Consider the following 71479-nt stretch of genomic DNA (forward strand, 5'->3'; position numbering starts at 1 on the left):
GAGAAGGGAGGAGAGTGGAGGACTTGCCCCACATGCTCTCATTCCCTCTTGAGGGAGTAGGGTATATATATAAGAGTGATTCTAGTATATATCATAAGATTGAGGACTCTGGCCTGGGCTTGGGCTTGGGCATGGGCTTGGGGAAACGATCCCGATCAAAATTTTAGTGTAGCCCCCCAATCACTCTAGCTTAAATATTTTCGGTTTTTTTTTTTTTTTTTTTTTTTGGGCGACGACCACGCGCGGTTTTGGTGACCCTTTCTTGGCCACACACACTGTCACCTACCTAACCTCCCAGTCCACAGCTCACAGCTCACAGACAGCTCACTACCTTATCTACTTCCTAAAAGTGCTGCTAACCACTAACTAATCTACTAACTAATCTGTTAACTGCTTGCTGACAGTGAGCTAACTGTCCACCTACTTCCTCTCTCACTACCTGCTGTGCAAACACTGTGTGCAGGTAAACCTTGACAGAAAACTGTGTGCAGACTGTGTGCAAGCTGAAATTGCTAACTGCCTTCCTACTTATTCATTCACTCCAAAAAAGCTAACGACTACTGATTGTGCAAAGACTGTGTGCAAACAGAAAACACAACATTATGCAGAAATCACAGAACTTGCAGACAACACAGAAATTAACAACATACAGAAAAACAACTCATTCCTCTTCCTTCCTACTACAAACAACTCATAGGAGAAGCACAAAGTGCCTCTTGGGCTTAGTGCAGGGCGTTTCCCCGGTAGCGGCGCCAAAAATGTGCGCTCCTTGCCGCACTGTCGAAGCAAGGGACTTGCCGATACACCGTGTGCGAGCCACAAATGGCTCCAAGCACACAACAAGACTAATCTAGCAAGCTCAAAAGAGGGCAATGGTGTGTCACTCACCGCTCTATGCTCCTGCCATGGAGGATTCCTCGCCGCGATGAAGAAGAAGCTGCAGTCGTGCCGCGCTCAACCGCTTCGCCGCCGTCGTGCCTTCGTAATGCTCGATCGCACACACACTCTCCCTCTCTCTCTCTCTCTCTCTCTCTCTCTCTCTCTCTCTCTCTCTCTCTCTCACACACACACACACACACACACATACACACACACACGAGGAGGTGAAGAAGAAGAAGATGGAGATGGAGATGGAGCAAGAGCACTCTTCTATTGCACCAATGAGAGAATGAATGAATTTTAGGTTTAGTTGGCTTTTATATGAGCTCACCCCATTCACACTTGGGCGCCCATGCTTAGCCAACTAATCCCTTGAATGTCCCAGCTAGAGTGCGCCTCTCATCGGCGATCACTCTTACCCTTTTCCTATTGGTCCGACAAGCCCGGTACCTGACTCTACCAAATACATAATACACGTCCGTCGTAGGTGATGGGGTGTCCGTGAGCCGTGAGGGTTAACACCGTCGTGCCTTCGTAATGCTCGATCGCACACACACTCTCCCTCTCTCTCTCTCTCACATACACACACACACACACACAAGGAGGTGAAGAAGAAGAAGATGGAGATGGAGATGGAGCAAGAGCACTCTTCTATTGCACAAATGAGAGAATAAGTGAATTTTAGGTTTAGTTGGCTTTTATATGAGCTCACCCCATTCACACTTGGGTGCCCATGCTTAGCCAACTAATCCCTTGAATGTCCCGGTTAGAGTGCGCCTCTCATCGGCGATCACTCTTACCCTTTTCCTATTGGTCCGACAAGCCCGGTACTTGACTCTACCAAATACATAATACACGTCCGTCATAGGTGATGGGGTGTCCGTGAGCCGTGAGGGTTAACATTGGTCTGTGCCAGGAAGTACCTAAGGCTTTGGTGATCCGTCCGCAGAATGAAAGGAGTCCCGAATAAATAGTGCTTCCACGAGTCTAAGGCATGTAGAACTGCAAGGAGTTCCTTTTCATATATGCCTAGAGCTTGCTCAATAGGGTTGAGCCTTCGACTTTCATAGGCTATGGCATGTCCTTCTTGGAGCAAAACAGCTCCAAGGCAATCACCACAAGCGTCACATTGGACCTCAAATGGCTTTAAGAGATTCGGTAGTGTAAGCACAGGTTGAGAGATAAGCTTTTCTTTAAGCTTTTTGAAAGCATTGTTCTCCTTGGCAGACCATGTATACCTGACATTTTTCTTTGTTAGGTCATGTAATGGTCCCGCGATTTGTGAGAACTTTTCTATGAAGCGTCTATAGTATGCACACATACCTATAAAGCTTCTTAGTTCATGTAGATTCCTTGGATTAGGCCATCCTTTTATTACCTCTAGCTTTGATGGATCCATTTGGATGCCATCTTGAGAGATAATGTGACCTAAATACTGAATCTCTTGTAAGAAAATTCACTTTTCTTTCGATTAATATAAAGTTTATTTTGTCGTAAGACTTGAAATATTACCGGGAGATGTTGCTTGTGTTCGTCTAATGAATTAGAGTAGATGATTACATCATCAAAGAACACTCCAGTAAAGGTTTGTTGAGGCCTGAATAGCTTGTCCATAAAGCGGTTAAATGTGGCTGCTGCATTGGTCAATCCAAAAGGCATGACAATGTATTCGTAAAAAGACCAAATGTAGTGAAAAATGCGGTCTTTACAATGTCTTGATCAACTATCCTTATTTGATGGTAGCCACTTTTTAGGTCAATCCTACTGAAGTAGGTTGACCCTTGTAGCTTATCAAATAGGTCTTCTACTCGTGGAACGAGAAGCCTATTTTTGATAGTGATCCTATTTAGTGCTCTATAGTCGACACACATACGATATGTGCCGTCTTTCTTTTGCATTAATAACATCGGTGAACAAAATGGAGATGAGCTAGGCCTAACCATGCCCTTATCAACTAACTCATGCACTTGCCGCGTAATCTCCTCTTGTTGAGCTTGAGAAACTCTATAAGGAGGTTTATTAGGTGGTGAACTTCCTGGAAGAAGTTCAATTACATGGTCATCATTGCCTCGTTTAGAAGGTAGTTCACAAGGGATGTCGTCAATAAAAACATCTTGAAATCCCTTGAGAAAATTGGATAACTCTAATTCCTTGTGATTGTTTATATTTTCTTTTGCTTAACAAAAATCATGTACACGGAAATAGAGCTCTTTATTGACTTATTGAAAGCTTGTGTATGTACAATGGGTATGGTGTTACCCAACTCCTTAGCATCTATGTACATATCTTTTTCCCTGAACCTAAAGTAGATTTGCCTCTCAGGAAATTTAACATTGGCAGCCATGCAATCAGACCATGGTGCCCCTAGGATTACATCCTCGTCCTTGAGAGGAGAGATAAAGAAGTCCTTGTCCACATTGCTTTGGACATGGAGCCTCAGTTTTCCAATTAAGGGAGTGACTGAGGCTTCTTGCCCCTTGAAAGCACCATCGGCGGGTAGGACATCTCCCATCTCATAGGCTTGGATGCCTAGCTTGGTGGCCAACTCTGTGGATATGAAATTGTGAGTAGAACCACGATCAAAGAGAATAAAAGCATCATGTTCTCTTACCTTTCCCCAAGCATGGCATAGAGGAGATCCTTTGTGGTGAGCATCCTCTTCTTGGCTTTCACCCAAGGTAGCTCTAGGAGGCTTATTTCGTGTATTCTTGTGGGGGCAAGCAAGATAGGCATGCCCTTGCTCCCCACACTTGAAAGAGCAGTTCTCTTTACGATAACGTTCAAGCTCTTCAGGAGAGAGTTTATTTTTGCCTTTATAAACTCCCTTCTCCTTAGCTTTGTTGTTGTTGGCATTGCCTTTAGGAGACTTTTGGACAGTGTCCTTCCCCTTAGGCCCGTTAATTGCGGTCCTTGTTCTTTGTGGGCTTAAGATTTCTCTTAGCCCATTGTTCAAAATTGATTCGTGAAGCCACCATGGTATGGTGTATGACCACAGATATGGTGCGTGGCCTTTGGGAGTTAACATACTTGGCCATATCTTCCCTTAGACCGGCACAAAATTGTTGTTTTTGCTCTCCAAAATCCATCTTTTTGAAGACAATGGCTTTGAGATGTAAGTCCCAAAACTTGTCTACGTATTTGTGAATACATTCGTAGGGAGAGAGCTTCAAGCTTCGCCATTCAGTGAGTACTTTGTCTTTGGCAGCGATAGGCCAAAAACTGCTTCATGATGGAAGCTCTTAAAGCTTTCCATGTTCGTGGAGCTTCACTGTTTGCTCGTAGGCTAGACCATCATTGTCTGGTGGACTTTTGAAAATGTATATCTACATTGTGCAGCTTAGAGGACTCCGTGAAGCCCTCATCTCCAAACGCCACATCGAATTGTTGGGTGAAGGCCAAAACTTTGTCCGTAGCACCAAAGGCGCCATTGTAGGTTAAGAAAGAAAATTTATTTCCTCCCTTTTTGAGCTTTTTGAGCTTGGACAACCTCTTCCATGCGGCAAAGGATTTCCTATGGCCTCTTCTTTTTGGTGGTTCAAAAGTTGCACCGTCACTTTCTTCAGAAGAGGAAGAATTTGAGGAGGATAGAGAAGAGGGTGACCTCTTCCTCGCCTTTTTCTTCCCTTTTTCCTCCTTGTCTGCACCATCACTTTCTTGATAAGAGGAAGAGGATGAAGAAGATGGAGAAGAGGGTGACCTCTTTCTTGCCTTTTTCTTCTCTTCTTTTCTATCGTCCCTCTTTGAATTATGGTGTGGAGAAGTGTGCGATGGTCTTCTCCGTTTAGGGCGTGTTGGAGAGCGTTTTGCCCGCCGCCTTTGTTGAGCCATCTCCACCGAGGTGGCAGGAGACTCACTTCTTTCTCATTCCTTTGGTGGGGGCTCTACCATTGGGACTTGACTTCTCCTTTGGGAAGGAGACATCGTCAAGTAGTAGATTTTTGAGCCCTTCGTACAGATCCTCTTCGTCTTCCCTTATCGGAGAGAGGTCTCTTGTGGAATTCTCACAAGGAGGCTTCCTAGGTACTCTCTCTTCTTGGTGGGGAGTTTGGAGAATCCCATGAGCATGTAGCTGCCGTTTCACTTCACTTTGGAGGGATGGATTTCCCATGGCTTGTTGAAGCCTAGAAATAAGGTAATTAACAAGCATAGGGGCATCATTAGTAGCTTGTTCATTAGCAAAATCAAAGTTATCTTGTTAATTTCACTCTCTTTACTATTGTTAGCCATTCCAACAACTTTTAGGTGTAAAATTCTTAAGCGTACTTTGGCACTTCAAGCCCTAGTTGCTACTCCTCTTAACCCCTTTAGAAAAGCACAAAAGCTCCTGTACCCGTGGCTCAAATATCATTAATTTCAAGGAATAGAAGAGAGGGTCTTTCAACACCAAAACAGTCGACTCCTATCAAGCTATAGCTCAATAGTGGTTAAGCTTTAGGCAAGCTCCATATGACTCCACTGTTAAGACCATAGCTCTCGACGGTGATGCCCTGTTATCTGCACCAAGCTGGCACACTACAAGGCTGAAACATCCCTATTCTACTTACTCAATTTCAATTAATAATACCAACCATTTATAGTTAGCTTGAGGACCTCCCTTCTTGAGCAAGAAAAGAGAAACCTTGTGCTCTGATACCAATGTAACATTTAATAGTCTAGTAACTTGTGTGTAGCGGAAAATAACATAGACATAGTGAGAATTTCATTAGAATAGATTCCTAATGAGCATAGCAAGAGTGCTTGGATGGGGAGAGTAGCAAAAGAATAACACCTAGTTAGATAGGCATAAACAATACTGCAAAACGAGAGAGCAATTAAGCTATTGACAACAGTTGAGGACCGGATTTACATGGAGCCGGTCCCCCCTCCAAAAGGCTTTGTATTATAGGTTCCCCCCATCAAGAGAGACATTTTACAATACAATACTTTGTGTTCCTTCAATAACTTGCTAGTGCAATGAAGATGGAAACTCCAAGCACTAAGCTTACACTTGAAAACACAACATCAATTCCCTCACGGTCTCAGACCCAAGACCTCACACACCTTCGAAGATGGTGAGAGCTAGCGGGGTATGAGAGTAGATCAAGAGGAAGAAGGAGTATTCTTACGAGAAAGAAGTATGTCTCCTAACATAGTCACTCATAATAGCTTAGCATAGCTTAGTAATTAGCATGGTAGAGGAGATGAGCATGCATTGGAGCTTGGCTCTTGGTTGGATTTGCATCACAAAGCCAAGAGTTGTTGGTGTAGGCCTCCCTTCTCACAAGTTTGGAATAGATGATAAGCTTTCCATTAAAGCTTAAGAAGGAGAGATAGTCTTCTTTACTTCACACATTGTGATAATGCCTTGCCAAAATCAGCCCCCTCTCTCTCATGGTCGACCCCTCTTGTTTTTTACTCATGCTGGCATCCTATTGGCCCCTCTACAAAGCTTAGCCAATGACAATTAAGAAGAATAAGTGATAGCCTGGTGACATGTGTCCCCCTTTCCCCTTTTGTGAGAGCTTTAGGTATTTAAATAATGCAATTAAACTATCATTGGACCCCTTAGTCTTCTAGCCAATAGGAATCAGGCAAGCCATTGGGTTGTTGAATGCTCATTGGACCCCTTGGGAGACTGTCCAATAGTCTTCTAGAGAGTTTATTTCTATTGGTTCTTTTATCAAGTGTTTTTAAATGAATTAAACTAGATTTACTCTAGCCTAATTCTATTGGTCCACCTCTATGGCCATCCAATAGGATTTGAATGCACCTTGGGGGCAACTGGGCTAGGGTGTCAGGACACCGGCAAGGCCGGACTAGACAAGGGCAAGGCTCATAGAATCCCTACCAGTTTAGACTGTGCAAGGCACTAATGGTTTTGGCTCTCACGTTTGAGGCCATCACTCTCGCCAAGGGCTTAAAAATTTGTATGCAAGGCATGCTAACCAGGTGGCATGAATTCCACCGCTTCAGAGCTTACACTTCCGCTATCACACCAGACACTGTCACGGACAAACTAAGTTCTGGAGTGTTTAAATTTTTGGTTGCTGTCAATGCACAATACCACTAAATGGAACCTAAATCTAGGACTTATTTCACAGGCAAAGTGCCATATTAATTCATTTTTGTCAAGTCACGACCCCATACATGGTAGGTGGGTCAAGCTGTGGCTTGTGTTTTATGTTCCCTCTCTTTATGAGAGAGTTATATAGGTAAATTGCTGCATTCTTATAGGATAAGCTGCAAGTCAGGCATCAGATGCGGCATAGCACACAGATTGGGCACAACATATACAAACTCGTCACTTAAGGAAAGTTCCTCAGCCCAACATTCTTTCTCTCTCTCCATGAATAATGAAAAATTTCTACGCAGTTTTTGACACATGTTTTGTTTGGGAGTCAGCATGAGCCAAGGTGCTCTAACTCTCAGCTAGAAATTGGGCAAGACACCCTCTACATTAGTCTTCATTGTTTCCTCGATTGACCACTAATCGCCATAAGGGCTATGCGCCACACACACTAGCTAAGAGTCATTTTCAAATCTCGGGTATGACCCAACGGTTGGCATTCCTTAGGGGATTGTTCTTAAGATCGAACAGATTTACCCATTGGACTAAACAACGACGTTAATGGCCAAGCAAGAGTCTTGTCATTCCGGATGTTTATGGTATCATTTCTGCACGACATAGTTTCAGTGCAACACTTGAGTCGAGTTTTTGATAACCTCGATTGATTTCTACCACGGTTTTTAGATGCAACATACCGTTGCGACAGCATGGCTATCCATAAGAGCTAGACTTTCCACTTGTGTGGATCTCCTGCTCTCTCCATAGCACTACGAGTGTCTATGGACGCATTGTTTTGGGGTAAGACCCCGCGGGTGCTTACTAAATCACCCCATAGTCATGGAGGATCACAGTTGATCTATTCTTGTTATACTTTCAAGGAAATAAGTCCGCATTATACCACACGGTAGCAGACGAATTCACCTTCTCAAGTTGATTCCAATCATTTTGTACACGGTTGACTATGTTGGTTATCGTTACGTGCTAATCAAGCAGTTTCTACAAAGGGTCTTACCAAAGGGTTTGACTACGTAGATTCTAATCAAAGGGTTTGGATTGCAACGGCAACACCCAGGGTTTCCAGTGCAATGTTGCTTGTTTTTTCACACGTGGACGACGTGTTCCTCTGTATTTGAATACGGGTAAGTGAACATTCAGTTCAATCTCCAAGTACGCATCTATTGATTTGGTGTTATTCCAGTCTTTAGTATACATTGCTTGGTTTTGTCAAGTCATTTAAATACGCTTGAATATTTCAGGGCCATGCCAAGGGCATGTCGAAACAAGTATTTTGGGCCGTAGTGTCCAATGTACATTATGCTATTATGAATCCACTTGTAGGATTCAATTTGGCACATGTTGTCACATGGGATACAACATGGTCTAGGGCCTCAAGGAGTTCGGTTTAGCCAATGTGGAGCAATGAATGAGGGTCCCTCTCACTCTTGTCACAGAGTGTTCAGAGTTACCTCCACACACAAGTACATCTTGTACTTGTAGGATGTTCTTTTTTTAGACATCCTTAGTTGGGACATATTCCACATGTGGCGAATATGAGTCTCGGGGACTGACACTGGCGCCCACTATTTCAAATATATGTCAGGGCTCAAGAGGAGCAAGGACAGGATAGAGTGGAACCACAGGTTGTGGCTGAGCCTGAGCCACCTATTGTGCATAGATCTGGACGTGTCACGCGACCTCCTGATAGGTTTTTTCCATCTATGAACTATGTCATGTTGACTGATTGCAATGAGCCTTCATGTTACAAGGAAGCAGTGCAAATGACGGACTCCGGGAATTGGCAATTGGCCATGCAGTCAGAGATGACAGCTCTGCATAAAAACCAGACATGGAAGCTAGTTAAATTACCACGAGGCAAAAAGACTCTACCTTGTAAATGGGTTTACAGGTATAAGATCACCGCTCATGATAGTCAGCCAAAGTACAAAGCAAGGCTTGTTGCCAAGGCCTTTAAGCAAGAACAAGGCATTGACTTTGATGAAGTCTTCTCTCCGGTGGTCAAGATGACTACATTGAGATGCTTTCTTGCATTGGTTGCCATATTAGATTTGGTGTTGCACCAAATGGATGTCAAGACAGCGTTCTTGCATGGTGATTTAGATGTGGAAATTTACATGCAGCATCCAGAAGGGTTTGTTGAGAAAGGCAACGAAGATTGGGTATGCCAGTTGTTAAAGAGTCTTTATGGCTTAAAACAATCACCGAGGGCATGGTACCATAAATTCCACAAGTTTATGCTTTCTCAAGGCTACAAGCGTAGTGAGTTCGATCACTGTCTATATACAAAGAAGGCTAAGGATGGTAGTTGGCTGATCCTTATTTTGTATGTGGATGACATGTTGATTGCTGGCAAGCACTTGGAAGAAATTTCAGCTTTGAAGTCAAAGATGGCAAAATCGTTTGACATGAAAGACATGGGTGAGGCAAGTCATATACTTGGTATGCGCATTGAGAGAGACGGATCAAAGAAGTTGATTTGGTTATCTCAAACAGAGTATATTGACAAGGTTTTGCAACGTTTCAATATGGAGAAGGGAAAGGCACTGAGTGTTCCATTGCCACCATATGTGAAACTTAGCAAACAAGATTGTCCTGTGTCTGAGGAAGAACAGGCTGAAATGGATAAGATTCCATATGCGTCTGCAGTGGGTAGTTTGATGTATGCAATGATTGCTACTCGCCTAGACATTGCATTTGCAGTGGGAGTAGTAAGTCGATACATGTCAAACCCAGGCAAGAAATATTGGGAGGCAGTGAAAGGAATATTGAGATACCTGAAAGCTACAAAGAGTATGCGTATATGCTATGGGAGTCAGGAGCTAAGTGTAAAGGGTTTTACAGACTCAGATTATGCAGGTGACTTAGACAACCAAAGGTCTACGTCAGGGTATGTCTTTACATTGGCTGGTGGAGCAGTATCATGGCGTTCTAGATTACAAGATTGTGTTGCTCAGTCTACTACAGAGGCTGAATATGTTGCAGCATCAAAGGCATGCAAAGAATCAATTTGGCTTAATCGACTAGTAACAGATTTGGGAATCAAAGAAGAGATGCCTGTGTTATATTGTGATAGTCAAAGTGCTATACAATTGGCTCGCAATCCAGTTTATCACTCAAAGACAAAGCATGTGGATGTGAAGTATCATTTCATTAGGGAAATGCTCGAGGATAAGCAACTTCAGCTTGTCAAAGTTCACACCACAGAAAATCCTGCTGATCTACTTACAAAAGGACTTCCCTCATAGAGCTTTGCGCATTTTCGCAAGCAGTTAGGTGTAGGGTAGTACATCACTTCTCTATATCTCTTGTATAGTAGCTTCTCTCACACTTAAAGTACCACATTGGACTTTAAGTGGGAGGTTGTTGGGGTATAAAGCCCAATGTGGTCGCCCAGGTAAGTGGGCGGGCCGCCAGGTATGTACACATATTCTTTTGTAAAAACCTAATAAGAACTCACTATGCTCTACACATTACAATAGAGCGAGTTCACCATATCGTCGTGCTCTTCTTCTCGCACTCTCTCTCGCATCGCACTTCCGCTCGTACTCCTTCAAATATGACCTAGGTATTGAATCTCTCGAAGGAAAAATTCACTTTTCTTTTGGTTGAGAAAAAGCTTATTCTTTCTCAATGCTTGAAAAATCACTTGGAGATGTTGCTTATGTTCCTCCAAAGACTTCGAGTAGTAGATGATATCATCAAAGAACACTCCAATGAATTTGTGGTAAGGTCTAAAAATTTTCTCTATTAGACGATTGAACGTAGCTGGTACATTAGTAAAGCCAAAAGGCATGACCAAATATTCATAAAGACCAAACGTTGTGCAAAACGCGGTCTTTAGGATATCTTCATCCACTATCCTTATTTGCTGATAGCCACTTTTAAGGTCAATACTACTAAACTAGGTAGAGCCTTGTAGCTTATCAAGCAAATCTTCTACCCGAGGCACGGGAAATCTCTTTTTGATAGTGATATGGTTTAGTGCTCGATAGTCCACACACATACGATATGTACCATCTTTCTTTTGCACTAAAAGGACTGGAGAACAAAAGGGAGAGGAACTAGGCCTCACCATCCTTTTGTCTACCAATTCCTGTACTTGCCTCATGATCTCCTCTTGTTGAGCTTGTGAGACTCGAGAAGGAGGCTTGTTAGGCGGTGAGCTTCCTAGAAGGAGCTCAACGTGATGGTCATCATCCCCTCGTTTTGGAGGTAAGTCGGATATCATTGATGAACACGTCTTGGAATCCTTTTAGAATATTAGACAAGTCTCACTCTTATTGATTCCTACCATTTACATTTGACAAAACATTAGGATCTTTTAGAGATTCTTTGACAAAAATCATGTACGCAAAAACTGATCTCTTCATAGATTTATCAAAAGCAGGAGGATTTACAAGTGGAATAGTGCGACCACGCTCACTAGCATCTATGTACATGTTCTTTCCCATGTAGGTGAAGTAGATTCTACTTTCAGGAAACTTTATATTGGCAGCCATGCGATCAAACCATGGCGCCCCTAGGATAGCATCTTCATGTTGGAGAGGAGAGATGAAAAAGTCTTCTTTGTCGACGTAGCTTTGGACATGAAGCCTCAACTTCCCAATCAAGGGAGTAACGGAGGCTTGCTGTCCCTTGAATGCTGTGTCAGCCATTACCATATCTCCCATCTCAAAATCTTGAATGAATATCCTCTTTTGGAGCTTCAATGGTGGAAGCCCTAGGAGTCTCATTGCGAGCAATCTTCTTGGGGCAAGAACGATAGCCATGTCCTTGCTCCCCACACTTGAAACACTCATGGTGCTTGCGAAAAGCTTCAAGCTCTTCAAGAGAGAGCTTGTTTTTGCCTTTGTAAACTCCCTTCTCCTTGGACCGATTTTTGTTGTTGTTTTTGTTGTTAGAAGTGCCTTGGGAAGAATTTTGGGCATTGGTTTTTTTTTTTTTGCATCATTTTTGTCTTTGTTTTTCATGGGCTTGACATTCCGTCTAGCCCCTTGATGGAAATTGATGAGTGAAGCAACTACGGTGTGATGGATTACTTTGGTGATAGAACCAGGCCGTTGAGAGTTGATGTATTTGGCCATCTCTTTAGGTAATCCCACACAAAATTGTCGCTTTTGCTCGGCAAAGTCTATCTTTTTAAAGATAATAACCTTGAGATGTAAATTTCAAAACTTGTGTACTTACTTGTGGATAGACTTATGAGAGAGAAACTTCAAGCTGCGCCATTCGGTAAGCACTTTGTCCTTTGCATCGCTTGCAAGGAATTTCTTCATGATGGAAACTCATAGAGTTTTCCATGTCTTTGGGGCTTCACCGTTGTCATGAAGGCTAGCCCACCAGTGACGAGCTGATTTTTGGAAGTGCATAGCTACATGGTGTAGCTTAGAGGACTCTGTGAAGCCCTCGTCTCCAAAAGCCGCATCAAATTACTGGATGAAGGCCAACACTTTGTCTGTAGCACCAAAGGTGTCATCATAGGTGTAAAAAAAAGATACTCTTTCCTCCCTCCTTGAACTTCTTTAGCTTTTGTGACCTTTGCCATGCAGGGTATGATTTACGATGTCCTCCCCTCCTGTATTCTCTAGGAGAATAACCATAGATTTCGTTGGAAGAGGAGGAAGGTGAAGAAGAAGGAGAAGAGGGTGACCTCTTTCTAGCCCTTTTCTTCCTTTGTTTCCTCTCTTCCCTTTCGGAATGACAAGGAGAAGGACTATGTGTCGATCTTTTCCTCTTGGGAGGAGTGGGCGATCGTCTTGATTGCCGTCTTCGTGGAGCCACATCTTCAGAGGAACTTAAAGTTTCATTGCTTTTTTGCTCTTTCGATTCCTCCTCTCTTATGGGAGAGAGTCTTCTTTTGGGAGTCACTTCAAGAGGCCTCCTAAGCTCTCTCTCTCTCTCTCTCCTCTTGGAGAGGAAGGGAAATTCCATAAGCGCGAAGTTGTTGAGTAACTTCGGCTTGCAAAGCAGGGTTGCCCATAGCTTGTTGCAACCTAGTAACGAGATAATTCACGAACATGGGGGCATCATCATTAGCACCTTCATGTGCAAAATCAAATCTATCAATATTAATTCTACTCTCTTAGTTATTGTTAGCCATGTTAACAAAATTTGTGTACGTACTTAATGTATGCTTTGGCAATTCAAAACCTTAGTTGCCACTCCTCTTAGCCTTTGAAAATCGGCTCTTAAGTATCTACACCCACGGCTCGAAGTGGTTAATTATAGAGTAGTGGAGTAGATCTAACATCGCAGAGTTGCCGAGGGCTAGCTCCTTTCGGACTTCTTATGGCTCAATAATGGTAAAGTCGTTGGCAAGTCTAAAAAGACTCCATTATTAAGTCCAAATCTCCCGAGGTGTGCACCATATCCCACATAGTGGGCTCAACAAAATCGACAATAGATCCCAATTCCATTTACCCTAATATAATTAACAATTCAACTATTTATAGGCTACTTAAGGACCTCTCTTCTTCAGCAAGAAAAGAGAAACCAAATTCTCTAATACCAATGTAATGGAATTGGCCTATTAACTTGAGAGCAACAGAAATTACTGAGAGTACTTTTGGAAAACTACTTTGTGAGCATAGCGGGTGATCATAATTGAAGATAGCAACATAAACATAGCAATTAGTTAACTTGGCATGAACAATACTTTTACAAGAGAGAGAATTTAGAGAACATGACAACAGTTGAGGATGGGATTTACGTGGAGCCAGCCCCCCCTCCAATAGGCATTTGTATTATGATTTCTCCCATCAAGAGAGACTTGTTACAATACAATCTTTGTGTTCCTTGTGACCTAGGTGATGCAATGAAGATAGAAAGCTTCATGCATCACAAGCATACCATAAACTTTGAAAAAAGCATTAACTATTCCAAGCCTTAGTCCCAAGACCTCAAACACCTTCGAAGGTGGAGAGAGTGTTACCATATACATGTGGTAGTGATGTGTGTGAACACACTAGGACCTCCGGGCCATTTTTTCCCTCTTTAGGAGGTTTTTTCCCTCGAGCATTGTATATACGCCCATCACTCTAGGGCTATCTATCTTTCCATTGCACACTAAGTAATACACTCTCAGTTGTATGCCTTGAGCTTCCTTCGTCTTCTCCAAGCTATGTGTGTCTCTCTGCAACCCTAATTCCAACAATTGGTATCAGAACATGTTGTGTCCTCCCGGGCTTAGTCGCCAGCTGCTCCAGTACACGCCTGCTCACTTTCTCCGATTCCACTACAGGCAGTACTACACAGGCAATTTCGTCATTTTGTGCAAAAATTCTGTCAGTGCCGTTTTCTGCATAACAGGTGCCTTATAGTCTTCTACGGTTCGTGCTATATAGAACATGTTGTTCCCGCTCCGTTTCTCCTACTTTCCGGTAGTTTTCATATCAGGTGCAACATTTACCATGGCTGAAAACAACAACACAGATGTGTTCAAGATGTTTGCTACTGAGGATAGGTTGGATGGGGACAACTACCCTATGTGGGCTTATATGATGCAACATGTTCTTGTGTCAAAAGGCGTTTGGAACATTGTGCAGGGCATTGATGTACGTCCTAGTTTTGAGGATGTAGGCAATGTTGAGGATGTTGCAGGTCTTATTGCAGGTCTTGCTGCAAGGATTGCTGCTGTTAGAGTTGTTTTGCCTACCGCAAAACAAGCTCGTTGGGATGTAAAGGATGCATAGGCTCATGCATTGATTATGTTGTCTGTGAAGCGCACCATTGTTCCTCACATCCGTTCAGCAAAATCTGCAAAACAGGCTTGGGATATTTTGACTGGTCTTTATGCAAGTCGCAATGAGGCTAAAATTGCTTTGCTGCGTAAAGAGCTGGAGTCGAAGATTATGCATGAGGAAGATGATATGGACACTTTCCTTGCCAGTGTCAAGGATATCAACGAGCAACTTATTTCTGCAGGAGAAGTCATTTCAGACAGTTCCCTTGTGCAGACTGTTCTTGATGCCTTACCACAGTTCCCTTGTGCAGACTGTTCTTGATGCCTTACCAGATTCTTACCAGACTTTTGCTAGTACTTGGAGACTTATGACCCAAGGAAATCCAGAAGTTGTCAAGTTTGATGCATTATGCACATTGATGTTGCAAGAGTCACTTTCCAGAAAAAACAGGACTACACAGCGTGCAGTTGAACAGGCTTTTATTGCTTCTCAAAGAAAGGGTGGTAACAGTAATGCAGCCACTTCTTATGGTTCTGCTGCAAGCGGCAAAAATTCTGTTCCTAATTCTTCTGCTGGCAGCACTTCATCTGACAATTCTAGTGATAAGGGCAAAAAGAAGATGCGTTGCCATTATTGTAAAGCTAATGATCACTTGATCAAGCAGTGTCCAAAGTTGAAGGCAAAAGAGGCTAAGAAGAAAGAGGGTGGTTCCACTGCAAATGCTGTTTCCACTACAAAAGCAGCCATTGTTGAGTCTTGTGTGATAGGAGACTCTAATGCTGATGTTGATGCAGAATGGGCTTTTAGCGCAGAGTGCACTTACAATCCTGCTGTCCATGATCATGCTTGTCAGTTGCTGTAGATTCACATGTGTGGTATTTCGACAGTGGTGCTACAAAGCACATTACCTCACATCGTGAATTGTTTACCTCTCTCGAGTCTGTCCCTCATGGGAATTCAGTCACTTGTACCAACAATGCCTCTTATCCGGTTCAGGGAGTTGGAAAGATTGTGCTTACTGCTGCTAATGGCAGTTCTTTCACACTTGTTGATGCACTTTATGTACCTGGGATCAAGAAGAATCTCTTGTCTGTATCCGCACTTGCTAGACTTGCACTTGTAGTCAAATTTGTGGATGACAGATGTACAGTTCATGATCTCAATTTTGGTGATGAAATTGTTGCATCTGGCCTTTTGTGCCGTGGGCTGTATAAGCTCACTTTGTATGACAAGTGTGGACAAAATTTTTCAAATGCTGTTGTAGATTCAAGGGCTATTTCAAATGCAAAACTTTGGCATGCACGTTCTGGTCATATGAATTTTGCCAGTTTGTTGCGTTTGCAGAAATATGATATGGTTGCTTCTTTGCCGCCTCTTGAAGCACCTGTCAAACATGTTTGTGAAGGCTGTATTTTGGGTAAGATGCAGCGTTCTAAGTTTCCAAAGGATGGTTCAGTTCGGGCCACATGCAGGTTGCAGCTTGTGCATAGTGATGTTTGTGGGCCCATGCAAACTCCGTCCTTGGGCAATTACCTGTACTTCGTGACTTTCAGTGATGATTACTCCAGGCATGCATGGGTATTTCCGCTTAAACCGAAGTCCAAAGTTTTTATGTGCTTCAAACAATTTCTCGCTATGGCTGAAAATGTCTCGAAATGTACTATGGGCACCCTTCGTTCCGATCGAGGGGGGGAGTATATGTCTCATGAATTTAATGCATTTTCTGGCTAGTCGTGGGATAAAACGCCAATGTACAGTGCCTTATACACCTCAACAAAATGGTGTTGCTGAGAGGAAAAACGGGTCACTTACGGAAATGGCACGATGTATGGTCAAAAGTCAAGCTTTGCCGCATTCTTTTTGGCTTGAGGCCATCATGTGTGCCACTTATGTACTTAACAGGTGTCCTACGAAAGCTTTGTAGTCTATTACTCCATATGAAGCATGGCATGATAGAAAGCCTTCTATTGAGCACATGCGTGTGTTTGGCTGTTTGGCATATGCTTTGGTGCCACAAGTGCAGCGCAGAAAATTGGATGATAAGGCTGTCAAATGTATTTTTTTTTGTTATAGTGGTGAAAGCAAAGGTTATAGGTTGTATCATCCGCAAACCAAAGGTATTCTGGTTTCACGGGATGTAGTGTTTGTGGAAGATTCTGTTCAACCCTTGCTGTCATGTACTAGAGACAGTAATGTAAGCTCACACGACATTTATGACACTTTGTTGCCTCTTTTCAGTGGTGGAAATACGAATGTAAGTTCCAATGAGGCAAATGTACAACCTATGGGGGTTTCTGAAAATGTTACAGATCAGCCTATTACTGATGCAGATGTACATGATGTACTTGATGAGGAAAGGGCTGAAAATGAGCAGGCTAGAGGTATGCCAAAATGGCTGGTGCACACTTTGCGTGAAAGTAAATTGGATGCACCTTTGTCTAGTCGTACTCGTTCAGGCTCTCGCCATGCATCTTATGCATCAGATTGTTATGCTTTGGATGTGTCTAGCTTACATGATGTTGAGGAGCCTCTCTCTTTTGATGAAGCACATAATTCAAAAAATTGGATGGCTGCCATGCAATCAGAATATGATGCACTTATAGAAAATGACACATGGGACTTTATGCGATTTGCCTCCTGGCAAAAAGGACATTGGTACAAGTGGGTTTACAAGTTGAAACGTAAGCCGGATGGTGAGATTGATCGCCATGAGGCTCGACTGCAAAGGGTTATGCACAACAAAAGGGCATTGATTATGAAGAGACTTTTGCTCCCACTTGTCGTATGACTACTGTGCGTTTTCTATGTGCATTGGTAGCTGATTTTGGTTGGGATGTACATCAATCAGACATTGTTACTGCTTTCTTGAATGGTGACATATTTGAGGAAGTTTATGTAACGCATCCTCGCGGTTTTGTCATAAAAGGACAAGAGGAAAAAGTGTGCGGATGTAAGAAGGATTTGTATGGGTTGAAGCAATCTCCTCGCGCTTAGGATGAAAAAACTGACACTCATTTGGTCAAACAAGGCTTTCGTAACAGTCCAACAGAAAGCACATTGTATGTAAAGTGTGAGGGTGATGTACTTCTCATTGTGGTTCTTTATGTTGATGATTTGCTGATCACTGGACCAAATGAGAGATATATTGCTGAATTTAAGGCTGATTTGAATGCTCCTTTCAAGATGAAAGATTTGGGGATGTTGCATCATTACTTGGGTATACAGTTTAAGCAGTGTGATGGTGTTATTGCCTTGTGTCAGAAAAGTTACATAGAGACATTGCTATGTAAGTTTGGACTTGAGGATTGCAAACCTATTGCCACTCCCATGGAAACAGGTTTGAAGTTGAGTCCACATGATGCTGGCGATCCTGCTGATGTCACTCTTTATCAAACTGCTGTTGGCTGCCTCATTTATGTATGCAACACGAGGCCGGATATTCAGTTTGGAGTCTCACAGATCAGCAGATTTATGCATAGCCCAGGGTCTAAGCATTGGCAGGCTGTCATGAGGTGCATTACCACTATGTCAGGGAGAGGCTCTCAGCAGGAGAGATCAGCTTGGCTTATGTGCCAACACAGGACAACCTTGCAGATCTTTTCACAAAGGCATTGTCTCGTGAGAAGCTTGAAGCTTTCCGCAAAGCTTTGGGCTTACTCCCCTTTGTGGACTGATCATGTCCTTAAGGCATGGCACGTCCCTTTACTCATGTGCCACCTCTCGTTCACCGCATCACTCCAGGGGGATTTGTTACCATATACATGTGGTAGTGATGTGTGTGAACACAATAGGACCGCCGGGGCATTTTTTCCCTCTTTGAGATTTTTCCCCCCGAGCATTGTATATACGCCCATCACTCTAGGGCTATCTATCTTTCCATTGCACACTAAGTAATACACTCTCAGTTGTATGCCTTGAGCTTCCTTCGTCTTCTCCAAGTTGTGTGTGTCTCTCTGCAACCCTAATTCCAACAGAGAGCTAGCAGAGAATGAGGGTAGGGAAGAGGAAGAAGAAACATTTCATAGCAGAAAGAATTAGTTCCTCACTTAACATCACTCTTCTTGCTAGCATACGTAGTAGCATAGTAATGAAGATGGAGAAGATGGCAAGCTTAAGCATTAAAGCATGGCTCTTGGTTGGATTTGCACTCCATAGCCAAGAGTGTTGGTGTAGGCTCTCAACCTCTACTTGCTTGGAGAAGGAGAGGGAGCTCTTGCACTTTGCACAATGCAAAATGAGAGTGTGTGTGAGTGTGTGTGGGAGAGTATACCCCCTAAGCAAGCCCCCTACTAGCTTTGGTCGACCCCCCCTTGTAGCTAATGCTTGAAGCTCGTTGGACCCCTCCAGGCCTAGCCAATCATAAGCATGAGTCATACCAAGCAACAAGGGGAGCCTTGGGACAAGTGTCCCCCTTTCCCCTTTGATAGAGAGGACTTGATAAATACAAAATCAATTAATTAAATCTCTTAAATTATCATTGGACCTTGGGTGGCCAACCAATAGGCTTCAGGCACACCATGAGGGCAACATGAGGAGGAACTTCACATGAGGAGGAACTTCACAAGTGTCCCTTTTGCTTTATTTATACCAAGTATGTCTTGTGTGAGTGTGTGAGTGTGTGTGTTCTCTGATCCCCCCTCTTGTAGGGCTCTCCCCCTCCTTTAAGGGATTGAATCTTGATTTTTTGACACCTCAAGCCCCTCAAGCTTAGGCCTAGTTCCCACCACAAGCTTGGCCCTTAAGCACCTGGGCTGGGTTCCCACCTCAAGTATAACCCTAACATCTCAAGCATGACAAGCATCTCAATCATCAAGCACCTCAAGCATCTCAACCATCAGGCACCTCAAGCACCTTAGTCATCAAGCATGACAAGCACCTCAAGCACCTTAAGCTTGGGCCGGGTTCCCACCTCAAGCTTATCCCTAGCTTACCTAAGGTCAAAGTACTTTTACACTAATTATTGGAGGTCTTCAATGAAGCTAACCTTAAGGTCTTATGCTCCATTGCTTAGCCTTTCTCTTTGACATACCATCTCTCATTTGGGCCCCTTTACCATTGGCCCCGTGTTGAGATAGATCTACAAGCACATGTCTATATCTTAACCCTTGTTTCCGTTTATTCTCCCACATTAAATTATCAGTTTAATATGAGAAAATCATTTGGGCTGGTTAGTTATTAGATTTTATGACAAGAACTCGAAGTGCTTGAAGTTTGAGAGATTCTTCCTAGACAACTAGGAGGTAAGGGTGAGGGTGGATTTGAAGGTTTGAAAGAATTCACTGGGGAGGGCAGCAAACCCTGGGGTTTTGTGCTTTTGAGCAAATCTATAGTTGCTTCAAGATCAGTGGTTGAGAGGGGAAGGTCTACTTGGGAGCTATCAAATTGAGGCATCATCCTCCCTATGGCTTGCCAGATCAATTGTTCAAAGTGTCTCCTATCTATCCTTAGGTTTTTCTCATAATTTTGGGCAAGTTGATACAAAGGGGAATGCCTTCACTTTGTTAAGACCCTCAATGATTGCATGTGATGCATACATCCTCTCTAGTCGAGCCTTCCTGGCTAGCTCTCAAATGAGGATAATTCTGGCATGTAAATTAATGTGTATCCAACATTCCACAAATCATGGGCTTGCTTCAAGATGTCCCATAGTCTCCTATTTGTGCATGATATGATTTTTCCTTTCTCCATATATCTGTCTTCTTGGAACTCTACCGCGTTGAAGTCGCTTATCATGATGACAGTGCATAGAAGAGAAGAAGATCTTGCGAAAGTGAGGCTCTATTAGCTATTGAGCCAACAACATAAACTGAGACATTGAGGGAGGATGGGCCATAGAATGTTCTCCTAATATGGGGGGTTTGGTGGGGGATTCCAATGATGAGGGACTCCTAGAACAACCCCTCTTAATCCTCTCTTTTGGGAGGAGCATAGCTAGGTATGAGAAATCAGGACTTCCCCTACCGGTTTGACCTCTTGAAGAGCGACAAGATCATAGGGATGTTCTACAAGTGAGTGCTTAACTAGAGATACTTTGTTGGGTTTGAGATCCCCTTCACATTCCATGAGGTTATAGTCATCTAAACTGGTTCGTTTGAGAGGACCCCTTGCTAGAGTACCACTTGCATGGTGTGGTTGGGTGGATTCTCTTGTCTTCTTTTTGAGTTTTCATAGGCTCTTGTCCCTCCACAACATTCCTTGGTGCATAATTCAAGCTACGCGTGGCCATAGCTTTCGTAGCACTATCCTGTCGGTGAACTTGAGCATCAAGGATGGATTCAATATCTTCGTTAGAGGAAAGGGTTTGAGAATCCTCTACAAAGGAGCCCTCCCATTCATGGGTGCAAGAACAACAAAACGTTTTTTGGACTTCTGGCTGAGGTGCCTCGGAGGAGCTTGTAGGCTGGGAAGCTTGCATGGAGAAAGGGGGGGGGGGGGGTTAGGATATCTAATAGAGCAATCCTTAATGACATGGACCTATTTGCTGCAATGAAAACACACAAATGGAGATATTTGTAGAGCAATGGTTGCTCAAATTGGTCCCCATCATAAGAGCTGGTGTCCATGGCACTAGGTAGGTGCTGGGAAATGTCCATCGCAATTAGCACTTGTGGGTGCCAAAAGGGATTGTATTCCCCAAGAGGCCTCCCCTAGAATGTTTCCAAGGTTGGACCCTATGACCTTGATATGCTCTCTGTTGGGATTAAAGCCCAAGTGGCCTCGTATGCGGATATGGCTGGCCGCCCGCCTAACTCATTTCCCTCTAACTCTTTGTATATACTAACTTATACTTTGTGAATACTAAGGTATTGGGAGATAACCCTTCTAACAATTCTCTGCGTACTGTACTGTGTAAGCTCACTGTGTGTGTGTGTGTGTGTGAGAGAGAGAGAGAGTCGACCCACGCTCCGCTCCGCGACTTCAATTGGTATCAGAGCATTGGTTCAGTGCGGATTTGCGCAATCGCGCGCGCGCACACTTTTCCGGCAGATTCTGGATCCGGAGTTCGAAAATTCACACTCAGCGTTCCGAGAGCGTTTCCATCAGGCGACCTGGGGTTTTACCCCCCTTTCGAAGCCGTTTATGCCCTCAGAATTTTGTTCTGAGCACTACAGCAGAAGATAGATTTCAGCCGCAAAGAAATCTGTCTTGTGTAGATTGGCAAGCAGGAGGTGGTCGACATCAATATCGGCATCGACATACATCACTCATTAGTCTTCAGAGCATCATCTATAGACCAGGTACACATATATATCATCAGATATATATATTGCAGTCTGCATTGTTACTTCTTGTGCTTGCCAGGTTCCAGGGGAGGTGTGGCCATACGACGGCTTGACACCACTGGCATGTATTGCAGATTGATGTACTGTGATTGTGGGTCTGCTAGTTGTGAGTCACGCTAGCAGACAGACCGCCGCAGCGGTCATAGGACAGTGATTGGTCTATTATAGGATGTATGCTAGTTCTGGGCAGTTTGCTGAGCCATCTGAGAGGGTCGTGTGTGAGGTTTTTTGAAGCCAAGCACTGGGGGCTAGGTTACCCAGTGTGAGGTGGATTAGGTTGCTGGAGTTCCCCTCTACACGCATCCTCTTCGGCGACTTTTATCCCTTAGGATGTATGACTTTGTGTAGACACTGGATTGCATCTTATGCGTCAGGCCGTTGAGGCATTGTTCAGGGTTCAGTCTTGAGACAGATACAGGTTCTGTCATCGCCCAGAGAGGAGACAGTGTATGCTTACAGGACAGCATATTACAGAGATTTTTTAGATTTGTCACTGGTCAGCTATTTATGATTGTTTTTTGAGCTATCTTTTGGTTCCCAGAGCTCAGTTTATAGGGGAGACTCTGTCAAAAATTTTCAAAATACTGACAGTTCCTGAGGAGAGGTGTTCAGCTTGTTGATTACAGCTTGTTTACTGTGTATAGAGGCCAGTTTACAGGGGAAACTCTGCCGGATTTTTCTCAGGAGTAAGCAGTTTGGCAGATATGGCATCTTCTCAAAGTGAGACTCTTTACAACATAAAGAAGCTGGATGGCACAAACTTTCCATTCTGGAAGAAGCAGATTTGGCAGGTTTTGGTGCAGAAAAAACAAGTGAAGCCACTGAAGCTCAAAGGGGAGAGACCAGAAGGTATGGCTGAAGATGAGTGGGAAGAGCTTGACGAGTTAGCTTGTTCCACAATCATGCTGACACTGGCAGAAAATGTTTACTTCAACGTAGCAGAAGAGACTACAGCGTATGGCGCATGGCAAAAGCTATGTGGTATGTACGAGAAACAAAGTGCTGCTTCTCAGATTTACTGGCTCAAGAAATTGGTGGATTTGAAGATGAAGGAAGGGACAGCCATGTCAAATCATCTGAATGAATTTCACACAATTTTCAGCCAGTTAACAGCACAGGAGATAGTCTTTCCAGATTCAATGAAGGCTATGTTTCTCTTAATCACTTTGCCAGACAGTTGGGATACTTTTCGTACAGTGTTAAGTAATTCTGTCGCGCCAGAAGGTCTTACAAGTGCCAATGTAGAAGGCAGCTTGCTCACAGAGGAAGTGAACAGGAAGAACATTGACAAAGGCAAAGGCAATAGTGCTTTGGTCATTCGAGGGAGACAACAGTTTAAAGAGAAGAAGGGTAAGAAGGCACAAAACCGAAGTAAGTCTCGTGATTCGAAGTCAAAGGATGACATAGAATGCTACCATTGTGGCAAGAAGGGTCACATGAAGCGAGACTGTACGAAGTGGAAACAAGAAAAAGGAAAAACAAAGAGTTCTGAGCAAGATGAAAAGAAGAGTTCATTGAAGATTGAAGAGGTGAATGTCACAGGATCTGGTTCAGACAGTGATTCTGGTATAGCAACTGGTGACATCTTCCTTACAAGCAATCTTGATTCTGTTTTCTTGACTGCAGAGGATGGACATGCTATGAGTGATTGGATTATCGACTCAGGGGCATCTTTACATGTTTCTCCGCACAAAGAGTGGTTTACATCATATGTGGCTACTAAAGATTATGTCAGACTTGGTAATGAGCAGGTTTGTGACATACTTGGAGTGGGAGATGTGCAGTTGAAGTTTCAGAATGGCTCTTCTTTATGGCTCAAGAATGTCAGACATGTTCCAGCAATCCGAAAGAGCTTGATTAGTACAGGGAAGTTGGATGATGCGGGTTATGTGACAGTTTTTGGGAACAACGCTTGGAAGATCTCCAAAGGTTCGATGACTGTAGCACATGGCAGCAAGTCAGGAACTCTGTACACTTTACATGTTTCAGAGGTTAAAAACCATGTAATTAATGTGATTGAGCAGCCAAGTGTGTCACTGTGGCATCGTAGGTTGGGACATATGTCAAAAAGAGGAATGGAAATACTTTCTCATTATGGTTATTTGCCTGGCTTTTTATTTCAAGATTTTGAGTTTTGTGAGCATTGTGTTTATGGTAAGCAAACACAGGAACCGCACAGATCAAAGAGGAATCGTAGGGACGAACGGTTAGCTCTTGTACACAATGATCTATGCGGACCAATGCCTATTTTGTCACTAGGGGGAGCAACGTACTTTTGTACATTCATAGATGACTATTCTCGCAAAGTATGGGTTTACTTCTTGAAGCACAAGGATGAGGTGCTCAAGGTCTTTAAGACATTCTTGCAGCTGGTGGAGAATCATAGTGGTCAGAAGCTGAAGTGCTTGAGAACTGACAATGGTGGAGAGTACGTTTCCAAAGCTTTTCAAGACTTTTGTGAAGCAAAAGGGATTAAGCGGGAACTTACTGCACCATATAATCCTTCACAGAATGGGGTTGCAGAACGTATGAATAGGACCATACAAGAGAAGGTCAGAAGCATGTTGTCAAATGCTGAGTTGCCTGATGGATTTTGGGCGGAAGCAGTGGCTACAGCAGTCCATTTGATCAACAGGTCTCCTAGTAGGGTTCTGGATAAGAGTGCAGTGGCCGAGATGCTATGGACAGGCAAGGCACCTTCGTATAAGAATCTCAGAGTCTTTGGTTGTGAAGCTTATAGCCATATTCCTAAGGAGTTTAGAAATAAGTTAGAACCAAAGAGCAAGAAGTGTATATTTCTTGGCTACGGAGAATCGGGCGAGATGGGTCACCGGCTTTGGGATCCTGAGTCCAGAAAGCTTATTCGTAGCAATGATGTGCATTTCAATGAAGCCAAGTTTCACGCTAAGCCAGAGAAGACAGAGGAGATCAGAAGAGTTGTCTTCAGGGAAGATGGACCTAGTGCTAGCACATCAAGACAGCATGGTCAGGCTCAGGAACAACCTATAGTGGCTAGAGAGGCAGAATCAGTTGTGGTGAGACGTTCTGAGCGTGTCTCCAAACCACCTGATCGTTATGTGCCATCTCTAAATTATGTCATGCTCACAGATTGCGGAGAACCATCTTGTTACAAGGAAGCATTACAAGTGGTTGACTCGAAAAAATGGCTAGACATGGAAGTTGGTTAAATTACCACAGGGCAAAAAGGCTCTACCTTGTAAATGGGTTTACAGGTATAAGATCACCGCTCATGATAGTCAGCCAAAGTACAAAGCAAGGCTTGTTGCCAAGGGCTTTAAGCAAGAACAAGGCATTGACTTTGATGAAGTCTTCTCTCCAGTGGTCAAGATGACTACATTGAGATGCTTTCTTGCGTTGGTTGCTATATTGAATTTGGTGTTGCACCAAATGGATGTCAAGACAGCGTTCTTGCATGGTGATTTAGATGTGGAAATTTACATGCAGCATCCAGAAGGGTTTGTTGAGAAAGGCATGGAACATTTGGTATGCCAGTTGTTAAAGAGTCTTTATGGCTTAAAACAATCACCGAGGGCATGGTACCATAAGTTCCACCAATTTATGCTTTCTCAAGGCTACAAACGTAGTGAGTTCGATCACTGTCTATATACAAAGAAGGCTAAGGATGGCAGTTGGCTGATCCTTATTTTGTATGTGGATGACATGTTGATTGCTGGCAAACACTTGGAAGAAATTTCAGCTTTGAAGTCAAAGATGGCAAAATCGTTTGACATGAAAGACATGGTTGAGGCAAGTCATATACTTGGTATGCGCATTGAGAGAGACAGATCAAAGAAGTTGATTTGGTTATCTCAAACAGAGTATATTGACAAGGTTTTGCAACGTTTCAATATGGAGAAGGGAAAGGCATTGAGTGTTCCATTGCCACCATATGTGAAACTTAGCAAACAATATTGTCCTGTGTCTGAGGAAGAAAAGGCTGAAATGGATAAGATTCCATATGCGTCTGCAGTGGGTAGTTTGATGTATGCAATGATTGCTACACGTCCGGATATTGCATTTGCAGTGGGAGTGGTTAGCAGATATATGTCAAATCCCGGCAAGAAACATTGGGAGGCAATGAAAGGTATCATGAGATACTTAAAACATACAAAGAGTATGCGCATATGCTATGGTAGTCAGGATTTGAGTGTCAGAGGATACACTGACTCAGATTATGCAGGAGACTTGGATAAGAGGAGATCTACATCAGGCTATGTCTTTACATTGGCTGGAGGTGCCATATCATGGCGATCTCGATTACAAGATTGTGTTACGCAGTCTACTACAGAAGCTGAGTATGTTGCAGCAAATGAGGCATGCAAAGAAGCTATTTGGCTTGGTAGATTGGTTGCAGACTTGGGAATCAAAGTAGATATGCCAGAGTTATATTGTGATAGTCAAAGTGCTATACAATTGGCAAAGAATCCAGTGTTCCATTCGAAGACTAAGCATATTGATGTCAAATATCACTTCATTAGGGAAGTACTTGAAGACAAGCAGATACAACTGTTGAAGATCCACACCAAGGACAATCCTGCTGATCTACTCACAAAGGGACTTCCAGGAGAGGGCTTTGTGCATTGTCGTGAGTTATTGGGCATTGGATAGATGGCAGCCATGTAAATCTTTGTACATTTATGTTCATAGATTTACAGTTACTTAAAGTGCCACATTGGACTTTAAGTGGGAGGTTGTTGGGATTAAAGCCCAAGTGGCCTCTTATGCGGATATGGCTGGCCGCCCGCCTAACTCATTTCCCTCTAACTCTTTGTATATACTAACTTATACTTTGTGAATACTAAGGTATTGGGAGATAACCCTTCTAACAGTTCTCTGCGTACTGTACTGTGTAAGCTCACTGTGTGTGTGTGTGTGTGTGTGTGTGTGTGTGTGTGAGAGAGTCGACCCACGCTCCGCTCCGCGACTTCACTCTCTTTACTCAAGGGGATTGTATTCCCTCAGAGGTCTCCTCCTAGAACATTTCCAAGGTTGGATCCTATGACCTTGATATGCTCTCTATACGAAGGGAAAGATGGAAATTCCACCCACATTGGGTAATTGTGCAAGGCATACTTTTCTGCAAAAAAGTGCTTGTGCCACTCAAAAAGACACAGTGTGGAGTTTCCTACTAGCCATGACCCAATGCTCAGTGCATGGAAAGCCATGCTAGGGTCTTTGAAAAAAAAAGGAAAGTGGTTCTTGAGTACTAGGCACTGGATTTTGCATACCTCTATACCTAGAGGGAGCCAATTTCTTTTGATATAGCCCTTGAGGATATATAAGGGGGGGGTAGGTCCCAACAGAGAAGGCCTATAAGGGTTGAGCTCTCAAGAAACAATTCCTATTGCTTTATTTGAGGAGAAGGTAGGATACTGCGAGGGCTTACCTAGGACCCATTAGCTTGGCGCGGTTCAAAACAATGGTTTTCCATTTCTTCCAGCATGTCCTTAGGAAAGGGGACATGCCTCACTAGCCCTGAGGCATTGGCTTCCAGCCTCGTCGACACTTTTGTTGGCGAGTCTGCTGGTAAGACTTTCAAAGCTTTTGCGTCCTCCTAGGAGGGGAGGGACACGGGGGGTGGGGGGAGGGGAAGGCTAGTGTCTTCAGGGGTCAGTGGAGAAGGTTGTTGGGGTTGTAAGAAGGACATGAGTAGGGGAGCCCTGAAGGGACTCCAAGTATGTGAAGCGACCTGACTTGTGTGGGGGTGAATCATGGTAGTAGAAGGGGGATGCCCTCGGGGAGGGCACTTGACAAGACCTTGACTAGACCATCAAGTAAGGGCCATAGCTATAGCCAGGTTCTAACTAATTTCTCTTTGAAATTCCAAATAAACATTTTTCATATTCAACACTTATGCATATTTCAAATACAACCCTATCTCTTCTTAGGGTGTTCACACACCTTGGCGCCCACCACATGGCATAGGTAAAATGGGCATAGGGTGCTTTATACATTAGGCGCTCGCTCTATTCCAAAAGCAACAAAACAAAGTGCCTTTACAATAGCATGCATGCAGCCTATTGGATGGATGGTTTGGTTGGTAGTGGATGTGTCCACGGATTGAGTGTTGGGTTCAAGAAACTCATTTTGGAGGGGAAGTTGGGGTTGTCCAAAGATACATTGGCACCATTTTTGTGGAACAAACCAATGAGCGCTTTGTGTATGCCACATTAATAGATCGCCCCACATTTTAGCAATGATGGAAGACCAAATGGCGGTGTGTAAAGTACCTTACATTAATCTTTCCTTTTTGGCATGCCCCAAAGGGGTGAGGCCTTAGCAATGCCTTTCCTTTGTCCTAATGAAAAACGGAAGGTTATTTTAAAAAAATGTACAAGTTTTTGATTGTTTTGTTCAAAGAGAGAGCATTGTCTCAACCGTGCCTCACTCGCATTAGATGATGGTCTGCCTCATGACGCACTCGACCTAGCCACAAATCACGGCTATTGCATCACGTCCTGACCGGCTTCGTAGTGAATAACATGCCATTGGGTGTAAACCTCAAGGTTCAAGCACGTGCACACACATGCAACCACCTGCCCTCTATAGTTGTGTTATTCCCCATCCTTACAGACTGCATCGAGCCTCACATAAGAAAATTTCACTCCTCATGCATCTCGTCCCTTCTATCCATTCGCGCCATCTGGCTCCGCGCATCAACTGGGCGGCCCTATCTACTCGTGTCCTATTGTCGCCTCAGCCAGCTAGTCCTCCACTGCCACCTGGCCCTTCAACCGAGCTTCGACCATCTTTTTCTCACTTAAAGCTTTTCACTCACCTAAACCAAAGGAATCATTCAAGATTCTAAATCGACGCCACCATCATCTGCCAAGGACGACACAAGTTTGTGCTCCTACAATGATTCTTAGACATGCAAAGCCCAAGTGAGGAGAGTGGTGGCACAAATGCAATTGGCAAAGTTGTGGCGAGCACGCAGAGAGGGACATAGCGATGGAGAGAGGGGGGAATGTCTCGAACACAATCACATGCGAAAGACTTGGATTTTTAATAAAGAGTAGAAGCACATTGAGATATACATGCTAGCAACATGATACTTGATCTACAACTCCCTAAACTCCAATAGAGATTATTAAACAAAGATGATTTTTCTCATTGGCCTTGGTTTGATTGTCTACCAAGGATAGCTTTAGTGAGAAAGAAACCTTTTAGTCCTTGGTATGATTGTCCACCAAGATAGCTTTGGTGAGAAAGAAACCTTAAGATCAATGAAATGATTTTGGTAAAGCTAGCTTAGATTGATGTGCCCTTTTAATTGGAAGGCCTCTTGATTTTATCACTTGTTTTTATAGCAGCAACCTTACATTAAGCATTCTTAGAGTTGGGTCATGCCCAATGTTAGCAAGGGTAGGTTGCCGTGGAATCTCCCAAAAATAGCCCTATTACTACCTTCTAGTAGCCCTCCTGTCAGTCCAATATCCCCTTGTTTTTGCGAAGGATTACACTATTTGTCAGTTGAGAATCGATGCAGCTTAAATTGTGGAGGTTAAGCGTCAATCACGTTAGAAGCTTTTTAACAAATATCACGCAACACTACCTTCTCTCCCAAGGAGTGTGACCACTTTCGTTTTCTCTCCGTTGCCCCTACTACCCCTTGGCGCGACTCATCTCTTAAAGCACACCATTGCTTCACCTTGTTGGAATTGCCTCTTGCTTGTAGGGAGTGATATAGGTGTGGTGCCTATCAAATGTTGTACACAATTTTTAGACGTTTTGAAGCTATTTTAAGATGGTGCTTTTCAACGTTCCTTTGGAGACGTGCCTTTAAAAAAAATAGTGCTTGCGTAAAAAAAGCTACTTTGTCGAGCGCAAGGAGTGCAAGGTATGCTGCTATAACTCTCTCTCTCTCTCTCTCTAATTTGCAAGAGCAAGGAGTGCAAGGTATGTTTCTACAACTCTCTCTCTCTCTCTCCCTAATTTGCCGACAACAGCAACACAAAGAGACGAGAGCAAGGAGTGCAAGGTACGATGCTACAACTAGCTCTCTCTCTCTCTCTACATCCCTAATGCAAAAAAGACTCTTTCTCTCTCTTTCTCTGAGTGTGTGCAAGCGATTCTTTTTGTGTGTGTGTGTGTGTGTGTGTGTGTGTGAGAGTGCCGTCGTTGGCAAGTTAGGCTGGGTTCAGACGCTGCGTTTGTAAATCACATGCACAAGGGCATCAAACCCGTGTGGCGCGATCTGGTTTGCTATAGTCAAGCTCTCTCTTCCCTTCCGCTTCGGAAGCCTCATGCCTCTCTCAACCTCCCCCTCTTTTCTGCTCAGCCTCCTCCAAGGTTGTTCAAACGAGGGGACGGCAAGCTTGCAGGTCCCTGCGAGCTCGTCTGAACCCAGCCTTAGTGACGGCCTTCTTGATTTTGGCTCTTTTTTGCTGCGGGCAGTGGCCGAAGTGTGAAGAGACCTTTTGTGTTTTTGACTTCTCCCTCAAGCAACTCATTTCCTTCGCGAGCATCATAACTTCATAAGCACAATTTAAGCGATGGCTTCTCTCCTCTCCCTCTTCTGAGTTACATTGTCTCTGCGCCTCTCTACAACCTCTGCTAGAATGCATTCATCCAGCACCTTACCCATTCCTCCTCCTCCTGCCCTGGATCCTTCGCATCCATCGACTCGCCCTCCCGAAACACGTCGCAGGTCTGCGTTCTACTCCAGGAGCTCTCCAGCAACCATTCTTTCATCCACGCGGGTCTCCTTGTCTCAGATTGTGACCTTCGCTTCTGTGCCCAGCGTGAGAGCATTCGAAGCGTTTTGCTGTCTGACAGGCGCTTGTGCTCTTCCAGAGGTAGATGTAGCGATTTTGGCCTTCTCTGCCATGGCGAGGAGCTGTTGTGACGGGGGTTGTCATCTGCCCTTGCGCAAGGGCATTCCGTTTGCTTCTTGAAGCCTTCTTCTGCATTCTATCTCTGCTAGCTGTACCATTTTCTTTCGCCATTGCCATCCCCCTCACTCCCTTCTTCCCTTCCTTTTTTCTTCATGATTGCTGCAGTGGTGAGCTCATGTTGCACCTACGGCCACGGCGTGTGGGTGGACTCTACTACTGCTGTTGGGATTTTCCTTTTAACCGTGTTCTCTCCTCCCTTCACTTCCATGAACTTTCTCCACTGTCAGGCTTTTCTTCTTCCAGGGTAGTTGGAATATTCTCTTCTAGACGAGCTACCTTGGAACACGAGGATATACCTGCTGCAACCCTTGAGGGCGAAGAACATACTCAAACTCAAGAAGTTGATGCTGGCGGTAAACACACTTCTCATTCCTCAACAGGCTCGGCTCTTTTCAGACGAATTCTAGGTTGGATTGACATTTCTGCAGAACATGACTACAAGAGACTAGTAGTCACCATTCTACTGTACGTTTTCTTCCGATGGCTTGTGGCTGATTTCCTGTTTATCCCATCCTTGTCCATGTATCCTTCCCTTGAAGTGGGAGATCGCATTGTTGCTGAGAAGGTATGTCTTATGTTCTGCTATACTTGTTTTGCAATCATTGCTCGAGGTCATAGTACATGTGATTTTTTGAGCGTTAAATTTGTTGTAGTGGTTCCACATTTTAGGAGGGAGTAGCGTTTCTAGTAATGCAATAACACGCATGACGAAGTCTTTCAATCAGAGATGGTTTAATTACTTAGCTGGATTCAGAATTGGTGACACTCCTATCCTTGCACGGAAGTGATCAGGGTTGTTCCAATGATGTTTGATCTTGTATGATTCTGTATGGCACAAGGCGGCTTTCTATTGTGGATGGAAAGTAAATTTAGACAGTGCAAATTGTAAGTCCCAATTCTAGCATTGTAGGTTAGCCATGTTGAAAAGGTTGATTAGAATTTGGACTATGCCATGGAAAAGCCCACATTTTTACTGTGCGGTCTTGCTTTACTCCCAAAGAAATCCTCACATGGATTTTTTATAAACATTGCAAAGTTGGTGAGATGATACAAAATCCAGGACAGATGGATTGTTTTTATTATGTTTCTACAACAATTAGATGGTGGGATAGATGCAGGGTCTTACAGACATGGCACTATGCAAGTGCCTTTGTGAAGAGCTTATGATGCTGCACAAGGAGCGCATCTACTTCTGAAGGTGAAAGACATACTTTATGTTGGAGGGGTTTCTTAGAACATCTACCCTTTGCCTCTGCTCTTCCTCAAGGGAAGGTGATGTAGTTGTCAACAAGGATATAGTTTATCTCATCACAATCATTTTTTGTTTGTGCCCTTAAAATCTTTTGCGCATCAGCAATACAAACCTGTTGATGTAATGTGCAACGGAAGTGAATGATAGTGTATGGCTCAAGATGAGTGATCAGTGGTACTTGAGGTTCCTTTTTACTTAGCAGAAGGGAGAGCCTTCCGTGCTTTAGTGAGAGAATGTGCAATGAACAAAACAAGAGAGTGGAATGCAAACTGTGAGAGAGAGAGAGAGAGAGAGAGAGAGAGAGAGAGAGAGAGAGAGAGAGAGAGAGAGAGAGACGACACTAGATGGGGTCCCAAAACCAACCCCCCCCCGGCAGGTTTTGAAGCCACATGACCCTGTTCCTTTTGGGATTCAGAATCTCAAGGTTGGGACAATTTACCCCTCTCTATTGCTAGAGAGGTATTTGCTGTAAATTGCACAAAAGGTCTGGTACAATGCTTCTAGATGCTGTGGTACTTGATGACGATGGCAACGACGACGGCGATGAAGACTGAGGGCTGAAAATGAGAAACGCTAGGGCTGAAGCTGGCTGAAATCTGAGCGCTGTCCTAGGACTGGAATCTGCAACTGTCGGCGATGACGACGGTGACGGCGAGGCTACGCTGAAAACTGATGGGCTGAAATCTGAAATCAAGGGCTGGATTCTGAAAACGCTGGCTGAACTGATAGCGTTGGGAGAAATCCGGCGAGGGATACTGTTGCAGACGGTGTGGTACCGCAAGGATGGGGCTGAACTGCTAGCGAAATGGCCAAGGCTGAAAACGCTGGTCTTGAAACTCCAAAACGCTGAGCTTGCTGAAAAACGCTGTTGCTTGTTGCTTGAGAACATTGGGAGGGCCTATTGCACTTGACTTGCATTGTGCTCTCCTTCTTGCCTTTAGCTTCTTCTAATGCACCAAGGCCTCCCTTATACCAGCCAAAGAGTGGGTCGAGCAGCCTCAGATCAGCCCCCACGTTTTCATAAATTAAAAAGTCACTTAAAAAATGACTTCATTTAAGAGGTGGTTCATATGCCTTGCAACTTTGTGTTCATGCGGGAGGGGGGGGGGGGGGGGGTGGTGGGTTTGAAGGAAAGGAATCCTAAGCTAGGTGGGAGGCATCGAATGCCGTAAAGGCAGCCCAAAACATCTCCAAAAGAAGTGTAGTCAAACGGTCAATTGTTCGCTGGCTAGTCAAACGGACGCCAAATCTACCGGACGGGACGCCATCAGACGGATTGACCTGCCCGTCAAACGAGAACAACCCTGCATCCATCTTATTGTTATACTTACTAAACGTCAACTTCTCAGTGACTGGATGGTTAGAGTCGTCGCCTCTACTTGTGCTACGAGGCTTAGTCTTGGGGTTGAACACATGTAGGATCAACTCTTGCATGCATTGATCCCTCTAGCAACCTCTGCCCCTCCCGCTCTAAATCTAGAGCGGCTCGCTTTTCTTTGGCCGCTATGCGTTGAGCCTCACACGCTTTCTCACGCTCGAGCTCCCTAGTTGCCCTTCGTTCTTATGTCGCCATGCGTGCTTGCTCACGCTCAAGCTCCATGGCTGCCGTGCTTTCTTCCATGGCGATGCGTTGCGCCTCTTGTTGTAGCATCATGTCCATCATCGACTTGACCAAAGCCTCCATAAGGTTTGGTGTAATTTGTGGCGTAGATGGGGGAGGGTCGGGGAACAAGCCTCTTGGTGTAGAATTTCCTCTTCTCCAACTCCACACTCATCACCTTCACCCAAAGTATCCATTCCGTTTCGGGTGTTGACCATGCATTGGGTTCTTGGATACTTGGGGTTCTTGAGGGTCGTGAGGTTCTTGAGTTCTTGAGTTCTTGGCTTGCAATCTGCGTTTAGGAAGGCTTTTCTCTTACCCGAGATCGACTCTTTCCTGTTGCACCCCTTTCCGGCCTTGCGCTCACACCAAGGTTGCTTTTTCTCACCTCACGTCGATTGGCCTGCCGCTAAGTGCAAGGTCCGCTCTCAATGAGTGGAAGAGGGGAGGTTGGACAAGCCTTGGCTACATGCCACTCTTCGAAAACACAGATTAGGGATCGACATGCCAAGTGGTCTTGGGTTACGTGCGACCATACAAGCAAAAAAGAACTTTTTGTGGTTCTTTCCTTGAGTGATGATACTGAACACTACCAAAGAGCTCTAATACCAATGTAATGTGTAGTGGTAGTGAATGATGGTGTATGGCCAAAGATGAGTGATCAGTGGTACTCTTGCAGGGTTCCTTTTTACTTAGCGGAAGGGGAATGCAGAGAGAGAGAGAGAGAGAGAGAGAGAGAGAGAGAGAGAGAGAGAGAGAGAGAGAGAGAGAGAGAGAGAGAGAGAGAGAGACACCACCAAACCTCCTCCAAGGGGCCCCCTCTCTATTGCTAGAGAGGTATACCGTATTTGCTTTAGATTGCACAAAGGTCTGGTACTGTGCTTCTAGATGCTGTTGTACTTGACGACGATGATGTCGACGACGAAGACTGAGGCGTGAAAATGAAAAACGGTAGGGCTGAAGCTTGCTGAAATTTGAGCGCTGTCCCAGGGCTGAAATCTGCTGACGTCGATGACGACGGTGACGGCGAGGTCCAAAACGCTGAGCTTGCTGAAAAATGCTGATGCTTGTTGCTTGAGAACGCTGGGACGGCTTGCTGCACTGGCGGCAATATGCAAACCTCTTTGCTGGGAGACTCTTGGTCAGAAGATCTGCAGGATTGTCATTTGTATGCACCTTGACAGGGGTGATAGCTTTGTCTTCAACTCCTGATAAAGTGATACTTCACCTCTATGTGCTTTGTCTTGGCATGAAAAACAGGATTCCTTGCAAGCATAATAGCACTCTGACTATCACAATGTAGCACAGGAACCTGTGACTTGATGCCAAGCTCTTCTACCAAATGCATGAGCCATAAAGCTTCTTTGCTTGCCTCAGTGGTAGACAAAGCAACTCATTTTTGCAGTCTAGAAAATTAAGAAATTGTACCTCTTGTGAAAGTAAACACATATCTAGAGGTAGACTTTCTGCAATCCGGATGTCCAACAAAGTCTGCATCTGTAAAGCCATGTAGAGAAGTCTCACTCTTCTTAAAACAAATGCATAAGTCTCTAGTGCCTTTCAAGTATCTCAAGATACATTTCACTGCTTCCCAATGCTTTTTGCCAGGGTTACTCATGTACGTGCTTACCACTCCCACCGAATGCAACGTCGGGACGTGCGGCAACCATAGCGTACATCAAACTATCGACGGCTGATGCATAAGGAATCTTGGCCATTTCAGTCCACATATCATCTGTCTTTGGGTAATCCTATACAGTGAGTTTTACATATGGAGGCAACGGAGTACCAATCGCCTTTCCCCCTTCCATATGAAAACGATGCAACACCTTATCAATGTAATCTCGTTGAGATAGATACAGACGCCTGTTGGGTCTATCTCGAGAGATACGCATGCCCAAAATATGATTAGCACTACCAAGATCCTTCATGTCAAAGCGTTTCCATAAGCTTTGCTGTAATGCATTCAACTCAGTGAAATTTCTATCCGCAATAAGCATGTCATCAACATACAAAACTAGCAGTAGAAGACTTCCATCACTGGCCTTTTTGGTATACAAACAGTGATTTGAATGACATCTTCTGTATCCCTGAGACCTCATGAATGTATCAAACTTGTGATACCATGCACGTGGAGACTGTTTTAAACCATTCAGAGTCTACAAATTTTTTTTCTTGCCCCTTTGACACAAAACCTTTTGGCTGCATCAATAAATTATCTCAAGCAAATCACCATGCAAAAATGTTGTTTTTACATCCATTTGCTTTAATTCCATATCTTGAGAAGCAACCAGACCCAAAGCAAGTCGTAATGTGGCAAGCTTCACGACAGGAGAGAAAATCTCATCAAAGTCAACCATACATGGGATTTGGTTGATTTGCCTAAAGGGCATGCTTTTGATACATACTCCACCATTATTTGAGCGCAAAGACTTAAGCTTCTTGCGAGTATGATTCTCAACAAACGCAAGAAACTTCTTAAAAGTATCCAAAACATCACTTTTAGCATGTATTGGATACATCCACACCTTACGTGTAGCATCATCAATAAACGTGACAAAATACTTCTTTCCCCCTAAGGACAACTGGGGCATTTCACATACATCTGAATGGATTAAGTCTAACCTATCAGACTTTAAAGAAAGAGATCTCTTGTGCGGTGTTTGAGTGTGCTATGTGTCTGTGGACAAGCTACAGCATGACCAGGGTTCCGTTCAGTCAAGTTAGTCTAGAATAGGAAGTGATCTGGCACTTTTCTGAGTCTGTTCGTAGACCGTGCATGTCCAGACACTTAGATTAGATGCATATCCTCTGGGTGCACACAACATGACCATCAGATTCCAGTCAGAAATCATCAGTAGCATTTTTATAGTGCATAGACCTATTTTCCCTATTTTTGACATTTTTCACTTATTATTTTTAAGTGACTTTTGTTGGAAAGTAGGTAGGGCAATTTTGCTAAGTTTGTATAAATAGAAACCTAGCGCTAGTACTTTATGGAAGAAGAGGCTGGCAGAAGAGGTAGCAGGAACACAAGTTCAACAGGCACCTTCTCAACAAGACCCCCCCACCGGCGGTAAACCTAGCATTTTCAGCCAAGGACCCAAGAACAGCCAGTGTTTTTCAGCAGTGCAAATCAGCCCTAGCGTTTTGCATTTACAGGACAACCCGGCAACAGCAGGATAGCAGAAACACTAGCGTTTTTGCAGCAAGACCCATTGTCAGCCCTAGCGTTTTTGGTTTGCAGATCAACCTCAACGTTTTTGCAGATCTTCGCGATGGAATCAGCCCTAGACTCAGCGTTTTCAGTTTTCAGCAGTCAGTTTCCGCAATAGAACTCCCGAACCTCGTAGATCTCACCTTCCCGCACAGCAGATCCTCGCCGCACGGTTAGATCCCGCGCAATTTATAGATTCAGCCTGCAAAACGCAGATTTCAGCATCTGCGTTCTCAGCGTGTCCTCGTTGCATCGTTGCCATCGACATCGTCACCGACATAGAGTCAGAATCAGTGTAACAGGGAACGAGGGGGGGAACACAGCCCAAATGTTCCGAAATGGCGTTCCGCACGAGTCCCGTTCCCGAAACGGAGATGGGAACGGAACGCCGTTCCGAAACGGGGTGTAACCGGAATGGTGTTCCGGAATGGGGGGAACGAGGCGGAACATGAGGTGGAACGGACAAAAGTAGGCATTTGGGGGCAAAAAAGTGGGCTTTTAGGGGCAGATTTGGGGCTGATTGGGGAGGGCAAGTTAGGGGGCAGATTTGGGGGCAGTTTTGGAGTTTTATTTGGGACTAAGCTGAATGGAGGTAATTCAAGCCTTACTTTAGTGGACCGTTTCGGCCCCGTTTCCGTTCCGGTCCCCCTCCTCCTCCTTGTTCCCGTCCCGTTCCGGACCCTCCCGTTCCCGTTCCTCGTTCCCGTTCCGGGTAACTATGGTCACAAATCAAACAGATAGAAGTTTTGCAGATTTCAGCCATTAGCATTCTCAGATTTTAGCCCGTCTCGTCGTCGTCCTCATCGTCGGCAAGTCCAAGCATTGTAGAGATTTGTGCAATCATAAGTAGACTGCTCTCGCCATAGAGAGTGGGGCCTTCGGAGGAGGGTTTGACAACATCTCTGGTGTCGTATTCTCTTCTCTATCTCTCAGTCTCATACACTTTCACGCACAGTGTCCATTCACTTTGTTTGTGTTCATTGCACTCTATCATTAAGAACGGAAGGCTCTCCCTTCCATAAGAACAAAAGGAACCTTGAGAACAGTTCGGAGCACTCATCTTGAGCAAAGTTCAACATTCACTTCCGTTGCAGGAGAGCCTTCCATTCTTTTAATGAGAGAGTGCAATGGACACAAACAAAGTGAATGGACATTGTGCGTGAGGGTACATGAGACTGAGAGAGAGAGAGAGAGAGAGAAGAATACGACACCAGAATGTTGTTAAACCCTCCTCCGAAGGCCCCACTCTCTATGGCGAGAGCGGTCTACTTATGATTGCACAAATCTCTACAATGCTTGGACTTGCCAACGATGTCGACGACGATGAGGATGACGACGAGACGGGTTGAAATCTGAAAATGTTAAGGGCTGAAATTTGCAAATCTTCTATCTGCTGAATTCTGACTCTATGCGGTGACGATGTCGATGACGACGGTACGACGATGACGCGCTGAAAACGCAGATGCTGAAAACTGCGTTTTCCGGGCTGAATCTGCAAACTGCACTGGATGTGATTGTGCAACGAGGATTTGCTGCGGCAAGGTGAGATCTGTGAGGTTTGGGACTTTTTCTGCGGTGTCTAAAGGCTGAAAACCGAAAACGCTGGTCCTAGGGCTGATTCCATCGCAAAGATCTGCAAAAACACTGAGGTTGTTCTGCAAACCAAAAACGCTAGGGCTGAATTCTGTATGCTGTTGCCGGTTGTCCTGCAAATGCAAAACGCTAGGCTTCTTGATCTGTCTTGTTGCTGTCGGGGCTGATCTCCTGTGCATACAAACGCCAGGCTGCCTGTGGATGAAAACGCTAGGTCCTTGCAGATGCAAAAACGCTAGCTCTGTTGATGTGGGGGGTCTTGCTGAGAAGTTGCCTGTTGAGCAAGGTGCTCCTGCTGCTAGCGCTAGGTTTCTATTTATACAAACTTAGTAAATTTGCCCTACCTACTTTCCAGCAAAAGTCACTTAAAAATAATAAGTGAAAAATGTCAAAAATAGGGAAATTAGGTCTATGCACTGTAAAGATGCTCCTGATGTGTTCTGATGGAAATTTGATGATCATGCTGTGTGCACCAGAGGATATGCATCTTATCTAAGTGTTTGGACATGCACCTTTGTTTTTCTCTTTCTTTTTTTTTTCCGAGAAAAAGATCCTTCTATTAGTTAATGAAAACTGCCCATAGGGCTACATCCACCTCTGCAAGAGAGGGCTACAACAAGCATGATGGGGAGACTCTCCCAATGAAAAAACAGCATATATACAATGGGGCTAAATCAAGAGATGGGAGGAGGGAAAAGCCACACAGGTGGACAGTAGTGCCATCTAAGCACCCCCTGGACCATGGTGTAGAAAGGCCCAGGGCGCTAGAGTCGAAGGAAAGCCTCGCGGCGCTCCCGCATGCGGTCGGAGCTGCCCTGTAGTCCCTCAAGCTGTCCTCTGAGAGTATGGATCAGCTCTAGCCAAAAGTCACGAACAGTCTCTGTTGGTGGCACAGGGCTAGCCTCAAAGATGCGGAAACAACGGGCCCGCCAGATGAACAAGAGAGCTAGGCCGTTGATGAGCTCCCAACACTCCTCTCTCTCACTGCACCACTCCTGTGGAGTAAGGTCTGTAGCAGGCTGGAGTGTAGGTCGCCCCCCCTGTATCACTATCATCCTGCTGGTGGAAGATAGCTCAAACTGAAGTGCTGGGCCCGTGAGGGTGGACCAAGCCGCTGTCCCCCAAGAGTACTGTCGAGCCGTGGAGAGGGCAGGTATCAGCCGAAGAACTCGTAGCCACACCTGCTAGGCCGAGGGACAGTCCCAAAGACAGTGCCGCTGACTCTCCACCAACTGGTCACAGGCTGTACATGCGGTCGAGAGACCACTATGCACAAGCCAGCTCCCTACTGCTGTGGCTCTGTGTGCAACCAACCACTGGAACAAAGTGACGCGTCTCGGCTGTCTGGAGTCCCACAGCCTCTGCCAAAAAGCTGCCAAGAACTCAACTGAGGCCCTCCTCCTGCCAATGACGTGCTGCAGCTGGGCGGGCCTCTCACTATGCTGCAAGTATATGACGTCCAAGCGGAACAGTGTACTGAAAGAAAGGGACTTTTGGGCGGTCTGTAGAAGAGAGGGGGTCCCTCCATAGCCACTCACCAGGATCCCACTGTACTCGTGCCAGTGGACAGCACTCCCAAGCCCATAGCCTCCAGTGTCCTGTCTCAAGAGCTACTGGGTCAGGGTCTATGACGTAAGTCCTCCCACAGATGCCCACAACTCGGATCCTCTGGAAACAGCACTCTGCTACCTGCGGGGCCTCGACTGCAACTCGCTGTAATCGTCCCCTACCTTGAAGCTCGAAGAACAGGGCTGGGACAGTCTCTGAGCAAGCCCTGACTGAAATGAGAACCTCCAGTCGTGTGAAGGCTCCCATCCACCGGGGTGCTACTGGCTCGAGAGGCGTTAGCCACTCAGCTGGAACTGACTCTGAGATGTCCTGACACATGCTCTGAACCCCTCTCATGCCCTGTAGCTGGATAGCCTGCACCTCCTCTGACAAACCTGTGAACTCTAGCCAGTCACCTAGAGAGCGCGCTGGACCTGCTGCCATGGGACCCCAAGAAACATGAGGCCTACTCCCAACCAAGTGGCCTCTCTGAGTGCTAACCATGGGTTTCCAGACGAGGGGCTGCCGTAGGCGCTCCTCCGTGCACGTCGACTGTCTCTGCTCTAGGCCACGCCGTAATAGCTCCCAAGAACGAAGCAAACTCACAGCGAATCGGTCCTCCAGTCTCCTGCTCAAACTAACTCGGCGCAACTCTGTAAAGATCCATCTGGTCGAAGGTTGCCAAGGGCCTTCTGATTGAGGCACCCTGGCACGAAGCCTCTGCAGCAAGAACTCCTTCCAGGGCTCCTCGCCTGGAAGTCCTCTGACGACGAACTTCCCAAGAAGGGCTCTGCTCTGCTGTGCTGGATCAATGATCCCAAGCCCTCCCTGAGAACAAGGAAGTGTGATGACCAACCAAGCCACCTTGGCTCGGGCAATCTGAGTGTCACGACCTGACCAAAGGAAGTTCCTGATCAGCCTCTCTACTTGGTTGATGCAAGAACTCGAGAAGATCCAGCAAGAAGTGATGTACCACATAGTCGCCAACAACACCTGGTTGGCAACTACTACTCTACCAGCCAGCGAAAGTCGTGCTGAGCTCCAATGTAACAGCTTTCTCCTGATGGACAAGAGGAGAGGAGCAATATGCTGCTCGGGGGACAAATCCAAACCAACCTGATAACCCAAGTATCGAACTGCAGTCCCTGGAGGAATCCACCTGAAACCCTCTCCTGGCATCCAAACTGGCACAGGAGCTCTACCAACCGAGAAAGCCACTGTCTTTCTCCAGTTGATCAATGCGCCCGATGCACAGCAGAAGGTCTCCAAAGCCTGCCCACATCTGTGTAAATTGGCCTCCTGGCCCTCTAAGTACAAGGCCGAGTCGTCGGCAAACTCAGCGTCCAGAAGCTCACCTCCCCGTATAGGGAGTGCTAAGCCCCTCAAACCTACCTGCTGTGACACCAAAAATTTGCTCATCGCCTCCGCATAGAACAGAAAGAGAAAAGGGGCAAGAGGACAACCCTGTCTGACGGATCGTGTGAGCATGAAGCGCTCACCTCTACCTCCTGCCAAAAGCACTTGACTGTGAGCCTGCCTGTACAAAGCTGACACCCGTCTGATCCAAGCATCTGAGAAGCCCATCCTGCGAAGCGTGCCCTCTGGAAAGTCCTAGTCAACTCTGTCGTATGCCTTCTCAAAATCGAGAAGAAGAATCACAAGGTCCTCCCCACGGAGACGTGCCAAGGCAGAAGCCTCCCAGAAAGTGAAAATGTTGTCAAGGATACTGCGTTCCTTGACAAAACCTGTCTGAGTCCCATGTATAAGGCTCTCTAAAAGTGGTTGAATCCTCAAACTCAGAGCCTTGGTAAGAATTTTGTAGGCTAAGTTGAGGATGGTGATGGGGCGCCACTGTCGAATCTCATCCAAGGAGCCACCCTCCTTCGGAATGAGGTAAATCAGGCCCTCACTCATGCTGTCCGGCATCACTCCTGTGTGTAGAATGTACTGAAAGGCACTACAAAGATCTGGGCCAAGCAGGTCCCAGTACTCCAAGAAGAAGCTGGGAGTCAACCCATCCTCACCTGGACAGCTACCACGAGGGAGGGCCCTAAGAGCCGTGTACAGCTCCTCAAGCTGAAGAGGTAGCTCTAGCCTCTGGCGCATCTCCTCAGTCACAAGACAAGGCATCTGCGCCCAAACCTGCGCCCTGCATGTATCCCGTCTCTCTGATTGGGGCTCAGCCGACAGTAGCTCACGGCAAAAGTCAGTAGCAACTGCACGCATATCCTCAGGCTCACAAACAACTGACCCATCGGGTCTCCTCAGCTGATTGACCTTGGCATGCGAGTGCAGAGGTCCCAGTGTCTCAAAAAAAGCACCTGTCACTTTGTCACCCACCTGAGTCCACTGAGATGCCTGTCGATGAAAGGCAAACTCATGGCGCCTCTCCTCTGTGCAAGCAAGCTCCTGTCAAGCCTGCTGTAACTGCTCCTCCAACCATGGACTGTGAGGATGCTGCTCCTGCATCCTCTGTAGTGAAGCAATGCCTCGTCTGAGACGCTGCTCCTCCTCTCTCGCTGCAGCCCGTCGAGCCAAAGACTCCTGGAGAAAAAAGTGGCTAAGCTGAGCTAGGCCTAAGGCCACTCTGTCTGCAGGTAGAGCCTGGCTGTCCATGCCCTCTGTCCAGAGAGCCTCTACCCTCTCTCTGAGTGCTGAGTCCAACAAGACCCGCTCTGGGATGCGAAGCAACGTGCTCCCACTCCTCTGCCTGTCTGCCACTGTGAGGATCACTGGTGCATGGTCCGAGAAGGATGTCCCTGCTAGGATACCCACTGATCCCCCCAAGTCACTGAAGTGGTCACTAGTGTTGAAGCGATCTATCCGCGATAGATTCACTCCTCCCACTCTGCGGTCCGACCTAGAGAAGGCAAGACTCTCTGGAGGCCTCACAAAGCCAGAGTGTTGCCATGTATCCGAGACCCTCAAAGTCATACACAACCTCTCCCAAGCTGCTAACTCGACTCCATGTACAGTAGCATGGCTACCTCCGATCTTGTCAGAGGGGTCCTCCAACATGTTGAAGTCCCCTCCTACACACCAATGGTCAACCTGTGGCAGAGACTCAACAATCTGTGACCAAAACTCTGCACGAGCACTTGCCACATTGGGCGCATAGATGTTCAGGAAGCCCACAAGGCCACCCTGAACCTGCAAAGTAATCCACTGAGCCCTGCCTGGCACAATAATCCCTCTGCCCACAATGGCCTGCTGCAATGAGTCCGCAATAGTCATACATACCCCACCCTGGATGCCTCCAGGTCCAAAAGCAGCTGACCAAAAGGTATCATAACGTCCCCGTAGAATCTGACCACATCGCCGAATGCGGCTCTCAGACAAATGGTGCTCCTAAAGCATAAGGAGATCAATCTCTCCTCCCACAAGGCAACGCTGAAGCTCCTGACGCAATCGGCCCCGCTGTCGTTGAAACTGGGGCCCACCTAATCCTTGCACGTTTCACGAGACGATCCTCATGGGGAGCGAGAGAGAACAGATGCTGCCGTAGCAGCAAGACGGGCTATCTTCGAGGCAGGCTTGGATGGGGAGTAATCCGCATCCGAGCGTCCTCTAGATAGGCGAGCCTGTAGTGAGTGCCTGGCCCAAGCCCATGCAGAGCGAGCCGTGCGTAAAGTAACCTCCTCTGTCCAGGAGTCCTCATGAATGTATACATAGCAAGGCAAACACTGCGTATCAGCAAAAAAGTACACCACAATGTGCCTACATCCTGCTGAGTCTGGGGGTGTCACCGCAAACTTGGCCAGTGGCCACAAAGTCCGCAGCAAATCTGTAACTCCAAGTTCTCCCATGTGGTGAGAGAACTCGAGAACCTGTGTATGCAACCATCCCACCACTGAGTCTAGGGACCACTCTGTCTCGGTCCGACCACAGAGGGGAAAGGAGAAACCAACTGCTGAGTCCAAGGCCTCTGTCCCCCTAGCGGCGAGGAACAGAGCGTGGACCCTGAAGCAGGCTGCCTCGTGGTCTGCTGCGGAATCGCCGAGAAAGCGAGTGAATCCGTAATCGAAGAAATCCCAGCGGCGTCGGAGGTCAATGCTCGTCAGACCACGAGGGATAGCTGCAAGGGAAGATGTCTGAATCTGCAGAGGGGGCTGCAAGAAGGGCTGACCCTCTCTCGCTAGGCGACTCGTGGCAAAGGCGCTGCCAAGAGATCTCCTAGCCGCCGGCGAGGGACTAGTCTCCCGAGTCGACTGTGGCACTGAAGCAGGAGGAGGGGGAGAAGGAGCTAGGGGAGGCGGAGGAGAAACGAAGCGGGGTGGGGCGACAAAGACAGGGGGGCGAGGTGGGGAGTGGGCGGGAGCAGAGGGCGGGGGAGGGGATGAGGGGAAATCTGAGGGTGGGGTGGCTGGTGAGGGTGAAGCGGAAGTGGAGGCTGGCGTAGGGGGCTCCTCCTGCTCAAGAGGACCAAAGCGGTTCCCCGTGGGAACCCACTGCTGCTAAGTAGGCACCTGAGGGCCACTTTGAGTGCCAGGCTGCCGCTGTGGCCCCTGGCGTCGACGGCCACGGGCCTGCTGCCATCCCTCCTCCGCTAGAGCCCTAGGCTCGGAGGGTGGCTCAGAATCTGTGCGCTGTGACGCTGGCTGCGGCTGCGGCCCAGCCTTGGCAGGCTGGGGCTGAGGCTGAGGTGCAGGTCGTGGCCTCCTCCGTGGATAGGCCTTCGCTAGATGGCCCATCTGTCTGCAAATGAAGCATTGGTTCGGGAGACCCGAGTACTCCACACTCTGTCTAAACCAACCCCCACTCACCCGAGGCAGAAGGATGACCTTCGGGAGCGTGTGGGTATCTCTGACCAAAACTCGAACTGAAGGGATGCCAGCCGCCTTGGCAGCTACTGATGCTGCCGTACGAGGTGTCTCCAGGACAGTCCCGATGGCGGAGCCAATCCTGGAGAGAAGTGGAAGGTACTCCCTCCGTAAACCCGGAAAGCAGACTGAGATGGGGATGTCTGCCTCCTCTACTAGCACATCCGAAGTCGGGTCAAAACCATGTCGCCACTGTCGAAAGTGGGCGCGTGATGCTCGGATGCCCCATGCTGACTTTTCGTTCTCAACATTGAACAATAAGCTGTTAGACACTGAAAGCATAATCGTGGAACGAGCTAACTCGTCCACTTCCTCCCATTCCTCATCCGACATGTCAATAGGTTTCTGTCCCTGCACTTTAATCGGTTTTGCCTATTTCTTTTGCAGCATCACATTGCTTCGTCCATATCGCAAAGTTATGGGCCCCTTCAAGCTTCCGAATGTGCAAAAGATTGCCACTTTCATTGCTTGAAGCCATCCCAAGTGAGTGCAAATGCTAAAACCTTGATTTGGCGACTTAAACACGCCCAAATGTGCGCAAATAGGCCAAAAACAGCCTGTTGTACCAGAAAACCAGCGACCGATTTTCGCTCAAAATCAGTCCACAACGGCTTACATTCACTGCCAAACCCTTACCAAAGGTTTCCACAAGGTGTAATACATCTATTGCTTGCTGATATTCACTGTTTTAGGGCAAAGTTTAGACCTGTGAACACTTGTTTTGCTGAATTTTCAGACTGGTACTAGTGGAAATGCCTGTAAGAATGACCTGTGAGATTCGCCCTGCTGAAAGTGTGTTGAATTGATGTCGAAATTGGCCAAGCAGCGAAAATTGACTACTGTTCGCCAGTTTTCGAAACCCTAATTTCGCGGAAATGGTCACTATGGATCTGTTCTACACAATGAGGAGACTCCTCCGCGATAAGTTTTGAGGCAGATTGACAGAAATGCTTGCACGCAGCAAGCAAAATTGAAATTCTGATCTGTGCTCGCGAGATGTCTCTTCAAGGAAACCCTAGGCTTTGATACCACGTGTGGGGGAGATGAAGAAGAAGCCTACTTGGTACCTCTTGTGATAGCGATGGAGAAGAAGGGTGGAGTGAAGCAGAAGCAGCCGACGAAAGTGGTTCAGCAGGAGATAGCGTGGAGAGAGGAGAATCCGTACGATTTGGGAAAAAACGCCCATGTGTTGAGTTTGGGGCTCTCTCTTTATTATGAGTAAGTGACCTAAAGGTCCAAGGGCCATTCACATTTGGGTCCTTGGACTCAAGGCTTAAAATGCCTTTATAAACATTATTCCCTGACAGCAAGAGCCTGCAACCATTGCTTACCAAACTCGAAATCTGCATTTTTGTTCTTCATGCTCTCAAAAGAGACTCCTTGAATAGAGACGGCTGAACTTTTCTCTAGTGCCAAATTCTATCCTTTGCGACTTAACGCATCTGCAACAGGGTTATTGAGCCTATCGAGGATATACTCAATGCAAGGCTACAGAAACTTGTTCTTCATGGTCATCTTGTTGAGTGGCTTGTAATCTACACACAAACGAGACGACCTATCTTTCTTGCGAACAAACAAAATAGGAGCAGCAAAAGGACTTACACTAGAGCGTATGAAACCCTTGGCTACTAACTCGGTGAGTTGCTGCTCTAACTATGCTTCTTGAGAGTTGTTCAAACGGTAGGGAGCCTTACCAACGGGTTGTGCCCCCTCCATGAGTTCAATGCGATGATCCTCCGAACGCTCGGGAAGGAGACGTGGTGGAAGATCTCCTGCAAGAAAAGATGCTCATACTTTTGAAACAAATATGACTATCGTTCTGGGGTCTTGAGGTCCCACGTCACTTGAGTGGCATAGATGAATGCCGCTCGAGTTCCTCATTGTAACTCACGCTTAGTCTGCACATGAGAAATGAGAGGTAAAGAACGGAGGTCCTGCTCACCGCGAATGACCACGGGAGAGGAACCTTCTGATGAGAGAATGAGTGTGTTTGCCTTCCAATCAAAGAGTGAAGCATGCTCACGAAACCATTTAATACCGAAAATCATATCACATCTTGAGAGAGGAGAAACAACAAATTTTCGACAGAAAGATGCTTGCTGAATAGAGACTAACACACTAGGACATTCATGCGTGATTAAAGAGTGCATGCCGGGAGCGAATCGAGACACCTCGATAGGAGATGCTGGAAGAGCTTAGGCGAGCCCTCTTTACAAGAGATTCACTGACCACATCATGCATACTGCCAGAGTCAAACAAGACCGCAATATGTTGACCATTCACATGCCCATACTTAAAGAGAGACTCATCAAGGTGCTCATAAGAGACATGTCGTGTACTTTCTAGGTTTATCAAAGTGCTGACAGAAGATGTGGATTATGTGGATGCTTTTGGTGGACTTTCTTAGGACAATCTTTCTTAACATGACCCTTAGTGTGACATTGATAGCATCTTCCTTCTTTGCCATAAGCGGCTCTTTCTTCTAGAGTTAACCATCCTCCTACAATTCCTTGAGTAGACTTGTCATTAGGTGTTAACTTAGGTTTATCTTGAGATTTGTTCTTCCCCTTAGATACATTGTGAGAGTTCTGTGCTCTAGGTGTGGAAAAAGATTGAGAAGAGTTACTGTTATGCTTACCATTCGATGGGTTTTGAGGGTTGGAGAGGTACTTTGAGGCGACTTGGCCTCCTTAGGATTGCCTTTGTTGTGCTTCATTTCTTTGGCGAGAGCAATTGCCTGTCACGTGCACATCTAACCCTATGTATACGTGGACAAGCTACTTCATGACAAGGGTTCAGTTCAGTTAGCTTAGGAAGTGTTCTGGCACTTTTGTGAGTCTGTTCGCAGATCGTGCATGTCCAGACACTTAAGAGTAGATGCATATCCTCTGGTTGCACATAGCATGATCATCAGATTACAGTCAGTAGCCATCATGAGCATTTTTACAGTGCACAAATCCTTTTCCCTATTTTAGCCATTTTTTACTTATGATTAATAGGTGACTTTGTTGGGAAACTGGGTAGGGCAATTTGGCTAAGCATATATATAAGAAACCTAGCGCTAGCAATTTCTGGCAGAAGAGGCAGCAGATACCACTTGAAGGGCACCTTCTCAGCAAGACGGCAAGAGGACCTAGCGTTTTAAAGCCACCAAGACCAGCCAGTGTTTTCTTAGTAAAAATGCAGATCAGCCCCAACGTTTTGCAGTTCCTGGTCTGCCTGGCGACAGGAGATCCCTTAGCGTTTTTGGACAACAAGACATCAGATCAGCCCTAGCATTTTTGGACAGCAATTCAGCCTAGTGTTTTACAGTTCCTCGGCGACAAGTACCATATTTGCATCATTTTCAGCATATAGATTCCGCACCGCAGCCCCTGAACCTCGCAAATCTCACCTTCCCGCAACAAGATCCTCGCCGCACTGTCAGATCAGCCAATGTTTGCAGATTCAGCCCATACAACGCAAATTTTAGTATCTGCATCGTTGTCGCATCGTCGTCGTCACCGACACAGAGTCAGAATTTAACAGATACAAGATTTGCAGATTTCAGCCCTTAGTGTTTTCAGTTTTCAGCCCTTCCCGTCGTTATCCTCATCGTCGTCGACATCGTCGGCAAGTCCATTGCATTGTAGAGATTTGTGCAATCAATAGTAGACCGCTCTCGCGACCGCTCTCGCCATAGAGAGTGGGGCCTTCGGAGGAGGGTTTGACAACATTCTGGTGTCGTATTCTTCTCTCTCTATCTCTCAATGTAAGCACTTTCATTCACAGTGTTTACCACTTTGTTTGTGACCGCTCTCGCCATAGAGATTTGTGCAATCAATAGTAGACCGCTCTCGCCATAGAGAGTGGGGCCTTCGGAGGAGGGTTTGACAACATTCTGGTGTCGTATTCTTCTCTCTCTATCTCTCAGTGTAAGCACTTTCATTCACAGTGTTTACCACTTTGTTTGTGACCATTTGCACTCTCTCACTAAAGGAACGGAAGGCTCTCCCTTCCGTAAATAAAAGAAACCCTCGAGCACAGTTCGCAAGTTCTCTCGCGAAGAAGTGCCTATGGAGCGTGTTTCCATGGCGACAAGTTGCTATTTGTCTCTGTTTTCAGCCCATAAATGTCATAGACGGGGCTGATTTACGAGAAGAAACCCAAGAACACACCTCTTTTGTGTGTAGGATTGAAAGAGAGGATTTTCTATGTAGAGATCTCTTTCGGGGAATTGCTTTTTGAGAACCGAGTTGCGTTTCGAGCGTCGAGACTTTGAAGGTAACGATTTTCATGTTATGATCTCTTAAGTATTTGTTTGCAGGTGTACTTCCTCTTAGTGAGGGAGTAGGAGCAGAGGAAGGCATGAGCCTCTGCAGGAGAGAGCGCTCTGAGGAACTAGAGCCAAATCAGCCCAAGGGTTTCGTACCTGAGTTTGGAAAGTAGATCCACGGATCTAAGAGAGGTAGTCTCTCAATTTGTGATCCGGAAGTTGAAATTCCCAAGTAAGGACTCCGTGTTCGGGAAAGCAGAGTTGTTCTGCGGGAAGAGGACTCTGGAAACAGAGTCGGAAAAGAGTTGCAAGGATGCCATGCCCCGAGTCTGGAATGTGAGATCCAAAGGCGAGAACCTTGGTTCTCGAGGATTTGGAATAAGGAGCATAAGTTCCTTGGAATAGGGTTTTACCCTAAGAATAGGAAGCTGAGGCTTCTGGGAACCATCAAGTCTTATTCTAGAACGAACGTGGTAACACGTTCGGTTCAGGTGCTTGTATAGACTTCTCCTGAAGAATAAAGAAACTATTACGGGGGGAGACCAGTCCATCTTTTGGTCCCCAGTAGTGTGACCCAAGTTTCTCATGATCCTCCCATTGATGAGTCTCTCAATAAGTGCTATGGTCATGTGAAGGGTTAGCGTTTTGTCATATTATTTGATCCAGGCAGTATGCATGATGTGATTAGTGACTCTCTTGTCGAAAGAGCCCACTTGGAGGTTAGCAAGACATCTCCTTTCGAGGTGTCGGGGCTCGTTTCCAGTTGGACTCTCTCATCACGCAAGAGTGCCTTGATGTTTTGTTCACTGCTCAACCAGCATCCTTCCGTAGAAAATTTGTAGTCTCTCCTCTTTCAAGATGTAATATGCTTTTAGGCATTCGATGGTTTCGTGAGCATAACCCTCTCATTGATTGGGTAGACATACGTTCACTTTCAATGCCAAAAGTGACTCTCCTATGGTCATTCATGGGGAGGAAGTTGTTCATTCTTCATCTCTCATTTCTAATGTGCAAGCGAAGTTTGAAAAGAATTAGGAGAAGGAGACTCTCTCAGTGTTGTCTTCTCCAACGCACGACACACATGATTTGCATGATAAAGATGTGATTATTCACAAACATGATGATTTGCATGATAAAGATGTGATTGTTCGCAAGGATGATGGTTTAGTTGATACTTTGTCTAGTGAAGCTAACCGCATTACAGATTCGATCAATCACACAAAACCGATCTTGGCTCTCGAGTCGAGGTCCCAAGAACCCCCACAGGAAGTATTATGTGTGCGCATGATTCGTCAGCACGCATTGTTCGAGTGTTTCATTCGTGATGGTTTCCTGTATTTTAGTCACCGTCTTTATGTGATACCTTTTCATAGGCATGACATATTGTAGGATGAACACGATTCACTCATGAATGAGCACGGATGTATGCCGATTACTCATGAAAAGATGAAATGTTTGCACCCAAGGAATTCACATTCCATGTCTCTTTCTTGGCACGACACAGTATCCGAAAGAGCACAAGAAAGATTGAGCATCACGCATCGGCATTTCCATTCTGATTTGTCACAGTTGATTGATTTAGATCAGAAAGTCAAGATTCGATTTCATTGTTTGCGTGTGTTTGATGAACGGTTTGGCATTCCGTCTATTGTTTGCGTGTGTTTGATGAACGGTTTGGCATTCCGTATATATGTTCATCTATATTGCATGCACAGTCTTTAAAGAAGACTAGAATTTTTCCAGTCTCTACATGGAATGGGTATGTTCATGTTTCTGTGTTAGAAGTGGTTTCAGGAATTTTCATCCTTGCAGATTCTTGAAGAAGGTAGACGCATGACTATAGACGAAGTTGAAGCATTGAAGGAGCCACATATGACTTTGTGTCGCTTTCGGCGCGGCCCAATGAAGCAAGTGTTGTAGATCTTTATGAAGTTCAAGTATCGCATGACCCACGCATCAGAGTGGGCCGGCGAAGAGTTCTTTCCAAGATTCCAGACGTTGTTGGCGATCTCCCTCGACGCCATACAGTTCAGTATCAGTACCTCACTTTAAAAAGGAGGGTAGGGCAATTTAGCTAAGCATATATATAAGAAACCTAGCGCTAGCAATTTCTGGCAGAAAAGGCAGCAGATACCACCTGAAGTGCACCTTCTCAGGCTTCAGCAAGACGGCAAGAGGACCTAGCGTTTTCAAGCCACCAACACCAGTCAGTGTTTTCTCAGCAAATGTAGATCAGCCTCAGCGTTTTGTAGTTCCTGATCAGCTTGGCGACAACAGATCCCTTAGCGTTTTTGCAGCAAGACATCAGATCAGCCCTAGCGTTTTTTGACAGCAATTCAGCCTAGCGTTTTGCAGTCCCTCGGCGACAAGTACCATATTTGCATCAGCGTTTTGCATTTTCAGCGTATAGACTCTGTACCGCAGCCCCCGAACCTCGCAGGTCTCATCTTCCCGTAGCAGATCCTCACCGCATGGTCAGCTCAGCCAGCGTTTGTAGATTCAGCCCATAAAACGCAGATTTCAGCATCTGTGTTTTCAGCGCGTTGTCGTTGCATCGTCGTCATCCCCGTCGTCACCGACAGAGTTAGATTTTAACAGATACAAGATTTGCAAATTTCAACCCTTAGCGTTTTCTGTTTTCAGCCCGTCTCTTTGTCGTCCTCATCGTCGTCGACATCGTCGGCAAGTCCATTGCATTGTAGAGATCGGTGCAATTAATAGTAGACCGCTCTTGCCATAGAGAGTGGGGTCTTCAGAGGAGGGTTTGACAACATTCTGGTGTCGTATTCTTCTCTTTCTATCTTAGTCTCAACACTTTCATTCACTGTGTTTATCACTTTGTTTGTGACCATTTGCACTCTCTCACTAAAGGAACGGAAGGCTCTCCCTTCCGTAAATAAAAGGAACCCTTGAGCACAATTCGGAGCACTCATCTTGAGCAAAGTTCATCATTCACATCCGTTGCACCTTACATCGCCATTGCTGTGTTGTAGTCCGTAGGGCTAAAGACTTGCACATCAAACTTGATGTACTAGTCTAACCCGAAAAGGAAAGCCTTTTTTCTTTCAGCGTCCGATTTGTGCAATTGGACGCCAATTTGCAAAATACGGTTATAAAGAGACACGACAGAAGATCCATTTTTCTTGAGATCATGCAAGTCTTCTTTTAACCGATCTAGGTATGAAGCGAGCCTTGAGATCATGCAAGTCTTCTTTTAACCGATCTAGGTATTGTGATGGTATGAAGCGAGCCTTGAGCTTGCCTTGGAAGTCGCTTCAACTAAGAGAGAGGAGAAGGCCTTTTTGGGCATGCTCAAGATGCTTAACCATTTGTGACTCTTGCCAAGCTTGATATCAATTAATGGCATCCCTTGCTAGATACATGGCGGCCGTCAAAACTTTACTATTACTTGTTTTCTTGTTAGTCGCAAAGTAAGCATTAAATTGATGCAACCACGAATGAATCACAGAAGTATCCATCCAGGGTGGTCTCGTACGGTCGTGTACGTTTTGTCCACGTACGAAGATGTAGGGATACTTATCGAACTAGAAAGTTTTATGTCATACGACATTGTTACTTACGTTCAAAAATAAAAACACGCAATTCTTAAGCCTAGAATTTACACTTGAGACAATTAGACAATTGATTATCACATTGGACAAGAAGACAACTTGAAGTGCCAAATGCCGACACTCAAGAGTCAAGAGTCAAGACAATGAGACACAATGGGCATGAACCGCGATTCGCATTACATATGTCTTAAATCAAAAAGCTAAGTTGAGATTTGAGAATTGAGATGATACAAAAAGTAGGCCCTCAACGCCTCAATGGTGCACTTGAAAGAGAGAGAGAGAGAGAGAGAGAGAGAGAGAGAGAGAGAGCCTAATGGTCCATGGAATGTTCAATGTACATTTGGTATCCAAGGTTGAAGGAACCAATGCAATGAGAGAGAGAAGAAGAAGAAGAAGAAGAAGAGAATTTTAACGTCGTAGGAAACTATCCCAAGAGACCTTGAAGATCTATCCAACGAGGAGAGTTGAACTCAAGACCTATTATTGAAGAGGGAAATGGCATAACCAATCTACCACACTTGGGTGATAGAAAGGTTATACCATTTTTCTCTTCTTATGTGTGTGTGTGAGAGAGAGAGAGAGAGAGAGAGAGAGAGAGAGAGAGAGAGAGAGAGAGAGAGAGAGAGATGAGGCTAATTTGCTAAAGATAGGTGGGAGGTTTGGGGGGGGGGTTTGAAGGAAAGGAATTCTAAGCTAGGTGAGAGGCATCCAATGCCATAAAGGCAGCCCAAAACATCTCCAAAAAAAGCGTAGTCAAACGGTCAACTGTTCGTTGGCCAGTCAAACGGACGCCAAATGTGCCAGACGGGTTGGACGCCACTGGGACGGATCGATCCGTTCGTCAAATGAGAACAACCTTGCATCCATCTTACTATCATACTTACTAAACGTCAACTTCTCAGTGATTGGATGGTTGGAGTCGTCGCCTCTATCTGTGCTACGAGAAGATTCAACTGCTTCTTTCAGTGGCTCGGTCTTGGGGTGGAGTACCCGAAGGATGAACTCTTGCATGCGTTGATCCTCTACGACTCCCGCTTTAAATCTAGAGCCGCTCGCTTTTCTTTGGCTGCTATGCGTTGAGCCTCACGTGCGTTTGAGCTTCGTAGTTGCCCTTGGTTCTTATGCCGCCATGCGTGCTTGCTCACGCTCAAGCTCCATGACTTCCCTTCTTTCTTCCATGGCGATGCGTTGCGCCTCTTGTTGTAGCATCATGTCCATCATCGACTTGACCAAAGCCTCCATGAGGTTTGGTGCAATCCGTGGTGTAGATGGGGATGGGGGAGGGTCGGGGAACAATCCTCCTGGTGTAGAAATTTCGTCTTCTCCAACTCCACTCTCATCACCTTCACGCAAAGTATCCATTCGGCTTCGGGTGATGACCATGCATTGGGCTTTTGGATACTTGGGGTTCCTGAATTCTTGAGGTTTGTAGGAGTGGTTTGCATTTAAGTATTTCCCTAAAAAGTTTGCAGGAGTGGTTTGCAGTTTTTTAACTTGTACGGAATCCCGCATTTCTTGAGGTTCATATGCCTTGCAACTTTGGGTTCATGCGGTGGTAAAACATGCTCATGCTAGGTGTGCAATCAGAGGGTATGCAACTACTCTAAGTGCCTTGACATGCACGGCCCGCGTACAGGCTGACAAGGTTGTGAGAACACCATAGAAGTAGGAACAGCTTGTCCACATGCATATAGGGCTAGATGTGCACGTGACAACTGAGGTTTAGCTTGGGCTATACTTTCTTGTAATCAGCAAGTTGAAATAGGCCAGGTGTTTGTAAGCTGGGTAATGCGTAGGGCAAATCAAGCAAGGTACTAAATCTCGGGCATTATATGCACGTGGCGATTAAAATGCTTCTTAGTGTCACTAGGGGAGATATATGCATGTATGCAATTACTGTTATGTAATCATTTTTCTATTTGTTCTCAGGTTTCGTACTACTTCAGAAGACCGCAGGTCAATGATATTGTAATTTTTACAGCTCCTCCCATTTTGCAGGTAAATTCTATCTATTGCATCTCTAAGGCACGTCTCTGATTTTCATACCAGAAGGCATATCAGCTTGATTGTTTACTTGGAATTTTCAAAATTCTCTAACAGGAAAGAGGATATACCTCAGGTGATGTATTTATCAAGAGAGTGGTTGCCGGACCTGGTGATGTGGTGGAGGTGACCGGTCATTTAATTGCTTAAATTGTAGAAGATTTTTCACGATCCTCTCGAAAAAAAAGAGTTTTATGTGCTGTATAGATCATGCCTGGGGTACTTTTAGTGCAGGTGCATAATGGAAAGCTTATTGTCAATGGCATTGCTCAGGATGAGGAGTTCATAGCAGAGCCACCCTCTTATGACATGTGCCCTATGGTAAATGATGTTTTTTACAATGTGCAAAGGTTCAGCTCCACTGAGTACATTTTTTTTGTAGTGCTCTTTAACAACGTTGATCTTTTTCCTTGCAGTACATTCCTGATGGTTATTTTTTTGTCATGGGCGACAATCGCAACAACAGCTACGACTCACATGCCTGGTATGTCCTAAGCTTATTTGGTAAACGCTGTGATTTTCCCTGCTTCATTGCTTCTTCAGCTGCTGATTTGATCGATGCTGGCAGGGGTCCTTTGCCAGCTAAGAACATACTGGGAAGGTCTGTTTTCAGATACTGGCCTCCTACCCGCCTGGGAAGCATAACTCTGGATCCGGAGGGGTGAAATTACCTCTCTCATGACAAGGCATTGCATCATTCAATTGCTCTCGAACAAATTGCGTGATGCGATTGAATGTACATGCTATTGCCAGCGAAGAACATCCTGGGAGGCTTAGTCGCCAGAGGTTTGCCTCCTTGCTGTCTAGGAAAAACATAAGATGCTGGACCTGGAGGTGTGAGCTCAGGGCCCCTCTCATGGTATCATTCAATTGTGCACTTGAACAAATACAAGATGCACACAAATCTTCAGCAGCATGTGTAAACGAGTTGCTGTTGTCCTCTGGCATAGCTTTGCACCAGATTCAATTGAATATGTGCTCCTTTCTTCTTCTTAGGTGCCTGGACCATTTTTATTCTGCTGGCAGGCCTGCCCAAGTTTTCAGAACAAACGTAAGTACTGTAGTGAGTGGTGCTTTTGTGAATTTGCTTCTGTTCTGTGTCAATTTACACATTCATGGCAGATAACTTTCCTTGCCTCTTCTTTTCAGCCTTTTTCTCTGTGCTGGAAAATTAGCTTGTTTTTGAGACTTAAAATTGACAAACAAGAGGTATCAAAAACATAGGAAAATCTGAAGGGAAATCCCACATTCAAAGGCAAATTGTGGAAAGGGCTAGAATTAGTTTTGTTTTTTTGAGAGGGTTTTGTTCATGTTAAGGTTTTGTGAATGGTACTTAGCTTTATTTCTTAATGTAATAGAACTTCCATTGTTCTATTCCTCTTCTACATCCCTCAAAAGTCGTGTGCTATTATGGAATACTTCCATCTCTCTCATAGCGTAGGGTGGTTTTGGCAGGTATCTTATGTTGTAGCTTGTTTTGCAACTAACTTGGTATTTTCTTTGAAATCATAATTATTTGCTTCTGGGTTGTACGCTCAACTTTTTTAATATGTAGTCATAACATCTAGATGATTTTTTTGCTTTCTAAACAAGCTTTAGTGAAGAAGGGAGTTAGGTATACATTTGATATTTGCATGAGCGGCTTTGAAATCCTTTTTGTTAAGAAGAGAGATGGGCATACATTTAAAATTTCTTTATTTCTTATATTGCACCTACCATTGCATGTGAAGTATTGAATCTTCTTTGACGTGTAGTTTGTCAATGGGTCCCTTCATTTCAAAGTCTTTTGTAACTTCCGGTCCAATTATTGATTATTGATTTAGCTGCCAACTTTACTCTTCAACTTGAGTAAGATGGATATAGTAAATGTCTCTTGTGGATTGTTGAATACCTTGTAGAATCACCTAACTCATGTATTTCTCTTTTTAAAGGAGGATGTCATTCAATATATTGGTATGAGTTGGTCACTTTTGACAGCTACTCCAAGTTCAATTAGTAGAGCTAGTTAGACTAGTTCAGGCAAGTAGAATACTAGCCCTATATTGGAATTTGAACTTGAGTTGGAATGTATATTCAGATAAATATAATTGGTAATGAGTACAACAACACAAGCCAAAGGACGCTCTTGAGTTTAATGCACGAAGAGTTCTAGAAATGACATTAGACTTGGCAGTATAATAGACACAATAGTTCCTGAAAATGAGTAATGGGTCCTATTTATGGTTGGCGGACACGGCCTTTGACTGATTGTGCAGTGTGCAGTCATCGTAGTAACTAAGCTCGATATTTACCAGTTTTCGTTGCCACACTCATTTTCTTCTTCCCTTTCTTTGTATTTTGGAATATTTTCAAAATTTGAGTGGCGTGTTCAAAAATATTCACCCACCTTCTTTCCAAATTGTGTCTTTGCAACAAATCATAAGTTGGACTGTGTGCACCTTACTTCTTCCTTTTCTTTGTATATTGGAATATTTTCAAAAATTTGAGGGACATGGTTAAAAATGTTCATCCACCTTCCTTCCAAATTGCTTCTTTGTGTACATTTTCTTCTACCCTTTCTTTGTATTTCGAAATATTTTCAAAATTTGAGGGGCCTGGTTAAAAATGTCACCCACCTTCCTTCCAAATTCCACAAATCATATGTTGGACTGTGTGCACCTTACTTCTTGCCAATTGAGGTAATGCCTCTCAACTCTCTATGCTTGTGGACTTGGCTTGGTTTGCATATTTGAACATTGTGTAGATGTCATTGTTTCCTTTTATCTGGAGCCTTCTTCTTTTAGGCTTCGAGATGACTCTAGGTGGAGCCTGAATGATTGGTTGTTGCTTCGCACCTTCAGCACAACACTAACATTCTCTTTCTGAATGAACAGCTCAGCCATTATCTCCAATTCATAAGGCATTAAGGGATTCCAGGTCTTGGTATCAACATCATATAAACTTCTTTTATCCGTAGTTAACTTGGCTCTGGTCAACTTATGACACATTAAGGCGGTATGAGTCCACCTTTTTGGAAGCGGTTGGGTTGCTTTGACTTTAGCTTAGAACATAATTTCAATCATCGTTCTGAATTGAGGTTTTGACGCTTCCTTGTAGGCCAGTTCCTTCTTTGGACTCTTGCAAGCTTCAAGAGATAATTATTGCAATTCATTAGTGATCTTAATTAACTTCTTGAACTGATCTCTCCATTGGTATATCTTGCTTCTAAAAAGGTTCAAATTGGCTTTCATTGTATCCACAATTCAACCTCATTTAACACATCTCTCTAGGCTACCCACTCTGCTGTGCTTTGGTCATACCGTTCTCGCACTAATCTGCTTTGCTTTGGTCATACCGTTCTCACACTAATCTACTATCTTGATATAATGTTGTTGATCAGTTGGTTCGTTATACTTGGGATTCAGAACAGGGAAAAACTTGGGAAGTTCATTCTCCTACATCAAGACTCGAGAATCCGGAACAAACTCAATGAAATTCTTGCTAAGCCGCCGCTTACAGCTTGCCAGACAGCTCGGCTCTTCTTCAAACATGTCTTCAAAAATCATGGATTGCCCCTGGCAATTGTGTCAAATCGCGACGAGCGATTCTTGAGTGACATGTCGCGAGAATTGTCAAGCTCTTGGGTACACAACTCAGGCTCAACACCAAAGTTCAACCACCGATACTATGGTCCATATCGTGTTCTTCAAGACTTCAACAATGTCTCCTACAAATTGGAGCTACCATCCAATGTCAAAATACACAATGTGTCCCACATCAGCTTACTCAAAAGATTTCAGGTTGACAAGAAATATGGCCGTATGTACTCTTATTAGACAAAGGAGTGAACCCCTTTGAACGGGAGATCATCATCAAGCACCGTTTTGTGCGGAAGGCCCCTGAATTCTATGTAAAGTGGCAAGGGCGCCCTATGTTAGATTGCGCTTGGGTGCCAAAAGACAGAGTCATTGGAATGAACAAGCAATTGTTAATTTGGTACTACAATATACCGGAGCTCAAACACATGCCTAGGATATAGGAGGCAACAAGAATGTACAGTAGAATAATCAGTAGTAGGATGCATTAGTTTTCAGCAATGTAGATATGCTTTTTGCGACAATTATGCAATATAAGCAGTGTGTGGTCAGTTGCCTCAATCTTTACAAGGACGTCTAGTTCCTTAAAAGGGGGGGGGGGGGGGGGGGGGGGGGGGGGGAGAGTGTTGGGATCCTCGTGGGGAAGCGCTAGTTCCCGGCGCCCGACGGCCTTCTGCGTATGGTCCTCCCTCCTCAACATGGGGGGGTAATGCCCCTCTTGTCCTCATACCTCAATGTGGGGGTGGACAGCGTCCCTCTTGCTTGGGGGACTCCGGGTCACCGGTGCCCCGTTCGGTAAACCGTCCCTCTTCGTTGCCATGCTCCCCACGGGCCTCCGTGTGCTAAGTTTTGGACCGTCGCTCTCGTGAACCACCACGGCTCTGAGAGCCCCCTAAAAAACATTTTGCAAAGTAAGAGCCCCGCTTGGGCCGTGGCCGGGTCCCCACGGTCTCGTGGTTCAAATCACCCTAGGAAGCGCCCGCGGGGCTGTTTCGGCGTTTTCTTGATTCTGAATTAGTTTTTGGAGCTGCGGCTTGCGAGGGGGCCGACGATGGACTTTTGAGAGGGATTTCTATCCCATTCTGTGGGGCTTGGGTGGTATGCCCGAGCACCTCGAATTGTAAGCACTTACAAGGGAGTAGTACTCCACTCTTGGTGATCTGGACGTATGAGCCGGGGTAGTTGAGAGGGGGCCGATTGTTGAACCGGAGCCGCAATGGCAATCCTCTCATCCATAAATCCATCTTCCCTTTCTAGGTTGGAGTTTAGCTGAACCCAGTCATCAGGGGTGCTGGAGAGGCCTCCGTCCCTATGTAACTATCTTTTAGAATCAAAACAAAAGCACCCGTTCCGGGCTTGTTCTCATTATACTGTCTCGTGTGTCCCTTTGGATTCATTGCTCAAAGTCTTGTGCTAGTCGGCTAACTTGGTTTTTTGTGAAGGATTGGTGAATGTGCGCGGCCCCAAGTCCCATTTGAGGGCCGCTCTTTAGGGTCCCGTGTTTCTTGTTGTATCATTTTTCTATAAATTTTGATGATATTCATCTCCCGCTCATTGAGTGTCATTCTTGTCTTAGACATTTTGATATTGGTTGCATTGTTCTCCAGTAGTAGCTTCATCTTTTGATCCAGTACCCCTCTGGCAATCTACATTTTGACTAACATAGCTTTGATCAGAGTCTTGATATCCTTCATGCACTTGTATGTGAGCCTCTCTCCCAGAAGCATTTCTAACTAGAGACCAATGCTTTGGAGATTAACATTGGATGGCTCCTTTACATGTGACAACATCACTATTGGTCAGAAACCATTGTGGTACACTCTCCAATACTTAAATACAACTAGGATATGGAGATAATAGACAAGCGGTTTAGTAATAAAGTTAATCTTATGTCATTGCTCCACCATCCTCCTAGCTCTCACATACAACATCTGAAAGCGCTCTAAGTCAGAATAGGCTGTCTAATCATGGAGAAATTCCTGAATCTGTGTTGTCTTTTCCTTCCTCAGTCTTTTGTTCGGTGTCAGGAGGTCAGTGGAGTAATTGGAATTCATGTCTGACTCTTAGTTTGAATCTGAATCTACAATAATTTCTCCAGTACTGCAGTATCAACTGTTAGTTGGTCGATCTTCCTCTTTGGGTAGTTAGCAGCGTGCATCCTTGTTCTAGTTGGTATGATAATCCAAAATCAGAGCTCTTAGTTTAACTATTTCTTTCTTGAACTCTTCTGCTTCAGCTTTAGTCTTCTGGAGTGCCTCTTGTAAGGTACTCAACTCCAAACTAGGAGAAGATCCTTGTACCTCCATCATCTGTCCTATTGCGTTGACGGTTGTATTCCAACCAGAGTGGACGTTAACAACACATCCATCAGTAATTGTGTATGTATCCTTCTCCTTCGTTTCATGTAGTAGCACGGGGGTGTGATAGTGTACTAGCGGTTTGTCAGTTTTCTTCAAGACCAGATTTCCTGTCGATCAAGTCAAAGCTGCTGAACAGGTTTGTATACAACGTAGGCTTTTTGAGTTTGAGAAGTACCCTTTGACATAGTACCTTTTTCCTTATCAGTATTGTCTTTTTATGCAGTTGTCTTTGGTGGAGTGCCAAGCAGTTTGGTGGCCTTTGTTGGGATAAAGCCCCATCCGGTTAGGCAAGGCGCCCACCCACTATACTTATTTATCATGTACATAATAGAATAAGGGGCCTCACGTATTGAGAGTGAGTTTTAGCCCCTACAAACACAAGGTCTCCTCTTCTCCTTTCTTCCATTGCTGCACACACTCACACACGCTCTTGCTTGCGCACTTCAAATGGTATCAGAGCTCATGGTGATTGTGGAGAGCACGACGACATTGTGGCGGAGATTGCGGTGAAGTTTTGAAATTTTCAGCACCTTTTGCCGCAAAATTTCGGCTAAGAAAAAGATCGATTTTCAGCTTAATTCACGCTTACCTAACCGGAAATGTCGTAGTCTACAACTTTCTAGTTGAATTTTTTTTTCAAATTCAGCACTGATTTTGCTGTACGTTTTGGCAGATTGCCTGCACGTATATGATACACAGCTGCAAATTTTTACAAGTTTGGTTTGACCTATAAAACAATCCATTTCAGGTCCATTCCCTTTGTTTCTAACCGTTTTTTTGAGATCTACAACTTTGTAGAAGGAAGTTTCTACAAATTCTGAACCGTTTCAAAGATATTGGATGACCGACTCTGCAGGGTGTTCGAAAAGTTGAAGATTATGTATGCCTATTGTGGTGATTTGCTACATTTAGAGAGCTCGGATTGAGCTTTGTCATTCTCTTGTTTTGCGCATTGATGTTTTCTTCTTAGTGAAGAGAGTGTGGGTTGAGATTTTCAACAAATTTATGCGTATACATTGAGAACAATTTGTGGATGTATGCATTCTTGTGGACTCTCAGGATTTGAGAGTGGATTCATCACTTGTTGTGTACATTGACTTATGCGATTAAGCAGATTTTAAGAGTGTGTTGCACGGATTTGTAGAGAGTTTTGCTAGCATTTTTAGTATGATTGTGAGCTAAATTTTCAGCTGATTCGAATGCTCATTTGTTGGTGCATGCTTGATGCTTGTTTATATTGCCATGTGGATGCACATGATGTGCGCTTTGCGGAGAATGATATTCTTCACCTTGTAATGGCATTATGCCAAATTTTGGTTGGCTTGCATCCAGGTTTATGCTAGTATATGCCTTGCTTGTAGAGTGAGGTTGATACACTTTTTGATTTGGATTACAAGATTGTTTTCCAGGTTTAAGGAGTTGAGACTTTGGGGAAACTCATGTATGCTTGAGTGTCCATTTTGTGGATGATTTTCTCATGGTTTTGAGCATGTTTATGGTATGTATGGTTATTATGATTAGATAACGAAAACTGTCGAAACTCTGTCGGATTTTTCTTGCGAGTGTATTTGTTTATGCGCATGGTTTGCAGTCGTGTTTTGATTGCATTTGGCACTCAGTGGTTGCTTTTCCATAGTGTTTTGGCATCGGATTGTGACAGTGTTTGCTCACCGGATTATGTCATTTGATCTATATGTGGTAATTTCTTTAGGAGGAGGGAGATTGTTGATGATAGTTCCATCGGTTACCACATAGTGCTCTTGGATTAGAGTGGGTTTTTTGGCTTCATTTGAGCGGTTTTGAGCACTTGTTTCGTTACATTGATCGCCATATTTGATGACAGTTCTCTTAGACACCTTATTCCAGCTTGTGATGTATTTTGATGATGCTTGGTGAATGAGTTAGCCAGGTTTTGGCTATTGTCAGTTGATCGATTTGTGCTTGATCCTGTCATAGGTTATCGCCATGGATTTGACATGTACACCATTGTCACGGTTTGTGCTTTTCCAAACGAAGCTTGATGGTTCAAACTTTGAGCATTGGAAAGTAGGTATGCATGATGCATTGACTCAGGGCCAACTGTTGCCACTACAGGGCATGGATGCTAGGCCAAAGTCTATGATTGACAATGAGTGGGAGAACTTCGATAAGCTTGCATGTTAGACGATTATGTTACACCTTGGCGAGTCTGTCTATCGCATTGGTTTGGATGCACGTACAACTAGAGATTTATGGCAAAACTTGTGCAATGCTTTTGGCACAAATGGGTCTAGAGAGATGCCTATAGTCAAAGGCAATCTTGCAGACATAGAGATGTTGTGTGTTGGCATTGTGGTCACACATGGCATGTACGTAGGTGTTGTTTTCGACGGATGAGACACTGCAGGAGACAGCATAAGAGGGATGCTATCACTTTGGATACGCGTGACGGAGATGTCGACTTTGCTTCCGTGTTTACTCTTGACTTTCTTATGTCGGTTTTTGATGACATTACCTTCGCATTGGATACTAGATGCGAGGGCTAGGTTTCACGTCACACCGAGTGTGAGTGGTTTATCACATATGCTATTGGTATGCTTTGACGTGTGTATCTAGATGATCGTTCAGTGCATGACATAGATGGTGCAGGAGATGTCAATCTATCATTGGTGAGTGGTGCATCATATGTGTTGCGAGATGTACGCCATGTGCCAGGTTTGACACAAAGCTTGATCTCTGTGAGTCAATTACGAGAAAGTGGATGCCAGGTAGTGTTGAGCGAGCACAACTTCAAATTGCATCATGGATAGCTAGTCATAGTGAGAGGTGGTAATGTTGGCATGATTTGTGCGATGTGAGTACGTCATGTGCGAGACGATATAGTCTTTGTGAGTACGCAACCATGCAGAGAGACGAGGCATCTCTCCTTGCGGATAGGTTGCATGATGCTCCAGTTTGTGAGCATGTTGAGCGAGTTGTGCAGAAAGTTGTACAACAAGGCATGTCATTCATGGATACGATGACAAATATGGATGGGTTGAATGTTTAAGGATTCAGCCGTGATTTAGTCGTGAGCCAGCCGACATTGTGATGAGTGCATGTTTGCGTGGTTGTGTGCGTGCGGGGAAGGGGGAAGCACACAAGCTGGTGTGGGTGGAGCAGCCTCACAAGACTAAAGATGAGGAGCTCCTTATTGTCATTTTTAATGAGGAATAAGGGTATGTACACACGTGGATGGGCGGGCAGACACTGGACGTCCGGGCGGGCAAAAGACGGAGCGCCTTTACCTCAAGAATCTCCCACTTAAAGGTGATGCGCCGATAAGTGAGGCGTACTAGCTAAACTACTGGTTTGTACAAGAAACTAGGTGAGATGCTCTCTCAACCTACGTCCACTGGCTCACTCTGTCGATCTACACACAGTCTTATCGGCTCTAGTGGTAGGCGAGTGTGCGTACCCACGCTAGAGCCTGCATGTAAATCTCGCAGACAACTCTGTATGGTTTGCAAAGCTCCACGAAGCGTTATGCTAGTGTTAGCCACCGTATGGCTAACAATCCCTGTTGTAAATGCTTCCACTACAGCTGCTAGGCCGGCGGGCCTCGACAGTAACAAGTTGAACATGAGACGCCCGAACGCTGACAAAATCTGCATAAGACTGGCTGTACTCGCCTCCCCTGCGCTATCTGCAATCACTGCATCCTCAAGACTACCCATCACGTATAGATGTGTCAACACCGACACTGGGGAAGCTACGTCCCTCTCACCCATAGGCAAAACTGTGCATCCTAGCACCAATTCATCAGCCTCTAACATGAGCATGTCAAAAAACTCCATATCTGTCAGCTCTATCTGTGTCTCTAGGGAGCAGACCTGCTCTACCTCTGCCTGCACAAAGTCTGACAACACCTGCTGTGTCTCACTAGAGCACTGCTGCTCTATCTCTGTCTCTACAAAGTCTACTAGCACGTTTGGCACAACTAAATGCTCTGTCTCCTGAGCATGATGGAGATCACTGGCAAAAAAGACAGGTCTCGTCTCTCGCTCAAAGCATGCTAGCAACAAAATCAAGACTATGTCATCTTGAACCTTAGACACATGCATAGGATATACTGGGCCGTCGCCGGCTCCTCTGGCAATCACTAATGAACCGTAATGCATTTGGAAAGACTGCTCTCTAAGCAATACCTGACAACCAAAAAGCTGCCAACTGTCTCAGTGAGATCAAGCTCTGTCTCAACTGAGGAACGTAGTGCACATGTCGTAGCGTGTATGACGCACCACTAGGCAATGACAAACAAACATCTCTTTCACCCTCTATGTCAAACACCAAAACATTGGCCAAGTGCACAGAGCCATGTCTCCCATTAGAAAATGTGATAAACGACTCACGCCATAGTGTGACATGGAAAACTGCATCGCTATCTAGTAACGATTGTGGAGAAAGTGTGCTAACTATAGACAAATCTGCAAGAGGTACATTGGAGGCAAGCGTGACATCACCGCCACTGGCATAGACTGCCACTAGAACTGTCTCTCTAACATGTGTGAAATCCGTGTCTGCATCTCGCATACATCTCCGCTACTGTCTCATACTTCTGAAACAACGGCGTCTAATGTGCCCTGTGTGACCACAATGCCAACAACGCATGTATTGACGGCAAGAACTAGACCACCGTCTCTCAATGTCACACAAGTCTACTGCCATAAGTGAACGCCAAAATGGAAACAAAGTGGGAGATCACTCGACCACTGCGCTACTCAAGCATAAACCAACCAGTAGCTCAATAGTGAAAATGTGTAACCTACATGCTGTAGTCTCACGCTCGGAATATGCATCGATGTGAGAACATGAAGCAAAATCAAAGGAAATGTATAACCACTACGAGCATACCATAAATGTATGGCTGAGAACCAAAGTATGACGAGAAATCTGAGAAAAATATGACAAAATCTCCCTTGTAAATTGAGCAAAACCTCAAGTACAATCTCAACCATAAACCATGCCAAACTGGCAACAAAGTAGGAGGTAACTCGACCACTACACAATGCTCAAAAGCATGATCAATTGCATCAAAATCGATGCTCACATATGCCTAAAAGCAACTCCACAATCTGCAAACTCTGCAAGCATGAACTGGGACAAACTGCTCAACTGAGCGTAAAGCGCATAACCATATACCAAGTAGAGAGCAAACTAGCTCAAAACGCATCCCACTAGAGAAATTGCCTGGAAAATATCTGCAAAAACCTGTGAAACCTGTGCCTGTCTATCTGTAGCCACACAAGCATACCCAATCACAATCCTCACTCTTGCGAGAGTGGGTACAAGAACACCAAACTATCAAAACTGAGAGTAAACACTCGATCAAGTGGGAATATATCGACCATCGTACAAGGTGGCAAAGCACTGCAAACTTCTATGACAAGAAGACGGGGAAAAACGAACGGAATTTCCTTTGCAAAATGAGTCAAAACTCAACGCAAACCGCAAGCCAAAAAACTGCAGGTGGGAGTCAACTCGACCACTAAACCATCAGAGAGTAAACTGTGAATATGTGCAAACCATGGCAAGAATCTGGGAAAAATCCGGGAGAGTTTCCCTGAGAAACTTAGTAAAATCTCAAAAAATCTCACCAAATGGCATGAAAACTAGATACACAGTGTCTCAGTAAAACAGATCCACAAATGATCTACATATGCTGCCAAAAGCCTGGCAAATTGGCTCACTCTTGACCGACTGGCTCTATGGACGTGTACTTGTCCAGAAACACCTGTAAATCTGCTACCTGCGAGCTATTTCAGCTCAAGCTGTATCCACATATGCATACATAGCATGAAACTGTGCCAAACTGTGCAAAAAACTGCTCTCTAGTGATCCACACAAGCTGCTTGCAACCTGTAAGCAAAACCACTGAAGAAATTGGCAACTACTACCTCTTCGATCGGTAAGCACGTCGATTGGAAACACCGTCCAGGGGCTGTGTGCGCTCAAGGAAAAACTTGCTCCGAATGGGCCGTCAGAGCCGTCTTCTGCCACCGGGTGAAAGACGGCTGTGGCGCCTGTGCTCGTAGTCGAGAAAACGCTTGATGTCGGCTTCCTCCGCCGGGCGAAAGTGTGCTAGTCGAATAGCCACAAATTGGTGTCGAAACCGATGTGCCGAGCCGTAAATGCTCAAAGCTAGTGCTGAGGCGTCGATGCCAAGGTCAGAGAGAAAAATCACTGAGACGCCGAGAAAAAACATCGAAATTTGTGTCAAAACCGATTCGGGTCGCCAAAAGAAAAAAGACCGGAGGCGAGAAGGGGAGAGAAATCACCAAAAAGGGCGGCGAAAGTGGGCTGATGTCGGGTGATGTCCGGGCTTACTTGCCCATACCTGCACTGCTTGTGCTTGTGTGCGTGAGCACACACCAGAAAAGAGGCTCTGTCCCTACCTGTCACTCACTCTCCATCTCTCTCTTTCACTCTCTCAACTGTCTCTCAAGCTGTAAGCCATTCCAAAAGTGTGTGAGAGCGTGGTCGAAGAGTTGGGATAGGTTTAGCTCATGTGAATGAGCCCTTGACTGCGAGCCCGGGGGGAGGTGTGCACCTACCCTTGCACATAAAAGGGCAAAGTTTTTAAAAAAACTTTAATTTGTTTACAGCTTCTGTCGTGCTCTGACAAGCTGCAAGAAATTCACGAGTCAAGCAGGGGCAAACTCGTCCTGCTGCAGCCAATTCTCGCTCTACTCAATATTGGAGCCTGCAACACCTACTGTGTGTGTGTGTGTGTCCCGAGTCTGCTCACGGTGCCTGCTCGGATTTTCTTCCCTTTGCACCTCTCTGCTTACTGCAGCCCAAGAGCTGCCCGGTTGCATTGTCCTTGCTTGCTAATTTGCAAAGCCCTCCCCGAGAGCTTTTGCAAGCTTTGACCTGGCTGCCCCTGCTCTCATTGCCCGCTCTGGTTATGGCTCAATCGCATTTGCAGGGCTGCCCGCAAATGCTACTGAAATCCCCCCCAATTGCTCATTGCTCACGGGCCGAGTTTCTGGCTTCAATTGCTTGCCTCAATGTCGACCTGCTCATGGCTCTCTCCCCGCCCGATTTGATTGCAGCCAAGGTTGTGTGTATGTGTTACAGGTTCCTATTCCCCCAAGGCTGCAATGCATTGCAGATCCCATTGGATCTCATGCTCACTTCCTTCTTTTGCTTTTGCTCGGGTTCAACCCTGCTGTGTTTTTCCCCAATTGGATTGCCTGCTCAATCCTGGAATTTACTGGTTGCAGCCCGTTGACAAATTGAGTGAGTGTGTGTGTGCGCGCGCAAAACACCACACAATTCAATTGCCTCCAAGATGCTCGTAGCTCACGAGCTCTCAAGCTCTTTGCTTTGATTCTCCCTTGCCAAGCCTTCAAAAGGCTTCGACCTGTGTAATTTCTGCAGAAGTGTAATTTCTGCAAGTTTCCCTTGTAATCTCCAAGATCTTCCTCTTGGGGAGAGGGTTTGCGCACGCCGGGTATCCGGGAACCGTCGACCTCGCTCGAGTGCTCCGACCTATGTCAGATCTGTTGCCACTGTCAAGCTCAAGCATGAGCTCTAAGCTCCGCCATAGCCGGCGAGCTCTGTCGCTTCTGAGTCGGTCGTCGGAGAGCAATCACGCGCGCGGTTTGCCATCGAAGGTCTGATACCAATTGATGAGCGTGCGTGTGCGTGGTTCATGCGGGGAAGGAAGAAGAGCACAAGCCGGCGTGGGTGGAGAAGCCTCACAAGAATGAAGATGGGAGCTCCTTATTCTAATATGTAATGAGGAATAAGGGTATGGACACACGTGGGCAGGCGGGCGGGCGGACGGACGGACATTGGACGTCCGAGCGGGCAAAAAACGGAGCGCCTTTACCCTAACACGTTGGCTAAGGTCATACTTGTGATGGCCTTGTACAGGTTTTGTACAATTTTCTTTTCTCTCTCACAACCACATTGGGAGGTTGTTGGGGTAACGCCCCATGTGCCCGGTTAGGCCAGGAGCCCGTCCACTATACTTATTCATTACGTACATAATAGAATAAGGGGGCTCACATATTGAAAGTGACTTTTAGCCCTTGCAAACACAAGGTCTCCTCTTCTCCTCTCTTCTCCATTGCTGCACACACTCACACACGCTTCCACTCGCGCAGTTGAAGTGCACAAGCAGGAGTGAGAGCATGTGTGTGTGCGCAGCAATGGAAGAGAGTCGAAGAGGAGACCTTGTGTTTGCAGGGGCTAAAACTCACTCTTAATATGTGAGCCCCCTTATTCTATTATATACATAATGAATAAGTATAGTGAGCGAGCACTTGGTCTAACCGGCCACATGGGGCTTTACCCCAATAGCCTTGACTGCTAAGGTGCCTTTGATCTGGTCAATATTAGTAGGTATTGTTTTCTTTGTTGGCGTCTTCAATTTTGCATGGAGCTACGCCGACAAATCTATTGTCTTTCTCTTCTTTTTTGATGGGTCTGCCTTTGATTGCATTTTTGGTCTTTTTGATCCCACTACAACTAGACCGACTACAATGAACTCTTTATCTTTCTCTTCTTTTCTGATGGGCTTGCCTTTGATTGCATTTTTGGTCTTTCTATCCGACTACAACAAACCGACTACAATCAACTTTTTATCTTTTTCTTCTAGAGTTTGTTTAGTTTCTCGCTCCTCAGAGGTTTCTAGCTTGGTGGTCTACTTATCTTCACTGCTATCACCCAAAAATTTCTTCTATACAGTTTCATTATTGATGTGTGTTGGTATGCAAGTGGCTCAATACAAAAATTGCCATACATACCATGCCTTGAAGAGGTTTTGTGTCTTTATTTTGGCAGTCTACTACATGAGGCTACTACACAAAAATCAGCTAATGCTAATCTCAGCCTGTACGCGTATGTCGCACGTGTCAATGCAAAGAACTTGTCGATACACCGTGTGCGAGCCACAAATGGCTCCAAGCACACAACAAGCCTAAACTAGTAAGCTCAAAGAAGGCGATGGTGTGTCACTCACTGCTCTACGCTTGCTTCGTGGAGGATTCCTCGCCGCGAAGAAGAAGGAGCCGTCGCTTCATCGCGCTCAACCGCTTCGCCGCCGCCGTCGTGCCTTCGTAATGCTCGATCTCCCACACACACACACACTCTCTCTCTCTCACATACACACACACACACACAAGGAGGTGAAAAAGAAGAAGATGGAGATGGAGATGGAGCAAGAGCACTCTTCTATTGCACAAATGAGAGAATGAGTGGATTTTAGGTTTAGTTGACTTTTATATGAGCTCGCCCCATTCACAGTTGGGCGCCCATGCTTAGCCAACTAATCCCTTGAATGTTCCAGTGCGCCTCTCATCGGCGATCACTCTTACCCTTTTCCTATTGGACCGACAAGCCCGGTACCTGACTCTACCAAATAAATAATACAATGTCCGCCGTAGGTGATAGGGTGTCCGTGAGCCGTGAGGGTTAACATGCCCCCCTTCCTGATGTAGATTCCGTCCTCGGAAGCTATTGAGTTGAAGCTCGTTTATCGAGGTGGAAGAGCATTTGAGATGAATGTCCTTAGCCTTCTTCACTCACTGCAAAATCAAACAACATTGGTACAGTAATTGCATTCTCATAAGCGATTAAAAAGAATATGTAGTTTTAGGCAGACAAATTGATTTGTAACAGAATTTTAAACAATTTGTCAGCAATAAACATTAAATTGCAATGTAATCAAATGCATAAACAGATGTAAAGGTAAAAAATTAAACAAGTCTGGGGTCGCTAATTTAACGGTCGAAAGGCACTAGAGATCGACTATTAATACCATGGGTAAGCTTCTTACTTTTCTCTGGTCAATTACGTTGTTTAATCGCGAGAGCGAAGTATTTCATGTTCGAGGGCTGACTAGAGGCTATACCTAGAAGACCTTGTAGTTAAGCTACGCTAAAAGGAATTTCTCATGAAATCATCACCTGACTGATTACCTTTTCTTTGACCCCCCAAAGTCTTTTCACAATGATTCAATTTTGATGTGTGTGCTTATTTTGTATGCCTTGGGTTTTTTGCTTTTCAAGAAAAAGCGCCCACACTGGAAACCTCTAGGGCTCTAGTACCATAGGCGATACATGTGAGTGGAGTACCCAATCAAGCTGAGATTTCTCTTCCACCTTAAGATTTTACATTGTGGCACTTTGATTTTTTGTTTGTTCATTTTCAGCATTTTAATTTTGTAACTTTGCGAGGTCATATAACACTGATACACCTCCCCAGGCTCATCACATAAGTAAACTCCCTTTATAATACTTAAGCTAAAGGTCAATAGGGTCAAGCCCACTAGAAAGCCCTAGTACATTTCACACAATGCTGCCTAAATCGGATTAAGAGCCTAAGTAACCATTGATTATTAGGAAGGCATTCCCCATGGTATTAAGAGAAGATCTCTAACACCTAACTTGGTCAAACTAGCTTAGGCAGACTGCTTGATTTTTAAACCTAGACAAGTGATTATGACAAAAAATTACATTGAATTAAATGTTTGTTACTAAGCAAATGTGATGGGTATATTATACTACCAATCACAATCAAAGCAGACAATCATAGATGTAAAAAAGATAAGGGGCAATGCTAATGGACAAGAAACACCTGTTTGTGTCGATGGTCGCGCTTAATTTGAAGTGTGAATGAGAGAAAGATCCATGAAGGTCCAAATCCTAACAACAGCAACACGTTCTTGTACACACTAAGAAACACAAGGAATACCTCTAGGAGGCACATCAATGGGAAAAAGGAACTTTGCTAATCACTCAACTCTAAAACAGAAACACTCCTATTGTATTAATCCTACCTACCCTCCAT

The 71479-nt window shown here is 45.2% G+C and overlaps 3 protein-coding genes across 4 annotated transcripts; 2 read left to right on the forward strand and 1 right to left on the reverse strand.

The window, feature by feature from the left end:
• Positions 1 to 30351: 30351 nt before the first annotated feature.
• On the forward strand, positions 30352 to 30826 carry LOC147443404 (uncharacterized). The gene has a single exon (XM_086529273.1). The coding sequence runs from the start codon at positions 30491 to 30493 to the stop codon at positions 30824 to 30826; it is 336 nt and encodes a 111-aa protein (XP_086385399.1). The 5' UTR covers positions 30352 to 30490.
• A 115-nt stretch (positions 30827 to 30941) lies between these two features.
• LOC147443405 (uncharacterized) lies at positions 30942 to 55852 on the forward strand. 2 transcript variants are annotated; one of them, XM_086529271.1, is made up of 6 exons: positions 30942 to 31391; positions 54613 to 54681; positions 54784 to 54852; positions 54961 to 55047; positions 55143 to 55210; positions 55295 to 55852. In XM_086529271.1, exons 1-6 carry the CDS (start codon positions 30942 to 30944, stop codon positions 55389 to 55391), a joined length of 840 nt encoding a protein of 279 aa, XP_086385397.1. In that variant the 3' UTR covers positions 55392 to 55852. The 2 variants fall into 2 exon arrangements, with proteins under 2 accessions (XP_086385397.1, XP_086385398.1); XM_086529272.1 differs by lacking the exon at positions 54613 to 54681.
• A 7875-nt stretch (positions 55853 to 63727) lies between these two features.
• On the reverse strand, positions 63728 to 68375 carry LOC147443406 (uncharacterized). The gene is made up of 2 exons (XM_086529274.1): positions 66958 to 68375; positions 63728 to 66862 (listed from the first exon to the last, which is right to left on the reverse strand). Exon 2 carries the CDS (start codon positions 64798 to 64800, stop codon positions 64021 to 64023), a length of 780 nt encoding a protein of 259 aa, XP_086385400.1. The 5' UTR covers positions 64801 to 66862; positions 66958 to 68375; the 3' UTR covers positions 63728 to 64020.
• Between the last annotated feature and the right edge of the window lie 3104 nt (positions 68376 to 71479).

The sequence above is a fragment of the Adiantum capillus-veneris genome, chromosome 14 (assembly GCF_014529385.1).
Source record: "Adiantum capillus-veneris isolate H3 chromosome 14, ASM1452938v2, whole genome shotgun sequence".
Classification (NCBI taxonomy): Eukaryota; Viridiplantae; Streptophyta; class Polypodiopsida; order Polypodiales; family Pteridaceae; genus Adiantum; species Adiantum capillus-veneris.

Bases quoted from the DNA above. Each gene is read 5' to 3' on its own strand.
- LOC147443404 (XM_086529273.1), top strand. From the start codon at position 30,491: ATGCATTCATCCAGCACCTTACCCATTCCTCCTCCTCCTGCCCTGGAT.
- LOC147443406 (XM_086529274.1), bottom strand. From the start codon at position 64,800: ATGCATTACGGTTCATTAGTGATTGCCAGAGGAGCCGGCGACGGCCCA.
- LOC147443405 (XM_086529271.1), top strand. From the start codon at position 30,942: ATGTTGCACCTACGGCCACGGCGTGTGGGTGGACTCTACTACTGCTGT. The intron at 54,853-54,960 runs GTGACCGGTCAT...CTTTTAGTGCAG, and splicing joins GACCTGGTGATGTGGTGGAG to GTGCATAATGGAAAGCTTAT. The intron at 55,211-55,294 runs GTATGTCCTAAG...CGATGCTGGCAG, and splicing joins AGCTACGACTCACATGCCTG to GGGTCCTTTGCCAGCTAAGA.